The sequence below is a fragment of the Bombina bombina genome, unplaced genomic scaffold (assembly GCF_027579735.1).
Source record: "Bombina bombina isolate aBomBom1 unplaced genomic scaffold, aBomBom1.pri scaffold_970, whole genome shotgun sequence".
Lineage (NCBI taxonomy): Eukaryota > Metazoa > Chordata > Amphibia > Anura > Bombinatoridae > Bombina > Bombina bombina.
In genome coordinates, this window is record NW_026512451.1 from 1 (window position 1) to 72089 (window position 72089).

Sequence of the window (72089 nt, forward strand, 5' to 3'; positions counted from 1 at the left end):
CTGTCAGGGTTTTCTCCCTGTTGTGTTTGCCATGTGCTGCTGGCAGCCATTTTACTCACCCCTCTTCCTGACTATGGTGCATTGTGGGGGATGCTGCTCATTTCCTGCACTTCCTTTTATTGCCAGACTGGTGTGCATCATCCATGTGAGACAGGATGCAGTCTCTGAATTGTGATGTCATCACTTATTATTTAAAGGGCCTCTGTTCAGTATGCTTTGCCTTTGCGTTGTCTCAGACCTGTTTGTGAGAGTGCCTGTGTATTACCTGGCTGCCTGACGTCCTTCCTGGTTCCTGATCCCTGGCTTGTTCCTGACTCTGCTGTTTTCCTTGTTCCTGATTCCGGCTCATCTGACTATTCGCTTTGACTCCTTACTCAGCTCGTCTGTCTACCAGCTCTGGTTTTGACTCCTGGCTTGTTATTTGACTTGTGGACTTTTTATTATTTTTTGCTATTAATAAAGGTGTGATTATTTTTGAACTTCTCATCTCAGTCTGATTCCTGGCACCCTGACAGCGCTAAGCCAATGGTGTGCTAAGCCAAGGGTGTGCTAAGTGGAGAATGCCCTAAGCCAATGGTGCCCTAAGCCAAGGGAGCCTTAAGCTGAGGGGGCCCTAAGCCAATGGTGCACTAAGCCGAGGGTGTGCTAAGCCAATGGTACCCTAAGCTGAGGGTGCCCTAAGCCAATGGTGCGCTAAGCCGAGAGTGCGCTAAGCCAATGGTGTGCTAAGTCGAGGGCACCCTAAGCCAATAGTGCCCTAAGCCAAGGGTGTGCTAAGTGGAGAATGCCCTAAGCCAATGGTGCCCTAAGCCAAGGGAGCCTTAAGCTGAGGGGGCCCTAAGCCAATGGTGCACTAAGCCGAGGGTGCACTAAGCCAATGGTACCCTAAGCTGAGGGTGCCCTAAGCCAATGGTGCGCTAAGCCGAGAGTGCGCTAAGCCAATGGTGCCCTATGCCGAGGGTGCGCTAAGCCAATGGTGTGCTAAGTCGAGGGCACCCTAAGCCAATAGTGCCCTAAGCTGAGGGTGCCCTAAGCCAATGGTGCGCTAAGCCGAGGGTGCACTAAGCCGAGGGTGCGCTAAGCCAAGGGAATGCAAGTATTGTAGTTATTCATGTAGTTCTGTGCTATTACTTATAGTGGGTTACATCAGATTTATACGCTCTATTCTTTTAACAGTGGAATATGAGAGAGCTATTAACGCTCCTTGTACTATCCATTAAATGTAAACAAGGCTAAAAAAGTTGTGGCCACGTTATGATGCTTTGGTTAAAATATTTATTCATCCACTTGCAATTCCAGATTGTGTGTTGTTCTTCACACAAGCTTGCACAAAAGAGAATGCACCATGCACTATAGATTGCACTCCACTTGTAATCTAGCCCATAATATTTTGTCCTATAAATTGTATTTTCCTTTAGTAATTAGTTCCGTTCTTTTCATTGTGTTATTGGCAGCTCAGAGTGGAGCAGGGGTTTCATCTTCATCATCATCATCATCATCATCATCATCTTCATCATCATCATCATCTTCTTCATCATCTTCATCTTCATCATCAAAAAAGAAAATTGGAATTATCCATAAGCAAAAAATGAAGTTAATTTCTGAAGGAAAAAATTATAAAGTTAATAATTACCTTGACAGTAAAGTTACACCAAGGTCCCCTGAGGAAATTGTGAATGATGCGTTGTATCGTGATGGAGACGAAGTAGATTATAATTTGACAACCAACAACTGTGAACATTTTGCAACACGAATGAGATATGGAGACGTTTTCTCTAAACAGGTAAATTAACTAAATCAATCAGTTTGGGGTACGGCATCATGCGGGAGATGAGTAAAAGAGCAGATAAAGGCAACTACCGTCAGATGTGTGTCTGCTGGGATATGTTTGGATCATTTTTTGAATAACTGTTTAGTTTAATTTATGTTGGATTTTTCTGATCGCATTATATTCTATCTGGAGTAAGACTGCAGCCCTTTATCTTTTTATGAGAATAATTGTGGGTATTTACTTTGTGAGAGTGTATACATAATAGGCCTAATTATTGCACACATTTGTGGGGTTCATCTAATCCCAGTGGTAATTTGAGTAGGGATCTTTTTCACAATGGGCTTCCCAGCTGTAGGCCAGTTACTGAAGTGGACTAATGTGTTAGCCTATTGCAGAATTTTTTAGTGTATATTCATTATTTATTGGCCCTTTTTTTTAAGCCCTTCAGCAGCAGCCTTGATATGTTTTTGAATTATACCTTTTTAATTGTGTAGTTATTAAAAGTTGTTTTCTTTTTTGTGTTCTTTTTGACTTCTGCTGTATGTAAATTGCACTTTTCTATTTAGCAGCGTAAAGTGTGTGCCTTAAGTGTTTATTTTGTCATGTCAACTTAGCATACACCTGGCACCCCCACATGACATAACTAAGTTTTATTTTTTAGCTTGGGACATTTTGTGTTTGAATTTTAACACAATATAGGATTACAAGTTATACCCTTAGGTTACCCCTTTTTCTATTATTAATTTCTACACCACACTGGGAGGAACGTTAAGTATTGTGTAAGTGAAACAAACTGGCCTGGAGTTGTTAAAGTAGCATGAACGTCAAAATGAAAGCAGTAATCGTGTTCCCAATGGGGATGGGAGAGATAGGAACTAACATTTGTATTTTCAATAGCTCTTAGTATTGGTCACTGCATAGAGATAAGAAGGCCTGTGTACAGTGCCATTTTAATGAAATATAGCATAAGATTTTAGTGGCTGCAGGACTTAACAGATAATTAATATGATGATGCTTTATATTTTTTTCACAAACATGAATATTAATTAATTGAATGTCAATTAGTAATTTTATATCATTTTGATAAACTATTTAATTAACATGTTTAAACCTCTAAACACTACATTGTTATCATAAATAAACATTTACGCCTAGATTTTTTTGCGTAACAGGGGTGCAGTGCTAATGAGCCTTTTTTTTCACCGCTCACTTAAGACAACGCTGGTATTACGTTTTTTTTTTAAACCTGGCGTTAGCCGCAAAAAGGTGAGCGTAGATCAAAATTTAGCTCCACATCTCACCTCAATACCAGCGTTGCTTACGGTAGCGGTAAGATGGCTAAACGTGCTCGTGCATGATTTCCCCATAGGTAACAATGGGGCTGAGCCGGCTGAAAAAAAACCTAACACCTGCAAAAAAGCAGAAATCAGCTTCTAACGCAGCCCCATTGATTCCTATGGGGAAATAAAAGTTATGTCTACACCTAACACCCTAACATGAACCCAGAGTCTAAACACCCCTAATCTTACACTTATTAACCCCTAATCTGCCACCCGCGACATCGCCGACACCTGCATAATATTATTAACCCCTAATCTGCCACTCCGGACACCGCCGCCACCTACATTATTCCTATGAAACCCTAATCTGCTGCCCCCAACATCGCCGCCACCTACATTATATTTATTAACCCCTAATCTGCCCCCCATCGTCGCTGCTACTATATTAAATTTATTAACCCCTAAACCTAAGTCTAACACCCCCCTAACTTAAATATAATTTAAATAAATCTGAATAAAATAACTACAATTAAATAAATTAATCCTATTTAAAACTAAATACTTACCTATAAAATAAACCATAAAATAGCTACAATATAACTAATAGTTACATTTGTAGCTATCTCAGGGTTTATATTTATTTTACAGGCAACTTTGTATTTATTTTAACTAGGTACAATAGTTATTAAATAGTTATTAACTATTTAATAGCTACCTAGTTAAAATAAGTACAAATTTACCTGTAAAATAAATCCTAACCTAAATTACAATTACACCTAACACTACACTATCATTAAATTAACTTACTAAATTACCTACAATTAACTACAATTAAATAAAATAAACTAAAGTACGAAAAAAACCAAACACTAAATTACAGAAAATAAAAAAATAATTACAAGAATTTTAAACTAATTACACTTACTCTAATCCCCCTAATAAAATAAAAAAGCCCCCTAAAATAAAAAAAAATTCCCTACCCTATACTAAATTACAAATAGCCCTTAAAAGGGCTTTTTGCTGGGCATTGCCCCAAAGTAATCAGCTCTTTTACCTGTAAAAAAAAGACAATACCCCCCCCAACATTAAAACCCACCACCCACCCCTACTCTAAAACCCACCCAATCCCCCCTTAAAAAAATCTAACACTACCCCCTTGAAGATCACCCTACCTTGAGCCGTTTTCACCCAAGTAGACCTCCAGAGGGGCAGAAGTCTTCATCCGATCCGGGCAGAAGAGGTCCTCCAAGCGGCAGAAGTCTTCATCCAGACGGCATCTTCTATCTTCATCCATCCGGAGCGGAGCGGGTCCATCTTCAAACCAGTTGACGCGGAGCATCCTCTTCAAACGAAGTCCAAGCGAAGAATGAAGGTTACTTTAAATGACGTCATCCAAGATGGTGTCCCTTGAATTCCGATTGGCTGATTGGATTCTATCAGCCAATTGGAATAAAGGTAGGAAAAATCCTATTGGCTGATCCAATCAGCCAATAGGATTGAGCTCGCATTCTATTGGCTGTTCAAATCGCCATCTTGGAGGATTTGCGGTAAGCTCGAGTCGCGTAAGAAAAGTGAGCGGTACACCTGTACCTGCCAGACTCGTAATACCAGCGGGCGTTAAAAAGCAGCGTTGGGACCACTCAACGCTGCTTTTTAAGGCTAACGCAAGAATCGTAATCTAGCCGTTAGTGTTTAAAAGTGCATATACAGCGCCAACATCCAAACAGATACAAGCTCCCAAAGTGAGACCCCTAAAAACTCAAAAAAATTAATATAAATACAGAAAGAGGGAGCACCAGCTATAGGCTAAAGTATCAGAATAACAGAATAATATTAAAATATTAAAATACATTTATTGCATTCACATAAACTAGGGTACTCTATGTACATATAACAATTTGATTGAAAACTATTAAAAAATAGTTAAAAACAATAGGGTAAGTGCCCCTCAGGAGAGAGATGAATACCAAAACATATAAACACAAAAAAATGTGTATTAAAAGTCCCAAATGATATAAAAAGTCTTAATGAGTGATGATATCCTTAACAAATGTCCTGTGTAACAGATCCAGTGCCCTTGTGAATCCAATTAATCCTTTGTGTATGATGGGGTATCCAAGAAATCAAAAATAAAAATAAAGATGTTATCAAAAATATATATGATAAAAATAAAAATAAAAAAAATAAAAGATACAACAAGGGTTTTTTTTGGTTAAGCACACCACAAAAGGACTGTTTAATCTTAACACACATATTGTGGGAGTGCTACCAAAGTGACCAAAACAATTACAAAACAAAAAAAAAGTATTGGTGCACATCCAACCACTTAAAGGGACAGTCTACACCAGAATTTTTATTGTTTTAAAAGATAGATAATCCCTTTATTACCCATTTCCCAGTTTTGCATAACCAACACAGTTATAATAATATACTTTTAACCTCTGTGATTACCTTGTATCTAAGCCTCTGCTGACTGCCCCCTTATTTCAGTTCTTTTGACAGACTTGCAGTCTAGCCAATCAGTGCCTGCTCCCAGATTACTTCACGTGCACGAGCACAGTGTTATCTATATGAAATATGTGAACTAACACCCTCTAGTGGTGAAAAACTGTTAAAATGCAATCTGATAGAGGTGGGCTTCAAGGTCTAAGAAATTAGCATATGAACCTCCTAGGTTAAGCTTTCAACTAAGAATACCAAGAGAACAAAGCAAAATTGGTGATTAAAGTAAATTGGAAAATTATTTAAAATTACATGCTCTATCTGAATCATGAAAATTTATTTTGGCCTAGACTGTCCCTTTAAGTCCACATATTTTTTAGCATATTTATATATACTTCTGTCTGCTAAATATACTTACATAGTTCAAATAAGATTGGGATAACATCTCACAATAATATTGACTTATAATTACAGGTATGCTGCAAAAAATTGCCTGTTTAATATGCTTTTAAATTTAAATAAAAACTTCTGTCTGCTAAATATACTTACATAGTTCAAATAAGATTGGGATAAACATTTCAAAATAATATTGACTTATATTTATGCTGCAAAAAATTGCCTGTTTAAATTTAAATTAAAATAGGGATCTTAGTCACACAATATGATCATATTCTGCTAAGCCAGTCACCACTTACAAGGTGTCCCACAATAGACTGATCCTAACACTAATCAGTTACCACACTGCAGCAAAAAATAAAAATAAAAATTGGAGAAAAGTGAATCAAGTGAAAAAAGTGAATAAGAAATCCAATAGGATCCAAAAATTGCAGTACCTGCGAAAAACAAAAATCACATAGTGAAATAACGCTAATATGAATATAAACTTAATTAAAAATAGACTTACCCTATATGTAAACTCGAGCAGCCCCAAAGCTGGGTCTTTCTCAAGATGTCTACTGCTGGTAAAAGTATGGCTTAAATAGCCTATACGGACCAATCGAGATGAGTGTAATTTCCCGCCTTAAATTGCCATTACATGTATCATGACAACTCTCTAATGCCCTTAATAAAGATGGTGGCCACTGGCTCTTTTACTTCCTGTAATTTCCCACCTTAAAATACCATTACATGTATCATGGCAATCCTCTAATTCCCTTAATAAAGATGGTGGCTACTGGCTCTTTTACTTCCTATAATTTCCCGCCTTAAAATGCCATTACATGTATCATGGCAATCCTCTAATTCCCTTAATAAAGATGGTGGCTACTGACTCTTTCACTTCCGGTTCCGGCTCTGAGGTCACATGATGGAATTCTGGGACATGTAGTTCTGATATATAAAGAGGATATTGATTTATTGTCAATTTATACTAATATGCTCAAGTCTACATTAAATCTAAAATAAATAAAAGCAACTAGTATTAGGGATTGTCCATATTGGTAGGTATATACCTCTAATGTAATTCTCATTGTTAATACAATACATATAGGCTAGAGTACAATTAATAGTTTATACAATTGGATGAAAGGTAATGATAAAACCACATATATTTAATAGACAGAAAATCTCACTAAAAAGAAAATATTTCCTAAAACATAGAAATTACATTAAAAACAAAATAGTTTTATAAATAGCATTTAAAAACATTAAAAAACATTAGAAAACAGTAAAAAACAGTGAGATGTAAAAACATATTGATGATTTATACTGAGTAGAAGTATAAAAAATGAAAGTATATGAAGTATAAAAAGTGAAAAGTGAATCAAACTGTAGGAGGGGGAGTTGTATCAATATTTTCAAATTGAATTTATTTAAAAATTAAAGTTGTATCAAAATAATTTAGTTAAAAAGATGAAAGACTTCGAAATCAGCATTTAGGCCCTGTGGATATATACTATCTATGTAAAAAATCCATTTTGCCTCGGCCTGTAGTAGTCTTTTACCATAATCTCCCTCTCTCCATTGTTTTGGTACTTTACTTATATAGGAGAAAGGGGTAATTAATCTGTTAGAATGTAGTTGTGGCCTCCAATATGTTAAACAGACAACACGGAGTGTCAAGGACAGAATAGGGGAACATTTATTAGCCATTAAACATAATAGAGACGATGTCCCACTATACAAACATTTTCAAGACAAACATGGAGGCAAAAATACAAGTCTCAAATATATGGCTATATGTAAAGTACCAAAACAATGGAGAGGGGGAGATTATGGTAAAAGACTACTACAGGCCGAGGCAAAATGGATTTTTTACATAGATAGTATATATCCACAGGGCCTAAATGCTGATTTCGAAGTCTTTCATCTTTTTTGTCATGAACCAAGCCTCCAAACTAAAAAGAAAAAGAAAAGGTCTGGGAGGCATTCTGCTAAGAAGGGCTGTGTGGGGATTTGAACCTGTGGCTCTGTGGTTGCTAATTCTGTTTGCTTACATGTTGAGCCACAGCCAGTTCTAGTAATAGCATGGATCTTAAAAGATCTGATAAATAACTATTTGCCTTACTTGTTATTACACCTGTGCAACACACAGGTGTTCTCAATTCTGGAATTAATCAGAACCAACCCTGTGCAAAACCTCCCTATTTAAGGATGGCTTTTAGTCTGCATTTGTGTCTTCACATTGGATCTGTTTTGTCAAGTCAGAACCTGTTTCCTGTATTTCTTTGGAGAAAGATTTCCTTTGCACCTGTTTACAAGGTATTACCAGGAGAAAGCCTTTACCTTTACACCTGTTACCAATCTACAAGTTTGTTTCCTGCTTTATGCAATTCCTGCACTTGGCCATTGCCAGGAGAAAGTTTTCCTTTGCACCTGTTTACAAGGTATTACCAGGAGAAAGCCTTTACCTTTAAACCTGTTACCAATCTTCAAGTTTGTTTCCTGCCTTGTGCATTTCCTGCACTCAGCAATTACAAGGAGAGAGACTTTACCTTTAAACCTGTTACCAGTTTGCAAGTTGTTTCCTGCATTGTGTAATTCCTACACTCAGCAATTTCAAGGAGAGAGACTTTACCTTTAAACCTGTTACCAGTTTGCAAGTTGTTTCCTGCATTGTGTAATTCCTACACTCAGCAATTTCAAGGAGAGAGACTTTACCTTTAAACCTGTTACCAGTTTGCAAGTTGTTTCCTGCATTGTGCAATTCCTACACTCAGCAATTTCAAGGAGAGAGACTTTACCTTTAAACCTGTTACCAGTTTGCAAGTTGTTTCCTGCATTGTGCAATTCCTGCACTCAGCAATTACAAGGAGAGAGACTTTACCTTTAAACCTGTTACCAGTTTGCAAGTTGTTTTCTGCCTTGTGCAAATCTTACATTTCAGTTATTACCAAGAGAAAGACTTTCCTTTTTTGAATCTGCATCTCTGCTTACTAGTTTTCTTTATTTTCACTCCTGCTGTATGTGGTCTTAACATACCTGAGTAGCATATTTAAATATTCTGCAAGTATTTGCTTAAACAAAGTATTTTGTTGTTTAAATAAATTTGTTTTCATTTTCAATCAGTATGGCTTCTACTAATCTTCCTTTAAAGCAACTGTTCCAGACAATGAGGCTCTCACATGATATCCTGAGACTGAATCTGACAGAATGTGAAGACCCTAAAAGAGAGCCCTCTGGGATTATTGCTGTATTGGATTCAGTGTTAAAGTTTATTAAGGACATACTCATTAACTTTATGGAGCTGGTGGAAATATTATCTCTCCCAACCGAAACCTTGTCTAAAGTTACCTCCCAAACAAGGAAAGGTTTTAAAGAACCCTTAACAGAAGAGGAGAAAATTCGGCGAAGACAACTTAACCTCTGTTTCTATTGTGGGGGACCTGGTCACCGCATCACAGGGTGTCCAGTAAGACCTCCTAGAGGATCAAGTCAAGATACAGCCAAGTTGAAAATGAACTCTGATGTTAAGGGAACAAATTATACTTCCACTAGCAAACTGTATGATACCCCTGGAGATGACCCAGCTATGGAGAATACATCTATTCTACAAACAACCGTTTCTAACACGCTTCAAGAAATGGTACCTGATTTGAAACAGATGGTCATTGGGAGTACAACTCCAACTACATCCATTACCCATACCACTGCGTCTGTTTCTGCATCAACCACATTGGGGAACTCTGCAAAAATACCTCCTGGAAATCCTGCACATTACCTTGTTTCTGCCCTGGCTGGAGATCCAGCTAACAAAAGTCACTCATCAGACATAAAAGTGACAAACCTTCCAGCTGAATCAGACTCTGCCAATTCTAAAGATCCACACCTCCTTGTACCACCTTCACCCAGCTACTCATTGACTGAGAAAGAATTGGATGAGATGGTTGAATTGGATATAAATGACACAGAAAATGAATTCCTGGACTCTGAAGGAGAGGTCATACCTTACCCGGAGGTACTCTACCCATCAGACAGATATGACCCAGATAACGAATTCCTTGACTCTGAAGGAGAGGTCTTTTCCTACCCGGAGGTACCCTGCCCATCAGCCAGTCCATTGCAAGCTGCTGGGTATAATCAGGAACCTCTAAATCAAATCTGTCTTGGTTTTTCAGCTCTTGTTATGCCTACAGGGATATCTTCTAAGGGTCCCCAATCTCAGGCAGCTGTTCCAAGCAAAGAATCAATTCCATCTGATTGTATTAGGGCTTCAAATGGAACACTTGTTCGTAAATCCCACCTTCAGATGTTTGAACAGACTTTGAGCGCCCGGAGTGCGCTCTTTGGAGGGGGCATCTGTCATGAACCAAGCCTCCAAACTAAAAAGAAAAAGTCTGGGAGGCATTCTGCTAAGAAGGGCTGTGTGGGGATTTGAACCTGTGGCTCTGTGGTTGCTAATTCTGTTTGCTTACATGTTGAGCCACAGCCAGTTCTAGTAATAGCATGGATCTTAAAAGATCTGATAAATAACTATTTGCCTTACTTGTTATTACACCTGTGCAACACACAGGTGTTCTCAATTCTGGAATTAATCAGAACCAACCCTGTGCAAAACCTCCCTATTTAAGGATGGCTTTTAGTCTGCATTTGTGTCTTCACATTGGATCTGTTTTGTCAAGTCAGAACCTGTTTCCTGTATTTCTTTGGAGAAAGATTTCCTTTGCACCTGTTTACAAGGTATTACCAGGAGAAAGCCTTTACCTTTAAACCTGTTACCAATCTACAAGTTTGTTTCCTGCTTTATGCAATTCCTGCACTTGGCCATTGCCAGGAGAAAGTTTTCCTTTGCACCTGTTTACAAGGTATTACCAGGAGAAAGCCTTTACCTTTAAACCTGTTACCAATCTTCAAGTTTGTTTCCTGCCTTGTGCATTTCCTGCACTCAGCAATTACAAGGAGAGAGACTTTACCTTTAAACCTGTTACCAGTTTGCAAGTTGTTTCCTGCATTGTGTAATTCCTACACTCAGCAATTTCAAGGAGAGAGACTTTACCTTTAAACCTGTTACCAGTTTGCAAGTTGTTTCCTGCATTGTGCAATTCCTGCACTCAGCAATTACAAGGAGAGAGACTTTACCTTTAAACCTGTTACCAATTTGCAAGTTGTTTCCTGCATTGTGCAATTCCTGCACTCAGCAATTACAAGGAGAGAGACTTTACCTTTAAACCTGTTACCAGTTTGCAAGTTGTTTTCTGCCTTGTGCAAATCTTACATTTCAGTTATTACCAAGAGAAAGACTTTCCTTTTTGAATCTGCATCTCTGCTTACTAGTTTTCTTTATTTTCACTCCTGCTGTATGTGGTCTTAACATACCTGAGTAGCATATTTAAATATTCTGCAAGTATTTGCTTAAACAAAGTATTTTGTTGTTTAAATAAATTTGTTTTCATTTTCAATCAGTATGGCTTCTACTAATCTTCCTTTAAAGCAACTGTTCCAGACAATGAGGCTCTCACATGATATCCTGAGACTGAATCTGACATTTTTAACTAAATTATTTTGATACAACTTTAATTTTTAAATAAATTTCAATTTGAAAATATTGATACAACTCCCCCTCCTACAGTTTGATTCACTTTTCACTTTTTATACTTCATATACTTTCATTTTTTATACTTCTACTCAGTATAAATCATCAATATGTTTTTACATCTCACTGTTTATTACTGTTTTCTAATGTTTTCTAATGTTTTTTAATGTTTTTAAATGCTATTTATAAAACTATTTTGTTTTTAGTGAGATTTTCTGTCTATTAAATATATGTGGTTTTATCATTACCTTTCATCCAATTGTATAAACTATTAATTGTACTCTAGCCTATTGTTCTTGTTTATAAATGTATTGTATTAACAATGTGAATTACATTAGAGGTATATACCTATCGATATGGACAATCCCTAATACTAGTAGCTTTTATTTATTTTAGATGTAATGTAGACTCGAGCATATTAGTATAAATTGACAATAAATCAATATCCTCTTTATATATCAGAACTACATGTCCCAGAATTCCATCATGTGACCTCAGAGCCGGAACCGGAAGTGAAAGAGTCAGTAGCCAAGATCTTTATTAAGGGCATTAGAGGATTGCCATGATACATGTAATGGCAATTTAAGGCGGGAAATTACACCCATCTTGATTGGTCCCTATAGGCTATTTAAGCCATACTTTTACCAGCAGTAGACCTTTTGAGAAAGGCCCAGCTTTGGGGCCGAAACACGTTGATGTACATATTATAAGTAGTCACTGCTCGAGTTTACATATAGGGTAAGCCTATTTTCAATTAAGTTTATATTCATATTAGTGTTATTGCACTATGGGATTTTTGTTTTTCGCAGGTACTGCAATTTTTGCATCCTATTGGATTTCTTATTCACTTTTTTCACTTGATTCACTTTTCTCCAATTTTTTATTTTTTTTTATTTTTATCTTTATCATATATATTTTTGATAACATCTTTATTTTTATTTTTGATTTCTTGGATACCCCATCATAAACAAAGGATTAATTGGATTCACAAGGGCACCGGATCTGTTACACAGGACATTTGTTAAGGATATCATCACTCATTAAGACTTTTTATCATTTGGGAATTTTAATACACATTTTTTTTGTGTTTATATGTTTTGGTATTCCCCTCTCTCCTGAGGGGCACTTACTCTATTGTTTTTAACTATTTTTTAATTGTTTTCAATCGAATTGTTATATGTACATAGGGCACCCTAGTTTATGTAAATGTAATAAATGTATTTTAATATTATTCTGTTATTCTGATACTTTAGCCTATAGCTGGTGCTCCCTCTTTCTGTATTTATAAACATTTAGCTGATCACTATCACTGGACTATGTGATCAGCTGAAGGCTAAGAACACTTACATTATATTACATTTTTTTTATACTTACTTGATAAATGAATTTCTCTAATGATGGTGAGAGTCATCAAGCCATCACATGTGGGATTCAAGTCAAGTCCCCTAGGAAGAGGCAAAACACCCAACATAATAGAGCTTTTAATCCCTCCCACTTTCCCATGATCCCTCAGTCATACATATGGCCAAGAGAAAGGAGAATTTTAGAACAGTAGGAAAGACAAAGCAAGGTAGGTGAAGTGCAAACTGGTACTGCCACCAACTGTACTGAAGAAGCAATGGTGGGTCTTGAGGACACTCACTATCATGAAATTAATTTATCAGGTAAGCATACATTTTCTTTCTTTCATAAAATGGTGAGAGTTCACAAGTCATTGTGGGATCCTATACCAAAGCTTTGAATCCACAAGACCACCATGAAATAGAGTGGGAAACCAGTTAAGGCAGGTATGGCAAACAGGCACAGCAGCCTGCTAAATGTTCCTACCAAAAGTTTTAGAATAGGAAAATATGACAAAATAGTAACATTTGGTTAAAGTATGCAAAGCAGACCAAGTAGCTGCCTTACAAAATTGTTAAATGGAAGCTCCATTCCTGAAAGCCCAAGAGGTGGCAACTGCTCTAGTAGAATGAGCAGTCACTGTGGGGGATACTTTTCCATTACCAATTATGCTTTGCAATTCAAAGTTTTAAGTCAAGCTGCTAAGGTAATTACTGTAACTCATTGTCCCTTGCAGGGAAATAAATTTAAAAAGAGCTGGGCAGACAGATGAAACCATAATTTCTTCATTAATGTTATCTGAAGATACCACTTTAGGTTCTGATAATCACCTTGTCCTGATGAGAAAGGAGAATCAGGATAGTGCAGAAAATTGAGGCACGAATCAGTTGAGTGTCAGCTGAATATAAAAATCATACATAGGTTCAAAGGGTTGAGCCTGAAGAACCTTTAAAACCAGGATAAGGTATTACTAAGGAAAAACTGGCCTGAAAATCAATCTTATCCTGACCAAAGCCTGCACAGAGGCTTGAATGTCAGAGAGTCTAGAAATATTTATTTGATACAAAACCAAAATGGACAAAATATAGTTTTCAAGGGAACTCTCTTAAAAACTTTTTCCCAGACAGTCCTGTAAAAATTGTTATATAGGAAGAGTTGCAAAGCAAATCTGTCCACACCTTATAAAGGATAAATGATCTTGGTAAAAGTTTTTCAGGCTTGAATCAAAGTAATCTATCACTTGATCAGAGAAAACCCTTTGAACACCTAATTTTCTCAAATGCCATGCCGTTAAATTTAGAAATTTAACAAAGAAGGGATCATTAGAGAGAAGGTCCTTCCTGAGAGGAAGACTTCAAGGCTGGCTGAAGGACATTTGTAATAGATCTGCATACCAAGTCCTGTGAGTACATGCGGGAGGAATCAGTATTACATAGGACTTTTCTTGTTTTATCCTGGCTATTACCCTGGATAGTAGCACCAAAGGAGGAAAGATTTAAAATCTGATTGAATGATCAGGGAATCAATAAAGCATCTATGAGAGTTGCCTGTGGATCCTGAGATCTCACACAATACTGGGGTAGCCTAGAAGACTTGCAGGCATGCCCACATTTCATCTAAATGGCTGGTGGTATCTCCACACTGGAAGAAGATTTTCACTGCTTGGCTGAACTCCTCTCTACCCCTCTGCTCTATTTTTAAGGTTCTTTGAGGAGCAAATGGGTCTCAGATTGGTTAGAGAACCACTATTATTATTATTATCGGTTATTTGCAGAGCGCCAACAGATTACCCTATCAAACGTTGTGTAGATCAGTTCTTGATGGAGACCAATATTTACTGTGGGATTATGGGAAATAGGGATAGATTAAAGCTCTGTTATGTTGGATGTTTTTCTTCCTCCTAGTGTACTGAACTTTAATCCCACATGTGATGACTTGTAGACTCCCAATACTGATTGCAATAATTTTGTTGTATTGTCCCCATACACGGTATTGGTGTCATGAATTACCGTTCATCGCCGTGTCGCCGCGGCTCCCGGATCTCTTCTGGGGTTCTACGTCACGTTGCTAGGCAACGTGACGCATTCTCTGACAACCCCTATGACGTGGCGGCCTCTCTCTGCCTTTAAAATCTCGGCGGGAGATTTTCTCGGTGCCCGTTTGTTTTATCTCTCTCTCTTCTGCCGGTTCCTGTCTGAGTGAGTACAATTTTGAAACCTGACCCTATCCTCCTCAACTTTGTTTTACCAATGCCTCTTGCTTCCAAATCTTTATTGCCTGCTAACCTGCCTAAAAGGACATTATCATTTGTTTGCTGACACCTGCTTAAAGGGACATAATCTTTGTTTGCTTTAATCCTGCTAATAAGGACCTTATCATTTGTTTGCTGACAATCTTGCTTAAAAGGACATTATCATTTGTTTGCGGACACCTGCTTAAAGGGACATTATCTTTGTTTGCTTTAATCCTGCCAATAAGGACATTATCATTTCTTTGCTGACAATCCTGCTTAAAAGGACATTATCATTTGTTTGCTGACACCTGCTTAAAGGGACATTATCTTTGTTTGCTTTAATCCTGCCAATAAGGACATTATCATTTCTTTGCTGACAATCCTGCTTAAAAGGACATTAACATTTGTTTGCGGACACCTGCTTAAAGGGACTTTATTTTTTGTTTGCTTTATTTCTGCTAAAAGGACATTATTATTTTTGTTTGCTATAAACCTGCTTAAAGGGACATTCTTAGTTTGTTGCAAACCTGCAAGAAAGAAGCTTATTCATTTATCCACTATCAACCTGCTTAAAGGGACATAAGCTTTGTTTGTTTCTATTTTCCTGAGAAAGGAACGCTATCTCCTGTAAAATAATTCTATCCTCAAGAAGATATTTTGAATTAATATTCTTTTGGGAAGTTCTGATACCCTGCTTATTTTGTTTCCTGAGTGGGTCACGTCCTGGATATTTCTCAGTGTGCTAGCGTGTGTTTTAATATCCACGCTAGCAGTTGGGTTAAATCCTGAACTGACCAAATACGGCTGACATTACAAACGGGCCATAAATGGACCCCACTGAATTATCCATGGCCGTGACTCACCAGGGACAGTTACTGGGATCTCATGCTACCCACTTGCAATCCTTGGATACTAAGCTGGATCAAATCACTACATTATTACAGAGCTTGGTTGCTCCTATCCCTCCCAATCCTAACATTGAGGCATCCTCTCCTCCTATTCCCAACAACCAATCACAAGGACATTTGAGTCCTAGGATTCCTCTTCCAGATAAATATGATGGGAATCCTGAAGATTGTAGGGGTTTTTTGAATCAATGTCGACTTCACTTTCGTAACAGTCCTACCCTTTTTGCTACTCCCTCATCTCGGATTACATTCCTTATTTCCTTAATGAAAGGAAGAGCTTTGGCCTGGGTATCACCTCTGTTAGAAAAGGATGATCTTATACTTCAGGATGTGGATGCTTTTCTTTCTGTTTTTTCTAACGTGTTTGACAAACCTGGAAGGACTTCCGCTGCTGAAGCTTCTCTATTAGACCTACGTCAGGGTGGTCAATCAGTGTCTCAATATGCCATTGAGTTCCGCACTCTTGCATCTGAAACTAATTGGAATCAGGGAGCTCTTAGAGCAGCTTTTCGCAAAGGACTTTCAGAACGTCTCAAAGATGAATTGGTGTATCGGGAACTTCCAGACTCCCTAGAAGCCTTAATAAATCTTTGCATCAGTCTTGATTCTAGATACCGTGAACGCCAACAAGAAAGAGAAAGAAATCAGAGGTCCTCAACTCGAACTCCTTTTCGTCTGGCTCCTCGTTTTTCTAACCCGGTAACAACTGCCTCTCCTTCTCCTGATCAAGCTGAACCTATGGAAGTAGGAACCATAAAATTAACCGAAACTGAGCGTTTGAGAAGACGTTCTCTTGGCCTGTGTCTATACTGTGGCCTTAAAGGGCATTTATTAAGGGATTGTCCTACCAGGCCAGTAAAAGCCAGGGCTTAACTTCTGTCCAGGGAACTAAGTTAAGCCAAAAACAAGTTCATTCCCTCTTTAATAAACTCTTTGTTCCTGTAACCCTTCAATTGGGTGATAACAAGATTCATACCCAAGCTCTTATTGATTCTGGTGCTGGAGGAGTGTTCATTGACTCCACTTTTGTGTCCACTCACACTATTCCCTTACTAAGAAAGAAGTTTTCAGTTTCCGTCTCTACTGTTAGTGGAGATCCTTTGGGTTCCGGACTCATCCAGTTTACTACTATACCCATACTTTTTTCTGTTGGAGTACTTCATTGTGAGAGGATATGTTTTGATGTGATTACTACTCCTCAATTTCCCATAATCCTGGGTCTTCCGTGGCTTCAGTTACATAATCCTACCTTTTCTTGGACCCATGGTGAACTCACCTCCTGGGGATTATCTTGCCATACTAACTGTCTTCAACCACTTACTAAAATACCACTCACTATTGCTCTTACTACCGATACTTCTGGTCCTCTACCTACGCAGTATCAAGATTTTGTCGATGTCTTTTCTAAAAAAGAAGCAGAACGTCTTCCTCCTCACCGTTCATTTGATTGCCCTATTGATCTTCTCCCTGGAGCTCCTTATCCTCGAGGCAAAACTTACCCACTTTCTAGACCTGAAAATGTAGCCTTGGAAGAATATATCAAAGATAATTTGGCCAGAGGATTCATTCGACCCTCCTCTTCTCCTGTAGGGGCTGGGTTCTTCTTTGTGGGAAAGAAGGATGGCGGACTGCGACCTTGTATCGATTACAGAGGGTTAAATCAAATCACCATCAAGAACAGTTATCCTTTACCCCTAATACCTGAATTATTCACATATCTTCAAGGTTCCACCATTTTTACCAAGCTCGATCTCCGTGGAGCATACAATCTTATCCGTATGCGCAAGGGTGATGAGTGGAAGACAGCCTTTAACACTCGATTTGGGCATTATGAGTATCTTGTCATGCCGTTTGGGCTGTGTAATGCCCCTGCTGTTTTTCAACACTTCGTGAATGAGATTTTTCGGGATTACTTGAATATTTTTGTTATCATTTACCTTGACGATATATTAATTTTTTCTCAGAACTACCAAGATCATATACATCACGTCAGGAAAGTACTTCAACGTTTAAGAGATAACCATCTATTTGCCAAACTGGAGAAATGTTCTTTTCATCAAAGGTCCATTCCCTTTTTGGGATATGTAATCTCTGAATCAGGATTTGAAATGGATCCAACTAAACTCTCTGCCATTTTGGAGTGGCCTAAACCTGATTCTCTTAAAGCTCTGCAACGTTTCCTGGGATTTGCCAGTTATTACAGGAAATTCATCAAAGGTTTTGCTACTATAACGTCACCTCTTTCGTCTCTCACTAGGAAAGGACAAAACTGTAAAGATTGGCCTCCTGAAGCTGTTGAAGCTTTTGATTCTCTCAAAAAAGCTTTCTCTTCTGCACCTATCCTGCGTCACCCAAATCCGGATTTTCAATTTATTCTTGAAGTGGATGCTTCATCAGTTGCTGCTGGGGCTGTTCTTTCCCAACGTATACCTGACACAGGAAAGATCCACCCTGTGGGATTCTTCTCCAAGAAATTTTCTCCTTCTGAATTAAATTATGATGTAGGTAATAAGGAGTTACTTGCTATTAAAATGGCACTGGATGAATGGAGGCATTGGTTGGAAGGCACTTCTTTGCCGTTTACTATACTCACAGATCATAAAAACCTTCTCTATCTTCAAACGGCCAAACGACTGAACTCCAGACAAGCACGTTGGTCTCTGTTCTTCTCACGTTTTCATTACAATCTGTCTTATATTCCCGGTTCTAAGAACATCAAGGCTGACGCCCTTTCCAGACAATTTCAAGACACTTCAACTCCTGAAACTGGTACCATACTTCAACCTCATAAAGTCTTAGCCCAGTTATCAACCTCGTGGTTACATGACTTACAAGCTGCTCAAAAGGATCTTCCTTTGTCTTGCAAACCTCCTGATGGCCTACTCTTTGTTCCTAAACGTCTTCGTTCCAAGATTCTATATTGGGCTCATGACAGTCCTCTCTCTGGACATCCTGGCATCAGTAACACCGCTCGAAAGCTCAAGCAACATGTCTGGTGGCCTACTCTGTCTCAAGATGTTACAGATTATGTCTCAGTATGTACACAGTGTGCCAGCAATAAGACTCCTCGTCAACTTCCCTCCGGTTTGCTTCAACCGTTACCCATTCCTCATCAGCCTTGGACCCATTTATCCATGGATTTTATTACCGATCTTCCTCTTTCAGCTGGAAACAACACTATCTGGGTGGTTGTTGACAGGTTCACTAAGACAGCTCACTTCATTCCTTTACCTGGTTTACCATCTGCCAAAAGACTTTCCGAACTTTTTCTCTTACACATTGTGAGATTACATGGCTTCCCTCTGAACATTGTTTCGGATAGAGGAGTACAGTTTGTTTCTCGGTTTTGGAGATCACTCTGCAGACACTTTGGAACAACTATCTCTTTGTCTACGTCACATCATCCGGAGTCTAATGGCCAAACCAAAAGGGTTAACCAGTGCCTTGAAACTTATTTGAGGCATTATGTGGATCATCATCATTCTAATTGGACTGGTTACCTTCCACTAGCAGAATTGGCTCATAACACACGTTACAACTCCTCTCTTCGGACCTCTCCTTTTCATGCAGCCTATGGATTTCAACCCAGAACGTTTCCTCTACACACCTCTTCCACTGAAAATCCTGCTTCTGATCTATCCGCCAGGAGGTTAACTCGTCATTGGAAGAAAATACACCTTCTTCTTTCCAAGGCTTCTGAACGTTATAAGTTCTATTCTGATCTTCGGCGACGGAGGGCTCCCAAATATCGGCCTGGCGATAAGGTTTGGGTTTCTTCACGTCATCTTCGCCTCAAACAGCCTTCCACCAAATTGGGGCCACGATATGTGGGTCCTTTCCGAATACTGGGTCAAGTATGTCCTACTGCTTACCGAATTGCTCTGCCCAAGACCCTCAAAGCCCATCCGGTATTTCACGTATCTCTTTTGAAACCTGTATTATCTAATAGGTATTCTAAACCTCTGCTCAAACCTCCACCTCTTTTGGTTCAAGGCCTACCTGAATTTGAGGTCAGTCACATCCTGGATTCCAAACTTCGTGGGAAGAAACTGTATTATCTCGTTCATTGGAAAGGTTATCCTGTTACTGAACGATCTTGGGAACCTGCCCGGCAGGTGCATGCCCCTGCCTTAATTAAGGCCTTTCACAAGTTCCACCCTACTAGGCCTGGTCCTGTCCCCCGGAGGGGTCCTTGAGGGGGGGGTGATGTCATGAATTACCGTTCATCGCCGTGTCGCCGCGGCTCCCGGATCTCTTCTGGGGTTCTACGTCACGTTGCTAGGCAACGTGACGCATTCTCTGACAACCCCTATGACGTGGCGGCCTCTCTCTGCCTTTAAAATCTCGGCGGGAGATTTTCTCGGTGCCCGTTTGTTTTATCTCTCTCTCTTCTGCCGGTTCCTGTCTGAGTGAGTACAATTTTGAAACCTGACCCTATCCTCCTCAACTTTGTTTTACCAATGCCTCTTGCTTCCAAATCTTTATTGCCTGCTAACCTGCCTAAAAGGACATTATCATTTGTTTGCTGACACCTGCTTAAAGGGACATAATCTTTGTTTGCTTTAATCCTGCTAATAAGGACCTTATCATTTGTTTGCTGACAATCTTGCTTAAAAGGACATTATCATTTGTTTGCGGACACCTGCTTAAAGGGACATTATCTTTGTTTGCTTTAATCCTGCCAATAAGGACATTATCATTTCTTTGCTGACAATCCTGCTTAAAAGGACATTATCATTTGTTTGCTGACACCTGCTTAAAGGGACATTATCTTTGTTTGCTTTAATCCTGCCAATAAGGACATTATCATTTCTTTGCTGACAATCCTGCTTAAAAGGACATTAACATTTGTTTGCGGACACCTGCTTAAAGGGACTTTATTTTTTGTTTGCTTTATTTCTGCTAAAAGGACATTATTATTTTTGTTTGCTATAAACCTGCTTAAAGGGACATTCTTAGTTTGTTGCAAACCTGCAAGAAAGAAGCTTATTCATTTATCCACTATCAACCTGCTTAAAGGGACATAAGCTTTGTTTGTTTCTATTTTCCTGAGAAAGGAACGCTATCTCCTGTAAAATAATTCTATCCTCAAGAAGATATTTTGAATTAATATTCTTTTGGGAAGTTCTGATACCCTGCTTATTTTGTTTCCTGAGTGGGTCACGTCCTGGATATTTCTCAGTGTGCTAGCGTGTGTTTTAATATCCACGCTAGCAGTTGGGTTAAATCCTGAACTGACCAAATACGGCTGACAATTGGGATGTTTTGTAGGTCAACACATTTGACAACTATTAGATAAATAGATTAATGAGGGCTTTTTAAATTCAAAACACTCACTATAACTCCTTTGATAAGAATTGGAAGGGCAACCGCATGGACTGAATTCCTGGCTAGCGGCCTGTGAGTTCTGTACAACACTATGGGTGGGTACGCACAAACGTGTAATAGAATTAGAAGTATCAGTGATTGATTATGGTATCATGGTGTTGCTCTAAATCTATTGTTTAATAATAATCCGCATATTAAAGGGACATAAAACCCAAAAATGTTCTTTCATGATTCAGATAGAGAATACAACTTAAAACAACGCATTTACTTCTGTTATGTAATTTGTTTCATTCTCTTGCTATACTTTGTTGTAAAAGCTGTAATGCCCTACTAGGAGCTAGCTGAAAGCCAATAAAAAGAGGCATAAATGTGCAGCCACCAATGAGCAGCTTCTGAGCCTACCTAGGTATACTGTTTAACAAAGGATACATAGAGAATTAAACAAATTAGATACTAGAAATAAATTGAATGCTCTATCTACATCACAGTCGCCTATGAGCCCTTTTCAGTGCTGACACAATCACAGTTAACCATTTTCTTTATTGGTTTGATGAAAAAAACTTTTTATATTCATATATATATCTATACAGAAAAGGGAAAATGACATTATTACATACAATATTGTCTAAGTAGATAGACAGCGCTATCATATACAAACTAATACACCAGTTGTATTGCCGTTCGCTCTTCAACCGTTTCAGCATTTCTTAATAAATAAACAAAAGACCGGAGAGCGAATTACCAACTGTTTTCTACTCTTAAATTGTAAGAGGAGATGAATTAAACACAAACATAAGCGTACTTCACTCTAAATATTTGCTGATTAAACCTAAACACCTCTCTATCTATGGAGAATAACAGACACACACAAAAAAACATTTCTTCCCAATCCCTTCTTTCTTATCTGAGCAGTTAAGTAAAAGAAATAGTTCTGATATTATCTTTTTAAATCAGACAAAAGAGGGGGCATGCTTAGCCTTCCATTCAGATAAGAGATTGCGTCCTGCCATGATTGATAGATTAATAGTTTTACAATTTGTAAATCTGAACTACATAAAAAAAATATCTTTACCATCTAGTTTAAGCTCTTGATCTAGAGCTCTGCATAGCCAGAAGTTGATCTTGGCCCAAAATTTTATTTTTCGACATGACCAAAACCAGTGTACATTAGATCTGCCAGCAAGTTGCTACATCTATAGCAATTTGATGTATTGTTTGGAAACCAGCTACTAATCTGTAAGTGGGTTATGTATATCCGATTTATTAGTTTACAGTGATATTCTCTCCAGGAGACCATAAAGGATGCCTTTCTTGCCAATCCAAAACTCATCTCAATCTCCTCTTCAGCGATAAATGGAAAGTCTTTTTTTCCATCTCAACAAAGTTCCATTCAAATGTTTTTGGTCCAAGTCATTAATCAAAATATTATAGGGAAATGAGAGAGTATTTCCCTTGGTTCTAAAGATTTATGACTGGTTCAAGGTTTCCAAATCCCCAATTAGAGTTAATTTTCCTTTTTAAATCCTCAAAATAATGTTTTAATTGCAGATATGCATAAAAATCATGTATATGTAATATAAACTTACGGGAGAGTACCTCAAAAGATTTAATATGATCTGCACCCTCTTCTTTAATTTGGCTCATATAGCTACGACTTTTAGCATCCCATTGTTTGAAAACTAGTGAAGTAGTTCCAGGTGGTTTCCCACAATTGGCAACAATCTAGAAAACCTATGGTTAACCTGGATCTCCTTGCAATAATAGTGCCAGGCCAGAATAGGGTATTTAAAAACAGATATATGAGCCAGATGATTTGGTATCTCATCTCTAGGGCAATGAATAACTGCTTTCAATGTAAAAGGTGCAGTGATTATGGTTTCTAGTTTAAAATTGGTCACATATTCCTTTTCGGTTATCCAATCTAATAGAAACTATGTCAGTGCTCTTAAGTTATAAAACCTTAAATTGGGAAATTCCAGTCCACCAGCTGCATATGTGAACTTAGCTTTTCCATAGAGAGGCGTTCCCTTTTTGGCTGCCATACACATTTCGCTGATATCCGGTTAAAGAGGGCCACGTCTTTAGCATAGATTATAAAGGGGATATTCTGTATGAGCAACAATATTTGCAGAAAAAAAATAGTTTTAATTAAAGTTATTCTAGCTGATAATGAAATTGGCAAAGGCATCCACCTTTTCAGATCTTTCTCATATTTAGAGAAGAAGGGAGAAAAACTTAAATTGTACCATTTTGCTAGGTCCGTGTCACGGATACCAGGCTGCCAAGGCTACCTCCACCCCCTCCTACCTAAATTACTGTGCTTTGCCATGTTTTTTAGCCCATTGTGGATTACTGTGTGCCCCAAAACCCTCTCTCTTGTGTTCTCACTGTTTATACTTTATCTTGAAAAGAGCTGATCTCTTGCCACTTGGCTCCTTCCCAGCTGGTCGGAATTATGGAACTACTAGCCATCCAAGCTACTCAGGAATCCCGCTGAACTTTACCAGTCCCTAGGTCTATGAGACCACCCCACCACAGGAGATTATCACCCAGATAATTGCTGATGCAACCCAACTCAAGATGTTGGAGGTACAGAAAGCTATGGGGGGAGCCGCACCAGCTGAGCAGAGGCCCACTTCCCACCCTAAGAAGTTAACTCACAAGGCTTTTCGTGCTTTTAAGGACGGAGATGAGGAGATCGACCGGTACTTACAAGTGTTTGAGACGCAGTGCGAACTGCAGGGCATCGCCAGTGCTGACAGATGTACTCTCCTGATTGGGAAGCTGCCGGGGAGAGCCTTGGATGCCTTTGAGGCTATCCCCTTGGAAGCAAAAGGAATTGTGACCGGGTGAAAGAAAGCATCCTAGCCCGATATGCCATCACGCCGGAGGCTCACCGCCCACTGAGTGGGCGCACCAGTTCACCTGCTCCTTGGACTACTGGTTCGCAGGCTGCCAAGTGACCTCCCTGGCCCAACCCTCCCAGCTCATTCTCCTGGAGCATTTTTATGATCACTCCCTGTCAGAGGTATGAGAATGGGTCAGGGACCGGAAATCTGAGACAGTAGATCAAGCTTCAGATCAGTTTTTGGATGCCCGGCACCCGGTTCAACCCGAACTTCGCCCAGCGGGCCACTCCACTGCAGCTCTGGCTCGCTCACCAGTGGCCCACCGGTACCCCCAGCTCTACCAATGCAACCTGCTCCTCCAGGCCCAGTCCACCCCAAAAGATGGGAATCGGATGTTACGGGTGCGAGCAGATGGGTCATGTCTGATCCAACTGTCCAAGGAATCCGCCCCCTGCTCAATAGACAAGAGCACCTGCTAGGAGCTCCAGGGCCCCCGCCCACTGCTTGGAGTCAGAGAGCCCTGCTGACCCCACCACTTGAACAAAGAGGAATTTGGGGTCCTGCATGAGGTGGACCCGGTACAAGCAGCAACGGGCGACAACCGCCTACATCACCGCCGTGTTGTATGGATTAACGGCCGGCAGGCACAAGGACTATGGGACAGCGGAGGAAGTCCAATACAGTTTGGGTGGCTGGGGGTAAGGTGCTCCGGATTCCTACAGCACAAGTTCACCTGGATTGGGGTGCTGACTCCCGTGCTGTAGAAGTAGGGGCCTTGACTCACTTGATAGCAGAAGTCTTACTGGACAACGATTTGGGGCACCTCAACTTCTCCTTCGTATTGGATGGCTCAACCGATGTTTGCCCTGTCATCACACGCCAGCAAGACTCCAGGCCACCACACTCAACCCGGGGACCCAGGTAAGCCACTACTCCCTCTACCCCGACCAATTTCCCTGTCCCCTGGGCTTCCCCCACCAACTTTGCCCAGGAGACATTGAGTGACCCAACATTAGCCCCATACCATGCCTGGGCAGGGACCAACCCAGGGGCGCTAGGAGGGGACCATTTTGAGTGAGACAGAGGGCTCCTATACAGGGTTACAGAGGGGGCGGGAGCAGGCAGATGCCCAAGTGCCAGTTAGTGGTACCACAAAAGTATCGGTACGACTCGCTGCGCATAGGGCACAACATTCCCCTGGCAGGACATCTAGGAATCATTAGAACTCGCCCCCGACTGACTTAGACATTCTTCTGGCTAGGAATTACAGGGGATGTTAGGAAGTACTGTTGGACCTGTGACATTTGCCAGAAAGTAGGCAACACAGGGGACCACTCCAAAGCCTCCCTGCAGACTGTCCCTATCATCAATGAACCATTCAGCAGAGTAGCAGTTGACATAAGTGGTCCCTTGCCCCTTCCCAGTCTCTCATGGAAAAAGTACATCCTGACAGTAGTAGACTATGCCACCCGATACCTGGAGGCAATCCCCCTGGCCAATATCCAGGCAGAGACAGTTGTCAATGTGCTGCTCCGGATATTTGCCAGAGTCGGTTTCCCCTGGGAAATGATCTCAGACCAAGAAACCTAGTTTACTGCTGAGCTCACCCAGCAGCTATGGAGGCTTTGTGGGATAAAACCCCTGCCGAGCTTTCCATACCACCCCCAGACTAACAGACTGTGTGAGAGGTTTAACGGGACCCTGAAGCAGCTGCTTAGGACATTCTCAGCCTCTCACAAAGATTGGGAAAGATACCTGCTGCACCTCCTGTTCACTTACAGAGAGGTGCCCCAGGAATCCACTGGGTTCTCCCCCTTTGAGTTAGTATATGGCCGGAGGGTGAGGGGGCCCCTAGACCTACTTAAATCCCATTGGGAAGGGTCGGTTGGGGAGGAAGGACCCTCCATAATAGGGTAAGTCGACACTTTCGTCCGAGAAAACCTTCAAATCGCCCAAGGTAGGCAGAAGAGGTGGTACAACAGGAATGCTCATAACCACACCTTAGACGCAGGGCAGAAGGTCCTGGCCCTAAAACCTACCAAGACCTAGAAGCTGCAGGCTGCTTGGCAGGGGCCCTACCAAGTGGTAGAGCAGCTGTGTGATACTACATACCTGGTAGCCAAATTTTCAGATGACGCTGAAGCCAGATAAATGTATGGTAGGGTGCTCGGAGGTCCAGTAACTTGGACACCAAGTAGGCTGCAGGAAGCAGCCGGAGCTAGCCAAGATTGAAGCACTCACGAACTGGCCAACCCCCAAGACCAAAACCCAGGTCTTAGCCTTCCTAGGGACAGCAGGTTACTACTGCAAGCATGTCCCTAACTATAGTGCCTTGGCCAAACCTTTGACTGACCTGACGCGAAAACAGTTATCCCGACAAGTCCTATGGTCCCCCGAGTGTGAGGCCACCTTCCAAAACCTAAAGACAATTCTAATTTCTGCCCCTATCCTGGCCACTCCTAACCCATCCAAAAGTTTTTTTGTCCATACAGATGCCTCTATGTTCGGGTTGGGAGCAGTGCTAAGCCAGGTGGATGAGAAGGGCCATGAACACCCCGTAGCCTATATTATCAGGAAGCTACTACCCAGAGAAGTAGGCTATGCAGCGGCGAAAAAGGAATGTTTGGCACTGGTGTGGGTCCTTGAGAAGCTGCAACCATACTTATATGGAAAGACCTTCACCGTGCTCACTGACCACAACCCTGTGGTCTGGCTCAACAGGGTTTCTGGGGACAATGGACGTCTGCTGCGATGGAGCCTAGCTTTGCAACCCGTCAATTTTACTATTCAGTACCAGCAGGGACGGAACAATGGGAATGCAGATGGACACTCCCAACAAACTGACCCTTGTGGATCTAGCCGGGTCTGCTGGACTTTATGGGGGGAGCACTGTCACGGATATCAGGCTTCCAAGGCTACCTCCACCCCCCTCCTACCTGAATTACTGTGCTTTGATCTGTTTTCTGGCCCATTATGGATTACCGTGAGCCCCAAATGCCCTCCTTCATGTGTTCTTACTGCTTGTACTTCATCTTGAAAAGAGCTGATCTCTTGCCGTTTGGCTCCTTCCAGACTGGCTGGACTTATGGAACTACTAGCCAGCCGGGCTACCCAGGAATCCTGCTGAACTTTACCCTAGGTCACTCCAGAGGCCCTTTGTCCCATAGCTCTGATCTTTTGGGGATTTGTTGTGCCTTTGGTGGACAAGGGTTGGGTTGATTGCTGAGGGGGAGCCCATCCGGGAACCGAGAGTTTTGGACACCCCCACCTCAATAACTTTGCCAGGCTGCCGCTCCAACAACAACTGGAATGGCCACCGCTTCCCTGGAATCATCCCGAAACTGCGACCTAGATATTGTGGGGTTTCTATGGACCTATGGCTCCCATGGAGGCACCAGTCTGTCTGGAGGGGCGAGAATGGCAGGAGATCCTGGGAATAGATAAGACTCTTATCAAGATGAGAATGTGTATATAAGCTGTGTGGTTTTCCCAACTAAAGTCTGTTCTTATTTCACCTTAATAATGGTCTTGTCTGGTAATTAGGGTGGGCTCTTGCTATAATCAGTTTTCTCCGCTCTATAGCTACGAGTTCCATGTACAGGAAGGGCCCTTTTGGTGGAGCTACCTAGTCGGGTTAGCCGGTGTCCATCGAGTCCCTATTTATTTTGATCCCTAGATAGTCTAAAGTGTCCACAATTTTAAATAGACATGAACAGGTTGATCTATGTGTTGTGATCCATAAAATCTCTGATTTTGCAGGATTGATTTTATATCCAGAAAATTAACCAAATTGATCTGCAAGACTGAGGAAATGCTTTCTGGAATTTTCTTTATTACTTAAAAATAATAGTACATTTTTTGACAAATAAGGTTAACACTTGTTTAACTTGGCCCACTAAAATGCCAGCTAGTTTGTTACATAAAAGAATTGTGAAAGGTTCTAAGGATAAATTAAACAGCAAGGGTGATAAAGGACAACCTTGTCTAGTCCCTTTTCCTTGGATAATATTATCTGTAAGTTCATAGTTAATTAATAGATTGGATGTTGGATTTTTATATATAGTTCTTATAAGATTTATAAAATTCCCCTGGTAACCAAATGCTTCTATAGTTGTAAAGAGATGATCCCAACTTATTAGATCAAATGCTTTTTCCACATCCACTGATAAGATAGCTAGATCTAGCTTGTATAAAAAAAAAATGTTTTTATATTCTCCTTATGTTGGTGGTGTTGAGTGTATTGTGGATTCCCAGTAAAACTGGACATCCTGAAAGAAGGCCAAGTTCCCATTTCTAAAATAGGAATATTCCTCACATAAGGAGTTCCAATGTGTTAAGTATCCATTCTTGCAAAGAGGGGATTAGTGAAGTCTTCCATTTCTGTGCGATTAGCTGTCTCGCACTAGTTATCCCTATTTGTAACAGTTTCCATGAAGTCATTCTATTTTTAACAAAATACAAGTTGTAGAGATCGACTAGACTTGGGGGGATATCCTCTTTTAAGATTGTATACATCTCCACAGGTATTTGATCTTGGCTTGTTGCTTTGTTTGGTTTGCTTTTTTTTTTAATCTGTTTTAAAACTTCCTCAAGGGTAATAGGTTTATTCAAATTAGCAAGCTCTTGCTGAGATATTCTAGGGGTTGTACACTTTTCCAAAAAATGTTGCTTGTTATGGGTATCTATATTAGCTTTAGAGTGTATATCTTTATAATGCTCATAGAAGATTCTCCTGATTTCATAAGGATCTGTGACTGTCCTGCTATCTTTCTTTAAAGACTTTATAATGTGCCGGTCCTGTTTGATCTGACCACAAACCAAATTCTCAATACTGAATAGCGCATTTACAGGGTCAATATTCACTCAACCAATTACACAGCTAAAAGCACTTGGTAAACCAAATACAACACTTCTCAAATTATTACCCCAAAATGTTTTTGACTGGAACATTGGTTTAGCTCACTGATGTTACTCACGGCCTTATTGGATGATGTTAGGCACTAGCATCATCAAACAAATACAAACGCTCCCTGCACAACCAATTAATGTTTAATTAGTTAATTAATAATTATCACTTTTACTTTAATAAAAAATAGCCAAATCAATAACCCAAACACACACACACCCACTGTACCCATAATGCCCCTGTTCAAATCCCTTAAATAGACATACACACTTATCTCTATGGTCTTAGAGCACAACGTCAGCATCACTACACGCTATTAAATGGATCGATCAACATACAGACCCTTCACCCTGTGATGTAATCAGTAAACCCACCAAATCACCATTTTGTTTGTTGTTAATCCTGCCCATTTGGTTTTTGGATTGATTTGGAAATTGGGAGATTAAAGAGACATTGAACACTAAATACTACATGTTATCAGCACAGTATTGAGGTTATTCTCCGCCTCCCTCTAGTGATGGGTGCGGCCACGTTGATATCTGGCTCTCTACATTCTAGTGCTTATGTGTTTGCAAACGTGCAGTAACTCTCCTTCAGATAATCTGCATGATTAGACGGAGGTGCCTGAAATGTATTTAGTGTTTGGTGTCCCTTTAATGAGGCAGGTACGGATTTTGTGTTTTTTTAAGAGATAACAATTTTGAGTTTATGGGGGGCATGTGTTTACCTGTATGTTGTGATTTCTGGGTGCAGTAGAGGAACTATCTGGCATCGTGTTGATATACTCTGTTAATGTGTCCGCTGGTTTCTCATTTGTACATCTTTTTTCTAGGTTTTGATGACAGGTGGAAAAGCACTGGCGATTGTGGGAGGTGCAGCAGCAGTGGTCGGAGGAGCGGCTGTTGGCGTTCCTGTTGCAATAGTGGGAGGGGCTTTATACCTTACTACAAAAATAGTTTGTGACTGGATTTAAAGGAACATTAAAATTTGCAATGATCTAGATGTGCACAAGCTCTATATATTTACACGTGGGCCCCAGCTTCTACAGAGCAGAGATATGTATATGTATTTTGTGATTGGCTGATGGCTGTCACATGATGCAGTGGGAGGGAAAATAGAACTAAAAAGAAGAAAAAAGGGCCAAATGTATATTAATAATATTTCCAGCTTGTTAGCCTTGAAATGATGCTAAATATAAAGCAGGCGTGCTGCAGCATATAAATAAATATAATAAGCACGAGCACATGACATATCATTTTATTTATACATTAAACTTGTCATTTATTGTGTGACAGAAGAATCATTTCTGCTGTCCCTAACCAATTAAATCAGTGTGAAAACATTGTTACTTAAAGGGACACTCAAATCAAAATAAACTTTTATGACTCAGATAGAGCAGCAGTTGTAAGATACTTTGCAATTTACTTCCGTTTGCACAGTCTTTTTATTTTATATACACACTTTCTGGGGAACAAGATCCTACTGAGCACGTGCGCAAGCTCACAGGGTATACGTATACTAGATCCTACTGAGCACGTGCGCAAGCTCACAGGGTATACAAATACTAGATCCTACTGAGCACGTGCACAAGCTCACAGGGTATACGTATACTAGATCCTACTGAGCACGTGCACAAGCTCACAGGGTATACGTATACTAGATCCTACTGAGCACGTGCGCAAGCTCACAGGGTATACGTATACTAGATCCTACTGAGCACGTGCACAAGCTCACAGGGTATACAAATACTAGATCCTACTGAGCACGTGCACAAGCTCACAGGGTATACGTATACTAGATCCTACTGAGCACGTGCGCAAGCTCACAGGGTATACGTATACTAGATCCTACTGAGCACGTGCACAAGCTCACAGGGTATACGTATACTAAAAGAACACAAGGGGATACGCACATCAAGTACAAAAAGTGAAGAGACAGCAAAAAGGAACTAACGCATTACACTGCCCCTTGTAGCGCTTACTCATAGCTCCTCTTTATCACACACGCTCCGGGCATAAAGACGTGTGGCGCACATATACCAGTTTGTGATTGGCTGATGTCTGTCACATGATATAGGGGGCTGGAAAAGATTGAAAAAATAAATAATCTACTGCTCATTTGAGTATTATTGCCTTTTTATTATATTATTTTGCTGCATTTAAAACAGTGGAAAGATGAATGATTGGTGCATCATAGACTATTGCTCTATCCTACTAAGCTTAAAGGGACGGTCAAATCTAACCTTACATGATACAGATAGGGCAACTTTCTAAATTACTTTTATCATTAAATTTGCTTTGTTCTCTGTGTATTCTTTGTTAAAATCTAAATCTAGTTAAGCTCATATGCTAATTTCTAATCCCTTGAAGGCCGCCTCTTATCTCAGTGGATTTTGACAGCTTCTCAAAGATAGACAGCGCTAGTTCATGTGTGCCATATCTATAACATTGTGCTCACGCCCATTTTTGTAATTTGCACTGATTGGCTAAAATGCAAGTCTGTCAAAAGAATTAAAAAAAGGGGGCAGTCTGCAGAGGCTTAGATACAGGGTAATCACAGAGGTAAAACTGAGATAAGGGGCAATCTGCAGAGGCTTAGATACAGGGTAATCACAGAGGTAAAACTGAGATAAGGGGCAATCTGCAGAGGCTTAGATACAGGGTAATCACAGAGGTAAAACTGAGATAAGGGGCAGTCTGCAGAGGCTTAGATACAGGGTAATCACAGAGGTAAAACTGAGATAAGGGGGCAGTCTGCAGAGGCTTAGATAAAGGGTAATCACAGAGGTAAAACTGAGATAAGGGGGCAGTCTGCAGAGGCTTAGATACAGGGTAATCACAGATGTAATACTGAGATAAGGGGCAGTCTGCAGAGGCTTAGATACAAGGTAATCACAGGGGTAAAACTGAGATAAGGGGGCAGTCTGCAGAGGCTTAGATACAAGGTAATCACAGAGGTAAAACTGAGATAAGGGAGCAGTCTGCAGAGGCTTAGATACAAGGTAATCACAGAGGTAAAACTGAGATAAGGGGGCAGTCTGCAGAGGCTTAGATACAAGGTAATCACAGAGGTAAAACTGAGATAAGGGGCAGTCTACAGAGGCTTAGATACAAGGTAATCACAGAGGTAAAACTGAGATAAGGGGGCAGTCTGCAGAGGCTTAGATACAAGGTAATCACAGAGGTAAAACTGAGATAAGGGGCAGTCTGCAGAGGCTTAGATACAAGGTAATCACAGAGGTAAAACTGAGATAAGGGAGCAGTCTGCAGAGGCTTAGATACAAGGTAATCACAGAGGTAAAACTGAGATAAGGGGGCAGTCTGCAGAGGCTTAGATACAAGGTAATCACAGAGGTAAAACTGAGATAAGGGGCAGTCTACAGAGGCTTAGATACAAGGTAATCACAGAGGTAAAACTGAGATAAGGGGGCAGTCTGCAGAGGCTTAGATACAGGGTAATCACAGGGGTAAAACTGAGATAAGGGGGCAGTCTGCAGAGGCTTAGATACAAGGTAATCACAGGGGTAAAACTGAGATAAGGGAGCAGTCTGCAGAGGCTTAGATACAAGGTAATCACAGGGGTAAAACTGAGATAAGGGGGCAGTCTGCAGAGGCTTAGATACAGGGTAATCACAGAGGTAAAACTGAGATAAGGGGGCAGTCTGCAGAGGCTTAGATACAAGGTAATCACAGAGGTAAAACTGAGATAAGGGGGCAGTCTGCAGAGGCTTAGATACAAGGTAATCACAGAGGTAAAACTGAGATAAGGGGGCAGTCTGCAGAGGCTTAGATACAAGATAATCACAGAGGTAAAACTGAGATAAGGGGCAGTCTGCAGAGGCTTAGATACAAGGTAATCACAGAGGTAAAACTGAGATAAGGGGGCAGTCTGCAGAGGCTTAGATACAGAGTAATCACAGAGGTAAAACTGAGATAAGGGGGCAGTCTGCAGAGGCTTAGATACAGGGTAATCACAGATGTAATACTGAGATAAGGGGCAGTCTGCAGAGGCTTAGATACAAGGTAATCACAGAGGTAAAACTGAGATAAGGGGGCAGTCTGCAGAGGCTTAGATACAGGGTAATCACAGAGGTAAAACTGAGATAAGGGAGCAGTCTGCAGAGGCTTAGATACAAGGTAATAACAGAGGTAAAACTGAGATAAGGGGCAGTCTGCAGAGGCTTAAATACAGGGTAATCACAGAGGTAAAACTGAGATAAGGGAGCAGTCTGCAGACGCTTAGATACAAGGTAATCACACAGGTAAAACTGAGATAAGGGGGCAGTCTGCAGAGACTTAGATACAAGGTAATCACATAGGTAAAACTGAGATAAGGGGGCAGTCTGCAGAGGCTTAGATACAAGGTAATCACAGAGGTAAAACTGAGATAAGGGGTAGTCTGCAGAGGCTTAGATACAAGGTAATCACAGAGGTAAAACTGAGATAAGGGGGCAGTCTGCAGAGGCTTAGATACAAGGTAATCACAGATGTAAAACTGAGATATGGGGGCAGTCTGCAGAGGCTTAGATACAAGGTAATCACAGAGGTAAAACTGAGATAAGAGAGCAGTCTGCAGAGGCTTAGATACAAGGTAATCACAGAGGTAAAACTGAGATAAGGGGGCTGTCTGCAGAGGCTTAGATACAAGGTAATCACAGAGGTAAAACTGAGATAAGGGGGCAGACTGCAGAGGCTTAGATACAGGTTAATCACATAGGTAAAACTGAGATAAGGGGGCAGTCTGCAGAGGCTTAGATACAAGGTAATCACAGAGGTAAAACTGAGATAAGGGGGCAGTCTGCAGAGGCTTAGATACAGGGTAATCACAGAGGTAAAACTGAGATAAGGGGGCAGTCTGCAGAGGCTTAGATACAAGGTAATCACAGAGGTAAAACTGAGATAAGGGGGCAGTCTGCAGAGGCTTAGATACAAGGTAATCACAGAGGTAAAACTGAGATAAGGGGCAGTCTGCAGAGGCTTAGATACAAGGTAATCACAGAGGTAAAACTGAGATAAGGGGGCAGTCTGCAGATGCTTAGGTATAAGGTAATCACAGCGGTAAATCTGAGATAAGGGGGCAGTCTGCAGAGGCTTAGATACAAGGTAATCACAGGGGTAAAACTGAGATAAGGGGGCAGTCTGCAGAGGCTTAGATACAAGGTAATCACAGGGGTAAAACTGAGATAAGGGAGCAGTCTGCAGAGGCTTAGATACAAGGTAATCACAGGGGTAAAACTGAGATAAGGGGGCAGTCTGCAGAGGCTTAGATACAAGGTAATCACAGAGGTAAAACTGAGATAAGGGGCAGTCTGCAGAGGCTTAGATACAGGGTAATCACAGAGGTAAAACTGAGATAAGGGGGCAGTCTGCAGAGGCTTAGATACAAGATAATCACAGAGGTAAAACTGAGATAAGGGGCAGTCTGCAGAGGCTTAGATACAAGGTAATCACAGAGGTAAAACTGAGATAAGGGGGCAGTCTGCAGAGGCTTAGAAACAGAGTAATCACAGAGGTAAAACTGAGATAAGGGGGCAGTCTGCAGAGGCATAGATACAGGGTAATCACAGATGTAATACTGAGATAAGGGGCAGTCTGCAGAGGCTTAGATACAAGGTAATCACAGAGGTAAAACTGAGATAAGGGGGCAGTCTGCAGAGGCTTAGATACAGGGTAATCACAGAGGTAAAACTGAGATAAGGGAGCAGTCTGCAGAGGCTTAGATACAAGGTAATAACAGAGGTAAAACTGAGATAAAGGGGCAGTCTGCAGAGGCTTAAATACAGGGTAATCACAGAGGTAAAACTGAGATAAGGGAGCAGTTTGCAGAGGCTTAGATACAAGGTAATCACATAGGTAAAACTGAGATAAGGGGGCAGTCTGCAGAGGCTTAGATACAAGGTAATCACAGAGGTAAAACTGAGATAAGGGGTAGTCTGCAGAGGCTTAGATACAAGGTAATCACTGAGGTAAAACTGAGATAAGGGGGCAGTCTGCAGAGGCTTAGATACAAGGTAATCACAGAGGTAAAACTGAGATAAGGGGGCAGTCTGCAGAGGCTTAGATACAGAGTAATAACAGAGGTAAAAATGAGATAAGGGGGCATTCTGCAGAGGATTAGATACAGGGTAATCACAGAGGTAAAACTGAGATAAGGGAGCAGTCTGCAGAGGCTTAGATACAAGGTAATCACAGAGGTAAAACTGAGATAAGGGGGCAGTCTGCAGAGGCTTAGATACAGGGTAATCACATAGGTAAAACTGAGATAAGGGGCAGTCTGCAGAGGCTTAGATACAAGGTAATCATAGAGGTAAAACTTAGATAAGGGGCAGTCTGCAGAGGCTTAGATACAGGGTAATCAGAGGTAAAACTGAGATAAGGGGGCAGTCTGCAGAGGCTTAGATACAGGGTAATCACATAGGTAAAACTGAGATAAGGGGGCAGTCTGCAGAGGCTTAGATACAAGGTAATCACAGAGGTAAAATTGAGATAAGGGGGCATTCTGCAGAGGCTTAGATACAAGGTAATCACAGAGGTAAAACTGAGTTAAGGGGCAGTCTGCAGAGGCTTAGATACAAGGTAATCACAGAGGTAAAACTGAGATAAGGGGCAGTCTGCAGAGGCTTAGATACAAGGCAATCAAAGAGGTAAAACTGAGATAAGGGGGCAGTCTGCAGACACTTAGATACAAGGTAATAACAGAGGTAAAACTGAGATAAGGGGGGCAGTCTGCAGAGGCTTAGATACAGGGTAATTACAGAGGTAAAACTGAGATAAGGGGCAGTCTGCAGAGGCCTAGATACAAGGTAATCACAGAGGTAAAACTGAGATAAGGGGCAGTCCGCAGGGGCTTAGATACAAGGTAATCACAGAGGTAAAACTGAGATAGGGGGCAGTCTGCAGAGGCTTAGATACAAGGTAATCACAGAGGTAAAACTGAGATAAGGGAGCAGTCTGCAGAGGCTTAGATACAAGGTAATCACAGAGGTAAAACTGAGATAAGGGGGCAGTCTGCAGAGGCTTAGATACAGGGTATTCACAGAGGTAAAACTGAGATAAGGGGGCAGTCTGCAGAGGCTTGGATACAAGGTAATCACAGAGGTAAAACTGAGATAAGCGGGCAGTCTGCAGAGACTTAGATACAAGGCAATCACAGAAGTAAAACTGAGATAAGGGGCAGTCTGCAGAGGCTTAGATACAAGGTAATCACAGAGGTAAAACTGAGATAAGGGGGCAGTCTGCAGAGGCTTAGATACAAGGTAATTACAGAGGTAAAACTGAGATAAGGGGCAGTCTGCAGAGGCTTAGATACAAGGTAATAACAGAGGTAAAACTGAGATAAGGGGCAGTCTGCAGAGGCTTAGATGCAGGGTAATCACAGAGGTAAAACTGACATAAGGGACAGTCTGCAGAGGCTTAGATACAAGGTAATAACAGAGGTAAAACTGAGATAAGGGGGCAGTCTGTAGAGGCTTAGATACAGGGTAATCACAGAGGTATAACTGAGATAAGGGGGCAGTCTGCAGAGGCTTAGATAAAAGGTAATCACAGAACTAAAACTGAGATAAGGGGGCAGTCTGCAGAGGCTTAGATACAAGGTAATCAAAGAGGTAAAACTGAGATAAGAGGGCAGTCTGCAGAGGCTTAGATACACGATAATCACAGAGGTAAAACTGAGATAAGGAGCAGTCTGCAGATGCTTAAATACAAGGTAATCACAGAGGTAAAACTGAGATAAGGGAGCAGTCTGCAGAGGCTTAGATACAGGGTAATCACAGAGGTAAAACTGAGATAAGGGAGCAGTCTGCAGAGGCTTAGATACAAGGTAATCACAGGGGTAAAACTGAGATAAGGGGGCAGTCTGCAGAGGCTTAGATACAAGGTAATCACAGAGGTAAAACTGAGATAAGGGGCAGTCTGCAGAGGCTTAGATACAGGGTAATCACAGAGGTAAAACTGAGATAAGGGGGCAGTCTGCAGAGGCTTAGATACAAGATAATCACAGAGGTAAAACTGAGATAAGGGGCAGTCTGCAGAGGCTTAGATACAAGGTAATCACAGAGGTAAAACTGAGATAAGGGGGCAGTCTGCAGAGGCTTAGATACAGAGTAATCACAGAGGTAAACCTGAGATAAGGGGGCAGTCTGCAGAGGCTTAGATACAGGGTAATCACAGATGTAATCCTGAGATAAGGGGCAGTCTGCAGAGGCTTAGATACAAGGTAATCACAGAGGTAAAACTGAGATAAGGGGGCAGTCTGCAGAGGCTTAGATACAGGGTAATCACAGAGGTAAAACTGAGATAAGGGAGCAGTCTGCAGAGGCTTAGATACAAGGTAATAACAGAGGTAAAACTGAGATAAGGGGCAGTCTGCAGAGGCTTAAATATAGGGTAATCACAGAGGTAAAACTGAGATAAGGGAGCAGTCTGCAGAGGCTTAGATACAAGGTAATCACACAGGTAAAACTGAGATAAGGGGGCAGTCTGCAGAGACTTAGATACAAGGTAATCACATAGGTAAAACTGAGATAAGGGGGCAGTCTGCAGAGGCTTAGATACAAGGTAATCACAGAGGTAAAACTGAGATAAGGGGTAGTCTGCAGAGGCTTAGATACAAGGTAATCACAGAGGTAAAACTGAGATAAGGGGGCAGTCTGCAGAGGCTTAGATACAAGGTTATCACAGAGGTAAAACTGAGATAAGGGGGCTGTCTGCAGAGGCTTAGATACAAGGTAATCACAGAGGTAAAACTGAGATAAGGGGGCAGTCTGCAGAGGCTTAGATACAGGGTAATCACATAGGTAAAACTGAGATAAGGGGGCAGTCTGCAGAGGCTTAGATACAAGGTAATCACAGAGGTAAAACTGAGATAAGGGGGCAGTCTGCAGAGGCTTAGATACAGGGTAATCACAGAGGTAAAACTGAGATAAGGGGGCAGTCTGCAGAGGCTTAGATACAGGGTAATCACAGATGTAATACTGAGATAAGGGGCAGTCTGCAAAGGCTTAGATACAAGGTAATCACAGAGGTAAAACTGAGATAAGGGGGCAGTCTGCAGAGGCTTAGGTACAAGGTAATCACAGCGGTAAATCTGAGATAAGGGGGCAGTCTGCAGAGGCTTAGATACAAGGTAATCACAGGGGTAAAACTGAGATAAGGGGGCAGTCTGCAGAGGCTTAGATACAAGGTAATCACAGGGGTAAAACTGAGATAAGGGAGCAGTCTGCAGAGGCTTAGATACAAGGTAATCACAGGGGTAAAACTGAGATAAGGGGGCAGTCTGCAGAGGCTTAGATACAAGGTAATCACAGAGGTAAAACTGAGATAAGGGGCAGTCTGCAGAGGCTTAGATACAGGGTAATCACAGAGGTAAAACTGAGATAAGGGGGCAGTCTGCAGAGGCTTAGATACAAGATAATCACAGAGGTAAAACTGAGATAAGGGGCAGTCTGCAGAGGCTTAGACACAAGGTAATCACATAGGTAAAACTGAGATAAGGGGGCAGTCTGCAGAGGCTTAGATACAAGGTAATCACAGAGGTAAAACTGAGATAAGGGGTAGTCTGCAGAGGCTTAGATACAAGGTAATCACAGAGGTAAAACTGAGATAAGGGGGCTGTCTGCAGAGGCTTAGATACAAGGTAATCACAGAGGTAAAACTGAGATAAGGGGGCAGTCTGCAGAGGCTTAGATACAGGGTAATCACATAGGTAAAACTGAGATAAGGGGGCAGTCTGCAGAGGCTTAGATACAAGGTAATCACAGAGGTAAAACTGAGATAAGGGGGCATTCTGCAGAGGCTTAGATACAAGGTAATCACAAAGGTAAAACTGAGATAAGAGGCAGTCTGCAGAGGCTTAGATACAAGGCAATCACAGAGGTAAAACTGAGATAAGGGGGCAGTCTGCAGAGGCTTAGATACAAGGTAATAACAGAGGTAAAACTGAGATAAGGGGGCAGTCTGCAGAGGCTTAGATACAGGGTAATTACAGAGGTACAACTGAGATAAGGGGCAGTCTGCAGAGGCCTAGATACAAGGTAATCACAGAGGTAAAACTGAGATAAGGGGCAGTCCGCAGAGGCTTAGATACAAGGTAATCACAGAGGTAAAACTGAGATAGGGGGGCAGTCTGCAGAGGCTTAGATACAAGGTAATCACAGAGGTAAAACTGAGATAAGGGAGCAGTCTGCAGAGGCTTAGATACAAGGTAATCACAGAGGTAAAACTGAGATAAGGGGGCAGTCTGCAGAGGCTTAGATACAGGGTAATCACAGAGGTAAAACTGAGATAAGGGGTCAGTCTGCAGAGGCTTAGATACAAGGTAATCACAGAGGTAAAACTGAGATAAGCGGGCAGTCTGCAGAGACTTAGATACAAGGCAATCACAGAAGTAAAACTGAGATAAGGGGCAGTCTGCAGAGGCTTAGATACAAGGTAATCACAGAGGTAAAACTGAGATAAGGGGGCAGTCTGCAGAGGCTTAGATACAAGGTAATCACAGAGGTAAAACTGAGATAAGGGGGTAGTCTGCAGAGGCTTAGATACAAGGTAATCACAGAGGTAAAACTGAGATAAGGGGGCAGTCTGCAGAGGCTTAGATACAAGGTTATCACAGAGGTAAAACTGAGATAAGGGGGCTGTCTGCAGAGGCTTAGATACAAGGTAATCACAGAGGTAAAACTGAGATAAGGGGGCAGTCTGCAGAGGCTTAGATACAGGGTAATCACATAGGTAAAACTGAGATAAGGGGGCAGTCTGCAGAGGCTTAGATACAAGGTAATCACAGTGGTAAAACTGAGATAAGGGGGCATTCTGCAGAGGCTTAGATACAAGGTAATCACAAAGGTAAAACTGAGATAAGGGGCAGTCTGCAGAGGCTTAGATACAAGGTAATCACAGAGGTAAAACTGAGATAAGGGGGCAGTCTGCAGAGGCTTAGATACAAGGCAATCACAGAGGTAAAACTGAGATAAGGGGGCAGTCTGCAGACACTTAGATACAAGGTAATAACAGCGGTAAAACTGAGATAAGGGGGGCAGTCTGCAGAGGCTTAGATACAGGGTAATTACAGAGGAAAAACTGAGATAAGGGGCAGTCTGCAGAGGCCTAGATACAAGGTAATCACAGAGGTAAAACTGAGATAAGGGGCAGTCCGCAGAGGCTTAGATACAAGGTAATCACAGAGGTAAAACTGAGATAAGGGGGCAGTCTGCAGAGGCTTAGATACAAGGTAATCACAGAGGTAAAACTGAGATAAGGGGGCAGTCTGCAGAGGCTTAGATACAAGGTAATCACAGAGGTAAAACTGAGATAAGGGGGCATTCTGCAGAGGCTTAGATACAAGGTAATCACAGAGGTAAAACTGAGATAAGGGAGCAGTCTGCAGAGGCTTAGATACAAGGTAATCACAGAGGTAAAACTGAGATAAGGGGGCAGTCTGCAGAGGCTTAGATACAGGGTAATCACAGAGGTAAAACTGAGATAAGGGGGCAGTCTGCAGAGGCTTAGATACAAGGTAATCACAGAGGTAAAACTGAGATAAGCGGGCAGTCTGCAGAGACTTAGATACAAGGCAATCACAGAAGTAAAACTGAGATAAGGGGCAGTCTGCAGAGGCTTAGATACAAGGTAATCACAGAGGTAAAACTGAGATAAGGGGGCAGTCTGCAGAGGCTTAGATACAAGGTAATCACAGAGGTAAAACTGAGATAAGGGGGCAGTCTGCAGAGGCTTAGATACAAGGTAATCACAGAGGTAAAACTGAGATAAGGGGGCAGTCTGCAGAGGCTTAGATACAGGGTAATCACAGAGGTAAAACTGAGATAAGGGAGCAGTCTGCAGAGGCTTAGATACAAGGTAATAACAGAGGTAAAACTGAGATAAGGGGCAGTCTGCAGAGGCTTAAATACAGGGTAATCACAGAGGTAAAACTGAGATAAGGGAGCAGTTTGCAGAGGCTTAGATACAAGGCAATCACACAGGTAAAACTGAGATAAGAGGGCAGTCTGCAGAGGCTTAGATACAAGGTAATCACATAGGTAAAACTGAGATAAGGGGGCAGTCTGCAGAGGCTTAGATACAGGGTAATCACATAGGTAAAACTGAGATAATGGGGCAGTCTGCAGAGGCTTAGATACAGGGTAATCACAGAGGTAAAACTGAGATAAGGGGGCAGTCTGCAGAGGCTTAGATACAAGGTAATCACAGAGGTAAAACTGAGATAAGGAGCAGTCTGCAGAGGCTTAGATACAGGGTAATCACAGAGGTAAAACTGAGATAAGGGGCAGTCTGCAGAGGCTTAGATACAGGGTAATCACAGAGGTAAAACTGAGATAAGGGGCAGTCTGCAGAGGCTTAGATACAGGGTAATCACAGAGGTAAAACTGAGATAAGGGGGCAGTCTGCAGAGGCTTAGATACAGGGTAATCACAGAGGTAAAACTGAGATAAGGGGCAGTCTGCAGAGGCTTAGATACAAGGTAATCACAGAGGTAAAACTGAGATAAGGGGGCAGTCTGCAGAGGCTTAGATACAAGGTAATCACAGAGGTAAAACTGAGATAAGGGGGCTGTCTGCAGAGGCTTAGATACAAGGTAATCACAGAGGTAAAACTGAGATAAGGGGGCATTCTGCAGAGGCTTAGATACAAGGTAATCACAAAGGTAAAACTGAGATAAGGGGCAGTCTGCAGAGGCTTAGATACAAGGTAATCACAGAAGTAAAACTGAGATAAGGGGGCAGTCTGCAGAGGCTTAGATACAAGGCAATCACAGAGGTAAAACTGAGATAAGGGGGCAGTCTGCAGACACTTAGATACAAGGTAATAACAGAGGTAAAACTGAGATAAGGGAGGCAGTCTGCAGAGATTTAGATACAGGGTAATTACAGAGGTAAAACTGAGATAAGGGGCAGTCTGCAGAGGCCTAGATACAAGGTAATCACAGAGGTAAAACTGAGATAAGGGGCAGTCCGCAGAGGCTTAAATACAAGGTAATCACAGAGGTAAATCTGAGACAGGGGGGCAGTCTGCAGAGGCTTAGATACAAGGTAATCACAGAGGTAAAACTGAGATAAGGGGGCAGTCTTTAGAGGCTTAGATACAGGGTAATCACAGAGGTAAAACTGAGATAAGGGGGCAGTCTGCAGAGGCTTAGATACAAGGTAATCACAGAGGTAAAACTGAGATAAGCGGGCAGTCTGCAGAGACTTAGATACAAGGCAATCACAGAAGTAAAACTGAGATAAGGGGCAGTCTGCAGAGGCTTAGATAGAAGGTAATCACAGAGGTAAAACTGAGATAAGGGGGCAGTCTGCAGAGGCTTAGATACAAGGTAATCACAGAGGTAAAACTGAGATAAGGGGCAGTCTGCAGAGGCTTAGATACAAGGTAATAACAGAGGTAAAACTGAGATAAGGGGCAGTCTGCAGAGGCTTAGATGCAGGGTAATCACAGAGGTAAAACTGACATAAGGGACAGTCTGCAGAGGCTTAGAAACAAGGTAATAACAGAGGTAAAACTGAGATAAGGGGGCAGTCTGCAGAGGCTTAGATACACGATAATCACAGAGGTAAAACTGAGATAAGGGGGCAGTCTGCAGAGGCTTAGATACAAGGTAATCACAGAGGTAAAACTGAGATAAAGGGGCAGTCTGCAGAGTCTTAGATACAAGGTAATTACAGAGCTAAAACTTAGATAATGGGGCAGTCTGCAGAGGCTTAGATACAAGGTAATTACAGAGGTAAAACTGAGATAAGGGGTAGTCTGCAGAGGCTTAGATACAAGGTAATCACAAAGATAAAAGTGAGATAAGGGGGCAGTCTGCAGAGGCTTAGATACAAGGTAATCACAGAGGTAAAACTGAGATAAGGGGGCAGTCTGCAGAGGCTTAGATACAAGGTAATCACAAAGATAAAAGTGAGATAAGGGGGCAGTCTGCAGAGGCTTAGATACAAGGTAATCACAGAGGTAAAACTGAGATAAGGGGGCAGTCTGCAGAGACTTAGATACAAGGTAATCACATAGGTAAAACTGAGATAAGGGGGCAGTCTGCAGAGGCTTAGATACAAGGTAATCACAGAGGTAAAACTGAGATAAGGGGTAGTCTGCAGAGGCTTAGATACAAGGTAATCACAGAGGTAAAACTGAGATAAGGGGGCAGTCTGCAGAGGCTTAGATACAAGGTTATCACAAAGGTAAAACTGAGATAAGGGGGCTGTCTGCAGAGGCTTAGATACAAGGTAATCACAGAGGTAAAACTGAGATAAGGGGGCAGTCTGCAGAGGCTTAGATACAGGGTAATCACATAGGTAAAACTGAAATAAGGGGGCAGTCTGCAGAGGCTTAGATACAAGGTAATCACAGAGGTAAAACTGAGATAAGGGGGCATTCTGCAGAGGCTTAGATACAAGGTAATCACAAAGGTAAAACTGAGATAAGGGGCAGTCTGCAGAGGCTTAGATACAAGGTAATCACAGAGGTAAAACTGAGATAAGGGGGCAGTCTGCAGAGGCTTAGATACAGGGTAATCACAAAGGTAAAACTGAGATAAGGGGCAGTCTGCAGAGGCTTAGATACAAGGTAATCACAGATGTAAAACTGAGATAAGGGGGCAGTCTGCAGAGGCTTAGATACAGGGTAATCACAGAGGTAAAACTGAGATAAGGGGGCAGTCTACAGAGGCTTAGATACAAGGTAATTACAGAGGTAAAACTGAGATAAGGTGGCATTCTGCAGAGGCTTAGATACAAGGTAATCACAGAGGTAAAACTGAGATAAGCGGGCAGTCTGCAGAGACTTAGATACAAGGCAATCACAGAAGTAAAACTGAGATAAGGGGCAGTCTGCAGAGGCTTAGATACAAGGTAATCACAGAGGTAAAACTGAGATAAGGGGGCAGTCTGCAGAGGCTTAGATACAAGGTAATCACAGAGGTAAAACTGAGATAAGGGGGTAGTCTGCAGAGGCTTAGATACAAGGTAATCACAGAGGTAAAACTGAGATAAGGGGGCAGTCTGCAGAGGCTTAGATACAAGGTTATCACAGAGGTAAAACTGAGATAAGGGGGCTGTCTGCAGAGGCTTAGATACAAGGTAATCACAGAGGTAAAACTGAGATAAGGGGGCAGTCTGCAGAGGCTTAGATACAGGGTAATCACATAGGTAAAACTGAGATAAGGGGGCAGTCTGCAGAGGCTTAGATACAAGGTAATCACAGTGGTAAAACTGAGATAAGGGGGCATTCTGCAGAGGCTTAGATACAAGGTAATCACAAAGGTAAAACTGAGATAAGGGGCAGTCTGCAGAGGCTTAGATACAAGGTAATCACAGAGGTAAAACTGAGATAAGGGGGCAGTCTGCAGAGGCTTAGATACAAGGCAATCACAGAGGTAAAACTGAGATAAGGGGGCAGTCTGCAGACACTTAGATACAAGGTAATAACAGCGGTAAAACTGAGATAAGGGGGGCAGTCTGCAGAGGCTTAGATACAGGGTAATTACAGAGGAAAAACTGAGATAAGGGGCAGTCTGCAGAGGCCTAGATACAAGGTAATCACAGAGGTAAAACTGAGATAAGGGGCATTCCGCAGAGGCTTAGATACAAGGTAATCACAGAGGTAAAACTGAGATAAGGGGGCAGTCTGCAGAGGCTTAGATACAAGGTAATCACAGAGGTAAAACTGAGATAAGGGGGCAGTCTGCAGAGGCTTAGATACAAGGTAATCACAGAGGTAAAACTGAGATAAGGGGGCATTCTGCAGAGGCTTAGATACAAGGTAATCACAGAGGTAAAACTGAGATAAGGGAGCAGTCTGCAGAGGCTTAGATACAAGGTAATCACAGAGGTAAAACTGAGATAAGGGGGCAGTCTGCAGAGGCTTAGATACAGGGTAATCACAGAGGTAAAACTGAGATAAGGGGGCAGTCTGCAGAGGCTTAGATACAAGGTAATCACAGAGGTAAAACTGAGATAAGCGGGCAGTCTGCAGAGACTTAGATACAAGGCAATCACAGAAGTAAAACTGAGATAAGGGGCAGTCTGCAGAGGCTTAGATACAAGGTAATCACAGAGGTAAAACTGAGATAAGGGGGCAGTCTGCAGAGGCTTAGATACAAGGTAATCACAGAGGTAAAACTGAGATAAGGGGGCAGTCTGCAGAGGCTTAGATACAAGGTAATCACAGAGGTAAAACTGAGATAAGGGGGCAGTCTGCAGAGGCTTAGATACAGGGTAATCACAGAGATAAAACTGAGATAAGGGAGCAGTCTGCAGAGGCTTAGATACAAGGTAATAACAGAGGTAAAACTGAGATAAGGGGCAGTCTGCAGAGGCTTAAATACAGGGTAATCACAGAGGTAAAACTGAGATAAGGGAGCAGTTTGCAGAGGCTTAGATACAAGGCAATCACACAGGTAAAACTGAGATAAGAGGGCAGTCTGCAGAGGCTTAGATACAAGGTAATCACATAGGTAAAACTGAGATAAGGGGGCAGTCTGCAGAGGCTTAGATACAGGGTAATCACATAGGTAAAACTGAGATAAGGGGGCAGTCTGCAGAGGCTTAGATACAGGGTAATCACAGAGGTAAAACTGAGATAAGGGGGCAGTCTGCAGAGGCTTAGATACAAGGTAATCACAGAGGTAAAACTGAGATAAGGAGCAGTCTGCAGAGGCTTAGATACAGGGTAATCACAGAGGTAAAACTGAGATAAGGGGCAGTCTGCAGAGGCTTAGATACAGGGTAATCACAGAGGTAAAACTGAGATAAGGGGCAGTCTGCAGAGGCTTAGATACAGGGTAATCACAGAGGTAAAACTGAGATAAGGGGGCAGTCTGCAGAGGCTTAGATACAGGGTAATCACAGAGGTAAAACTGAGATAAGGGGCAGTCTGCAGAGGCTTAGATACAAGGTAATCACAGAGGTAAAACTGAGATAAGGGGGCAGTCTGCAGAGGCTTAGATACAAGGTAATCACAGAGGTAAAACTGAGATAAGGGGGCTGTCTGCAGAGGCTTAGATACAAGGTAATCACAGAGGTAAAACTGAGATAAGGGGGCATTCTGCAGAGGCTTAGATACAAGGTAATCACAAAGGTAAAACTGAGATAAGGGGCAGTCTGCAGAGGCTTAGATACAAGGTAATCACAGAGGTAAAACTGAGATAAGGGGGCAGTCTGCAGAGGCTTAGATACAAGGCAATCACAGAGGTAAAACTGAGATAAGGGGGCAGTCTGCAGACACTTAGATACAAGGTAATAACAGAGGTAAAACTGAGATAAGGGAGGCAGTCTGCAGAGATTTAGATACAGGGTAATTACAGAGGTAAAACTGAGATAAGGGGCAGTCTGCAGAGGCCTAGATACAAGGTAATCACAGAGGTAAAACTGAGATAAGGGGCAGTCCGCAGAGGCTTAAATACAAGGTAATCACAGAGGTAAAACTGAGACAGGGGGGCAGTCTGCAGAGGCTTAGATACAAGGTAATCACAGAGGTAAAACTGAGATAAGGGGGCAGTCTTTAGAGGCTTAGATACAGGGTAATCACAGAGGTAAAACTGAGATAAGGGGGCAGTCTGCAGAGGCTTAGATACAAGGTAATCACAGAGGTAAAACTGAGATAAGCGGGCAGTCTGCAGAGACTTAGATACAAGGCAATCACAGAAGTAAAACTGAGATAAGGGGCAGTCTGCAGAGGCTTAGATAGAAGGTAATCACAGAGGTAAAACTGAGATAAGGGGGCAGTCTGCAGAGGCTTAGATACAAGGTAATCACAGAGGTAAAACTGAGATAAGGGGCAGTCTGCAGAGGCTTAGATACAAGGTAATAACAGAGGTAAAACTGAGATAAGGGGCAGTCTGCAGAGGCTTAGATGCAGGGTAATCACAGAGGTAAAACTGACATAAGGGACAGTCTGCAGAGGCTTAGATACAAGGTAATAACAGAGGTAAAACTGAGATAAGGGGGCAGTCTGCAGAGGCTTAGATACACGATAATCACAGAGGTAAAACTGAGATAAGGGGGCAGTCTGCAGAGGCTTAGATACAAGGTAATCACAGAGGTAAAACTGAGATAAGGGAGCAGTCTGCAGAGTCTTAGATACAAGGTAATCACAGAGGTAAAACTGAGATATGGGGGCAGTCTGCAGAGGCTTAGATACAAGGTAATCACAAAGATAAAAGTGAGATAAGGGGGCAGTCTGCAGAGGCTTAGATACAAGGTAATCACAGAGGTAAAACTGAGATAAGGGGGCAGTCTGCAGAGGCTTAGATACAAGGTAATCACAAAGATAAAAGTGAGATAAGGGGGCAGTCTGCAGAGGCTTAGATACAAGGTAATCACAGAGGTAAAACTGAGATAAGGGGGCAGTCTGCAGAGACTTAGATACAAGGTAATCACATAGGTAAAACTGAGATAAGGGGGCAGTCTGCAGAGGCTTAGATACAAGGTAATCACAGAGGTAAAACTGAGATAAGGGGTAGTCTGCAGAGGCTTAGATACAAGGTAATCACAGAGGTAAAACTGAGATAAGGGGGCAGTCTGCAGAGGCTTAGATACAAGGTTATCACAAAGGTAAAACTGAGATAAGGGGGCTGTCTGCAGAGGCTTAGATACAAGGTAATCACAGAGGTAAAACTGAGATAAGGGGGCAGTCTGCAGAGGCTTAGATACAGGGTAATCACATAGGTAAAACTGAAATAAGGGGGCAGTCTGCAGAGGCTTAGATACAAGGTAATCACAGAGGTAAAACTGAGATAAGGGGGCATTCTGCAGAGGCTTAGATACAAGGTAATCACAAAGGTAAAACTGAGATAAGGGGCAGTCTGCAGAGGCTTAGATACAAGGTAATCACAGAGGTAAAACTGAGATAAGGGGGCAGTCTGCAGAGGCTTAGATACAGGGTAATCACAAAGGTAAAACTGAGATAAGGGGCAGTCTGCAGAGGCTTAGATACAAGGTAATCACAGAGGTAAAACTGAGATAAGGGGGCAGTCTGCAGAGGCTTAGATACAGGGTAATCACAGAGGTAAAACTGAGATAAGGGGGCAGTCTACAGAGGCTTAGATACAAGGTAATTACAGAGGTAAAACTGAGATAAGGGGGCATTCTGCAGAGGCTTAGATACAAGGTAATCACAAAGGTAAAACTGAGATAAGGGGCAGTCTGCAGAGGCTTAGATACAAGGTAATCACAGAGGTAAAACTGAGATAAGGGGGCAGTCTGCAGAGGCTTAGATACAAGGCAATCACAGAGGTAAAACTGAGATAAGGGGGCAGTCTGCAGACACTTAGATACAAGGTAATAACAGAGGTAAAACTGAGATAAGGGGCAGTCCGCAGAGGCTTAGATACAAGGTAATCACAGAGGTAAAACTGAGATAGGGGGGCAGTCTGCAGAGGCTTAGATACAAGGTAATCACAGAGGTAAAACTGAGATAAGGGGGCAGTCTGCAGAGGCTTAGATAAAAGGTAATCACAGAGGTAAAACTGAGATAAGGGGCCGTCCGCAGAGGCTCAGATACAAGGTAATCACAGAGGTAAAACTGAGATAGGGGGGCAGTCTGCAGAGGCTTAGATACAAGGTAATCACAGAGGTAAAACTGAGATAAGGGAGCAGTCTGCAGAGGCTTAGATACAAGGTAATCACAGAGGTAAAACTGAGATAAGGGGGCAGTCTGCAGAGGCTTAGATACAGGGTAATCACAGAGGTAAAACTGAGATAAGGGGGCAGTCTGCAGAGGCTTAGATACAAGGTAATCACAGAGGTAAAACTGAGATAAGCGGGCAGTCTGCAGAGACTTAGATACAAGGCAATCACAGAAGTAAAACTGAGATAAGGGGCAGTCTGCAGAGGCTTAGATACAAGGTAATCACAGAGGTAAAACTGAGATAAGGGGGCAGTCTGCAGAGGCTTAGATACAAGGTAATCACAGAGGTAAAACTGAGATAAGGGGGCAGTCTGCAGAGGCTTAGATACAAGGTAATCACAAAGGTAAAACTGAGATAAGGGTCAGTCTGCAGAGGCTTAGATACAAGGTAATCACAGAGGTAAAACTGAGATAAGGGGCAGTTTGCAGAGGCTTAGATACAAGGTAATCACAGAGGTAAAACTGAGATAAGGGGGCAGTCTGCAGAGGCTTAAATACAGGGTAATCACAGAGGTAAAACTGAGATAAGGGAGCAGTTTACAGAGGCTTAGATACAAGGTAATCACACAGGTAAAACTGAGATAAGAGGGCAGTCTGCAGAGGCTTAGATACAAGGTAATCACAGAGGTAAAACTGAGATAAGGGGTAGTCTGCAGAGGCTTAGATACAAGGTAATCACAGAGGTAAAACTGAGATATGGGGGCAGTCTGCAGAGGCTTAGATACAAGGTTATCACAGAGGTAAAACTGAGATAAGGGGGCTGTCTGCAGAGGCTTAGATACAAGGTAATCACAGAGGTAAAACTGAGATAAGGGAGCAGTCTGCAGAGGCTTAGATACAGGGTAATCACATAGGTAAAACTGAGATAAGGGGGCAGTCTGCAGAGGCTTAGATACAAGGTAATCACAGAGGTAAAACTGAGATAAGGGGGCTGTCTGCAGAGGCTTAGATACAAGGTAATCACAGAGGTAAAACTGAGATAAGGGGGCATTCTGCAGAGGCTTAGATACAAGGTAATCACAAAGGTAAAACTGAGATAAGGGGCAGTCTGCAGAGGCTTAGATACAAGGTAATCACAGAGGTAAAACTGAGATAAGGGGGCAGTCTGCAGAGGCTTAGATACAAGGCAATCACAGAGGTAAAACTGAGATAAGGGGGCAGTCTGCAGAGGCTTAGATACAGGGTAATCACAGAGGTAAAACTGAGATAAGGGAGCAGTCTGCAGAGGCTTAGATACAAGGTAATAACAGAGGTAAAACTGAGATAAGGGGCAGTCTGCAGAGGCTTAAATACAGGGTAATCACAGAGGTAAAACTGAGATAAGGGAGCAGTCTGCAGAGGCTTAGATACAAGGTAATCACACAGGTAAAACTGAGATAAGGGGGCAGTCTGCAGAGACTTAGATACAAGGTAATCACATAGGTAAAACTGAGATAAGGGGGCAGTCTGCAGAGGCTTAGATACAAGGTAATCACAGAGGTAAAACTGAGATAAGGGGTAGTCTGCAGAGGCTTAGATACAGGGTAATCACAGAGGTAAAACTGAGATAAGGGGGCAGTCTGCAGAGGCTTAGATACAGGGTAATCACAGAGGTAAAACTGAGATAAGGGAGCAGTCTGCAGAGGCTTAGATACAAGGTAATCACAGAGGTAAAACTGAGGTAAGGAGGCAGTCTGCAGAGGCTTAGATGCAAGGTAATCACAGAGGTAAAACTGAGATAAGGGGGCAGTCTGCAGAGGCTTAGATACAGGGTAATCACAGAGGTAAAACTGAGATAAGGGGGCAGTCTGCAGAGGCTTAGATACAAAGTAATCACAGAGGTAAAACTGAGATAAGGGGGCTGTCTGCAGAGGCTTAGATACAAGGTAATCACAGAGGTAAAACTGAGATAAGGGGGCAGACTGCAGAGGCTTAGATACAGGTTAATCACATAGGTAAAACTGAGATAAGGGGGCAGTCTGCAGAGGCTTAGATACAAGGTAATCACAGAGGTAAAACTGAGATAGGGGGCAGTCTGCAGAGGCTTAGATACAGGGTAATCACAGAGGTAAAACTGAGATAAGGGGGCAGTCTGCAGAGGCTTAGATACAAGGTAATCACAGAGGTAAAACTGAGATAAGGGGGCAGTCTGCAGAGGCTTAGATACAAGGTAATCACAGAGGTAAAACTGAGATAAGGGGCAGTCTGCAGAGGCTTAGATACAAGGTAATCACAGAGGTAAAACTGAGATAAGGGGGCAGTCTGCAGATGCTTAGGTACAAGGTAATCACAGCGGTAAATCTGAGATAAGGGGGCAGTCTGCAGAGGCTTAGATACAAGGTAATCACAGGGGTAAAACTGAGATAAGGGGGCAGTCTGCAGATGCTTAGGTACAAGGTAATCACAGCGGTAAATCTGAGATAAGGGGGCAGTCTGCAGAGGCTTAGATACAAGGTAATCACAGAGGTAAAACTGAGATAAGGGGCAGTCTGCAGAGGCTTAGATACAGGGTAATCACAGAGGTAAAACTGAGATAAGGGGGCAGTCTGCAGAGGCTTAGATACAAGATAATCACAGAGGTAAAACTGAGATAAGGGGCAGTCTGCAGAGGCTTAGATACAAGGTAATCACAGAGGTAAAACTGAGATAAGGGGGCAGTCTGCAGAGGCTTAGATACAGAGTAATCACAGAGGTAAAACTGAGATAAGGGGGCAGTCTGCAGAGGCATATTTGTACTAATCAATTTGGTTTGGTATTGTGATCAATATGTGTTGTGTCCTAAACAAGATTACTGTACATTGCACAAATGGCTCGATGTGCCACATGTCTTTGTTTATATTTGTCAACAGCTGTTATTCAAAATGTGGTTTGTGTGTATTCTTTTAAGAACATTGATCAATGGGTATATTTAGATATGCAATAGCATCGTATGAGATGAGTTTGATGTCTAATATAGTCACAAATTAAACATATGTTAAATACATCATTTTTTACAAAATCCCCTTGATTCAATCAAGCATTTTTTTTTCTAATGACTGCTCTATTCTTCACATTTTCAAGTTGATTATTCTTATAAATCGAGACAGATGTGATTTAGTGCTATCCCAAATGTGTTCACTAATATATATCTATATCATTCATAGAGAGAGTTGCTGTGGGGAGCCCAGAGGGATCCAGCACCGACACAGAGCTGCCTTTGCGGTCTTCTGGTAAGTCCATTGACTCATTTATATGTCATTGAAGGTGTATTGGTAATCAATATTATGAGCATGATTCTGATGAAGCATAACATTTGAAACAAACATATAATTTACTCCTCTGATTATATATTAATTTTATTTTAATATTGAAAGATTAAGAATTAAAACTTTCTTAGTCTACACCTTTGTTATTCAGAAGATGTATAGCATATGTTTGTTTCCATGTTCAATTTTGACAACAATCATCAAGTGATACACACATGAGAAATCTTAAATGTTCAATGTACTATGCTTTTATGATTTTAAAATTAATACAAACAATAAACCGAAAATCTGAATCATTGAGAATAACAAATCTAATGTCATTTGTATGCTCCATCAAAATGATGTAAATCATAACTTTGGGTGTGTATATCTTTAATGCAACATTGATGTGTGTCTTTGAGCAACAGTAACATATGTTATAATATCTGATCCTAACGTGTACACAACATGTTATGTTTTACAGAGATTGATTTAACATGTGGGACGGAGGAGGAAGAGGCTCCCTTGAAGTCTGATGGTATGTGAAATATATCTAACATGTATCCAACCTGTTTCTTTATTGGAAATCATTTTATTGAAGACATTCAAAGTCTACAGCTTTTGCACTTTAAAAAGGAATATTATTTGTCTGTTCAAATACACTACTGCCCCCTTTCTATATCAGGCAGCATGAAGATATGCTTGGATTTGTTTAAATATTTGGATTTCTAATTCATGCCATCATGATGTCACATGCATATTCCAGACCAAACCACAATAATAATTTTATAATTGTACAGACAGTCATTGCTATTCATCTGAGTGCCTATATGCATACCATATCCTCATTTCCTCATGTCATCATTGTTTAGAAATTCAAACACACTTCTAAGTATATTGCAAACATAATCAAGTTGAAATGCATTGATTTGATTTCATGATGTATGAGATGTTAATATATTTTTAATATTTATTTCAGATGGATCCTCCTCTTCTGGTCATCAGTTTTCCACCCCTGCCCAATCCCCTGCCCAGTCCCCTGCCCAGTCCCCTGCCCACTCCCCTGCCCCTCCACAGACCCTCCCGGCCCTTCCCATTTTTCCTATCCTGTCCCTCCCAAAAAACGCCCTTTCCTCCCCCTTCGCCGCTCTCACCGTCTTTTGGCCCCAGAGCAGCAGCCCATCCCTCCCCAACCCAATCCCATCCCTCCCCAACCCAATCCCATCCCTCCCCGCTGTCTCAACCTTCATTGTCCTGGGTGTCGGATTGTCCTTCCCAGGCACAGCTGTAAGTATCATTCAAAATCAACATTATAAGATACTTAAAGGTACACTGAAGGAAAATTGTTTCTATTGTGATTCAAATAGAGCATGCAATGTTAATCAAATTTATAATTTACTACTCTTATCAATTATTCTTCATTCTCTTGCTATCTTTATTGAAACAAAGAAATGCCTCTAATTATTTTTTATTAAAACAAAATCTGGACATCATTTCTTTATTGTTGGATGAATGTATCCATCAATCAGCAGGGACAACCAAAGTTGATACCCAAAAATGGCCTGCCCTATAAACTTACATTCTTGCATTTAAAATATAGCTATAGAATTCAAACATTTAAAGAATACGAGTAAATTAATAATTCTTTTTAATGTCATGCTCTATCTGAATCAGTAACTAAAATATTTAGGTTTAGTGTCCCTTTAATTTGATATCACTACATATACCAATCACCACTACTTGGATCCAACAATTTATGTACAAATGTTAATACATTATCTCTTGTATAACCCAGTGGGAATGTAATTTCTTCTGGTTGCTATGTTTACACAGCTTGTCCTCAACGCCAAAATGTTTAAGGAAAGGTGTGCCTACCACAGTATAACTAAAATATTTAAATTGCTAAAGTACAATGTAAATCCTTTTACAAGATTTTAGACACTCAAGCTGTAAAAGTGGATCATTAAAAACCAATTAAAGGGGACAACATGTTGGAGTAAAATGTCCCTTTAATGGTTTAGGTCTGACTGAATAACATATTTCATGTGTAAATAATCAATTTCATCAAATTAATTTAAAGAATGATTTGTCTTTATGATGACAATGTATCTTTGCTTATTTTTTTGTCTGTTGTGTAATTATCCTTAATATATTTTTTTTTCTTTATTTTAGGCTGTGACTCAACATGGCTCACGCTAGAAGGTCTAGCACGCGTAGAGCAGGCCGTGTTGAGGAACGCAGCTGTCCTGAGAGGGATGAGCGACATCATGCAGGCCCAGCTACAGGTTCAGCATTTGACTCTCCGTCAGATGAGACGGTGGAATTCAATGCTTGAATCTGTAGCTGGACAGGCACAGGATGATGAAGGGGATGACCAGTAAGTGGAGGATCTGGAGATGCTCCAAGGGCGCAGATAAGAATCCTCCGTCCACATGTTGATGTTTGTTTTTATGGTTGCCATTTGGCCTTTTTTTATTGTTATTGTTGTGCCTGTTGCACTCTTTTACCTTGTCATATGTCTCCAATGGGGGATATGCTGGCCCTTGGCTACTCTCTTCATGGACTGTGATGCACTCTGTTACCTTGTCATATGTCTCCAATGGGGCTATGCTGGCCCTTGGCAACTCTCTTCATGGACTGTGATGCACTCTGTTACCTTGTCATATGTCTCCAATGGGGCTATGCTGGCCCTTGGCAACTCTCTTCATGGACTGTGATGCACTCTGTTACCTTGTCATATGTCTCCAATGGGGCTATGCTGGCCCTTGGAAACTCTCTTCATGGACTGTGATGCACTCTGTTACCTTGTCATATGGCTCCAATGGGGCTATGCTGGCCCTTGGCAACTCTCTTCATGGACTGTGATGCACTCTGTTACCTTGTCATATGTCTCCAATGGGGCTATGCTGGCTCTTGGCAACTCTCTTCATGGACTATGATGCACTCTGTTACCTTGTCATATGGCTCCAATGGGGCTATGCTGGCCCTTGGCAACTCTCTTCATGGACTGTGATGCACTCTGTTACCTTGTCATATGTCTCCAATGGGGCTATGCTGGCCCTTGGCTACTCTCTTCATGGACTGTGATGCACTCTGTTACCTTGTCATATGGCTCCAATGGGGCTATGCTGGCCCTTGGCAACTCTCTTCATGGACTGTGATGCACTCTGTTACCTTGTCATATGTCTCCAATGGGGCTATGCTGGCCCTTGGCAACTCTCTTCATGGACTGTGATGCACTCTGTTACCTTGTCATATGTCTCCAATGGGGCTATGCTGGCCCTTGGCAACTCTCTTCATGGACTGTGATGCACTCTGTTACCTTGTCATATGTCTCCAATGGGGCTATGCTGACCCTTGGCAACTCTCTTCATGGACTGTGATGCACTCTGTTACCTTGTCATATGTCTCCAATGGGGCTATGCTGGCCCTTGGAAACTCTCTTCATGGACTGTGATGCACTCTGTTACCTTGTCATATGTCTCCAATGGGGCTATGCTGGCCCTTGGCAACTCTCTTCATGGACTGTGATGCACTCTGTTACCTTGTCATATGTCTCCAATGGGGCTATGCTGGCCCTTGGAAACTCTCTTCATGGACTGTGATGCACTCTGTTACCTTGTCATATGGCTCCAATGGGGCTATGCTGGCCCTTGGCAACTCTCTTCATGGACTGTGATGCACTTTGTTACCTTGTCATATGTCATCAATGGGGCTATGCTGGCTCTTGGCAACTCTCTTCATGGACTGTGATGCACTCTGTTACCTTGTCATATGGCTCCAATGGGGCTATGCTGGCCCTTGGCAACTCTCTTCATGGACTGTGATGCACTCTGTTACCTTGTCATATGTCTCCAGTGGGGCTATGCTGGCCCTTGGCTACTCTCTTAATGGACTGTGATGCACTCTGTTACCTTGTCATATGTCTCCAATGGGGCTATGCTGGCCCTTGGCTACTCTCTTCATGGACTGTGATGCACTCTGTTACCTTGTCATATGGCTCCAATGGGGCTATGCTGGCCCTTGGCTACTCTCTTCATGCACTGTGATGCACTCTGTTACCTTGTCATATGGCTCCAATTCTCCTGATCTTTAAAAGATTATTTATAAACGTTGTTGATGTTTTCTGACATACTAATAAAAGACATGTCATTGCACGATTCTTTGTCCTCTTTATTCATGTCATTGATTGAAACCTCTAGTTTATCTGGTTGATCCTTAAAGGGACCTTAGCAAAAATAATGGTGTTTCCTGAATCATATATGTAATACAATTGTAAATGACTTTAAGATTAACATATCCAATGTAATTTTATTATTTGTCTTTATATATTTTTCGTAAAGCTTTATCATTGCATGATTATGATTAGCATAGTAATTCTTTTATATATGTATATATAGATTGTTATTTGTGTATATATATGTATATTGCAAATTTCACATCCATGTGTGTATTTATAAACTCTGCATGAATTGATGCACCTTTATCAAATGATCTGAGGATTGATACAATTATATAATCCCTGTAAAGTGTTCATTTTATTGAAATAGTATTGTCTCTGTGTATCCTCTTTTTACAAATAAAAATCATATCCCTTTAAGTGATGCTGAGCACAATTGTTAATGAATGGATTTCCATTTCTAAAGCGTTTTTGTCCTTTTTACATGAACAAGGACATATAATCTTATTAATAAACAATCTTATTGTAATGTTGACAGCACATGTATTTCATTTTCAATTCTATCTTATTATAGTAGTGTAACCAAATCAATCTCTGTGTGTAATGCGCATATTTTAGATGAGGAATATGTTTTTTCAAATATTTGAAAAAAATACTTCTCCTCCCATATATGGCTATAGGTAGGCTGACCATATTTCAACTTGAATAAATGACATGTTTGATCAATACATGTGTCATTATTGTTATTCCAAAACAATCTAAACATATCTTAAAACATCAATGGCATATGTATTTCTCATGTGTATCTTTTAAATGTTAAAGATATACACCATAGCTATAGTTAAAGGGACAGTCAAGTCCGAAAAGATGATTCATGATTTCGTGACATTCCTAGATAGCAATATAGACACATACTAGTTACTAAAATATAAATACGTTTCTTATTGATATGCCAAGCTGTCAACTGAGTCCTTGTATTGGCTGCGGTTTTTCAGCGATCTTGGATGCGCCATGTTGCTTAAGACGTCACCTGCCAGGCTGTCCAATGATTCCTTGGATTGACTGACGGTTTTACGCGATCAAGGATGCACCTTTTATTGGATGGCGTTTTTACGCGATCAAGGATGCGCCTTTTTTTGGATTGCGTTCTTACATGATCAAGAATGCGCCTTTTATTGGATTGCGTTCTTACGTGATCAAGGAAGCGCCATGTTAATTAAGACGTCACATGCAAAGGTAAAAAAACGTCTGATTGTATTACGTAGTCCCGCAATATTTGTTTTTGCACGTTACACACGTTTGTGAATGAGAAGACAAGTTTAAAAACATGGCGAATATGGATTGTTTGCATCATGTTACATTGTTGACCCATAGCTGATAAAGACCACCACATTCTCTTTTGCTGGATGTCTGGTTGAATAAACGAACAAAAGCAAAATGTTTTCATGCATAAGATATTTCGAGGCAAGTGCAAATCTCTATAGTTCATCTTGTTTAATATGTTTGTCAACAATATGTTCCTTTTTATGAAAAATGACTGTTGTGTTTAATGTTAAAGATATCTAATTCATAAAGATGCGCTATTGTATTAGAATAAAGTAATCAATATGCATTTATCTTTATCATATGCTAAATATATGATGCCGACTTCTTCTAAATGTAATTTCGTCGTATATTTTATTAAAGGTTCATTAGACACTCACATTAAAAACCAAAATATTTTATTTGGTCTCTAGTTATATAGTCCATTGTTTACCAAATACACGTCTACTTTTGCTTCTGTTCAAATAAAATTGAAGTAATTTTCAGACTCCTCGCCAAGCCTCAAAGTTTCATGTGAGTACCATCTCCAGCTTTCTCCTGTTTGTGTAAAGGGTCTTTTCATATGTTAATGATGGGGTATTGTCTTGTTTTACGGTTGTAATGGGGGTTCATCTATCTTTTCAATAGAGATAACCCGATTTTCTTTGAAAGTGTTTAAAGCTTTTTAATATTGATTTTGATATCAGTATATGTTAATCTTGTTGTTTCTAGTAGTGTCTATTACATGCAGTTCTGTTAAAAAGATTGTATACTGTCCCTTTAATGCAAATGTTGATTTTTGTATCATGTATGAATTCCACATTGGTTAATCTCCAAATATATTATTGTTAGCATATTTTTGTTTTCACTCCTAAAAGGACTTTAAACCATATTCATTGTTAAAACAAATGTCTTTCTAAAAAAAAATAAACACAATAATGTCTCTTTAAGAAAATAGACTTTATTTAACACGTCAATATAAATCTTTTTTCAATATTTCTTGTTTGAACAAGTACATGTAGATATACCAACAATCACCAAATATTATATGTTAGCATATGTAATTTTGTTAAAGGGACAGTTTAGAAAACAAATAATGTTTAGCATTATTAAAAAAGTCAATTTTGTAATATCAATGATATCAAAGGTTTCTCACCAATTAATCATTTGTCTGTGTTTATTTTAATTTGCTAGCTAAACCTATGATGTTCGTGTGCTCATTTCTTAGAGCTTGAAGAGTGCATGTAATCAGAATGCAATTTGACCACTAGAGGGCATTTGGATAGCATTTGTATATCTAAAACCTTGAGCTCATACAGCATATTTACCATGTATTGATCATTGATTGTGTAAAATGTTGTTATGTCAGAACAACAAATAAGTGGTCATTTTTCATAGGCATAGATACAAGGGTAAGCACATAAGTCACACGTATTTCTCCATGTTTTGTTGTTTCCAACTTGATAATGCGTAATACAGTGTTTTCTTTGTAATCAATTATTTTCAGACTGTCCCTTTAAGCTGTGTTATTGGCATTCAAACAGTAATATGCCATCATGGATAATTGTAATGGTAATTTTGTTTGCGATTCGGGAAACAGTTTGGACATCACATCACAGAAACCAATCAATATCATGAACAAGGATAGGTATGTGATGATGTGGTTTTCACACACTTATAACCCACACTCTGCAAACAATCTGCCTCCATGGACCCGGTCCCATAGAAGTAGATTATATACAGAGTGTGGTCCACAAGTGTATGAAAACCACATCATCACATACCTATCCATTACACATTAAATAAAAAAACATTAAACATGAAAACAAATACTTACTTCCTCTTCCTTCCCCTCTTCCCACGGGGCTGAGGCTCTGGGAGGGTCAACTGCCGACTCCGACGAGTTCTCATTGGAGATGTTGTGGGAAGAGTGGAAGGAAGAGTACTGGGACGACCAAGGTGAGGAGGAGGAGATGGCCGAGGAGATGGCCCGGCAGGAGAAGATGGCCCGGCAGGAGAAGATGGCCCGGCAGGAGAAGATGGCCCGGCAGGAGGCCCAGCAGCAGGAGGCCCAGCAGCAGGAGGCCCAGTAGCAGGAGGCCCAGCAGATGGCGGCCCAGCAGATGGCGGCCCAGGAGCAGGAGGCTCAGCAGCAGGCGGCCCAGGAGCAGGAGGCTCAGCAGCAGGCGGCCCAGGAGCAGGAGGCTAAGCAGCAGGCGGCCCAGGAGCAGGAGGCTCAGCAGCAGGAGGCCCAGGAGCAGGAGGCCCAGGAGCAGGAGGCAGACCAGCAGATGGCGGACCAGGAGCAGGAGGCAGACCAGCAGGAGGCAGACCAGCATGCGCCTCCCGGAAGAAATTAAACATCTCTTGTTGGAGTCTAAAGGTTCTGTTTTGGGCTTCTTCTATTCGAGTAAGGAGGTGTATGATTTGGGTTTGGCCTTCAATGATTTTGTTTTGTCCTTCAATAATTCTATTTCTGCCTTCTATATTTTGGATCCGGGAGTTACGCATCTGGTCAATGTAGTCTAGTAGAACCCGCACCTCCGCTATTTCCTCTTGTTGTGCACGGCGGGGTGCCCGTGCACGGCGGCCTGCTGGTGCACGGCGGCCTGCTGGTCCTTGAGGGGCCTCTGCTTCCGCGGCCTCTTCCTCTGCTTCCGGGGCCTCTTCGTCAAGGGGGGGCCTCTTCGTCAAGGGGGGCCTCTTTGTCAAGGGGGGCCTCTTCGTCAAGGGGGCCTCTTTCCTCCGAGGTGGAGATTCATCCCCACCACTCTCATCCCGGGGAAAAGGAGGAGCCGGTAGTTGCTGTGCTGCCTCCTCCCCAGACTCTGTATATTTGAAAAAGAAATAAATGTATATATTAGCATATTTCCAAATAAAGGTTTAAATTACTTAGCTTACGATACAATTACAAATGCAGCCTCATTAATCCACTTTGAAATCTAACAATCAATACGATGTCCGCATTTTCTAAACCGTGTTTGTGATATCTCTGGTCAATCTGAATGTTTTAGCGTTTGTTTTCAGTCTGTTTAAATGCACACCTAACCTATAGCCTAGATACTAGATACTAATGTAACCGCAAAGTAATTGTGAATGCATTTACGTAATAATGTGTTAAACATCGTAATAGCATTAATCTTATCCTTAAAGGGACATGAAACCCAATGTTTTATCTTTCATGATTTAGAAGCATACAATTATAATCAACTTTCTAATGTACTTTTCTTATCTAATTTGCTTCATTCTCTGGATATTCTTTGCTGAAAAGCATATCTAGATATGCTTAGAAGCTGCTGATTGGTAGCTGCATATAGCTGCCTCCTGTGATTGGTTCACCGTGTGCATGGCTATTTCTTCATTAAAGTATATCTAAAGAATGAATCAAATTCGGTAATATAAGTAAATTGGAATGTTGTTTAAAATTGTATTCTCTACCTTAATCATGAAAGGAAATGTTTGCGTATAGTGTCCCTTGAAATACATTCGTATGTTAATTTTTTCTTAAATGAGCTTACCGTCAGATGAGAATGGCAGGTTCCCGGTATCAATTCCTCCGATACCGACTATATCCACCTCGGAGATGCTGGGACGCAACATTTCCTCCCATCGGCAGTAATCGATTTCCAGTGCAGGGCCGCTACCAGTTCCTGCGGCATGTCGGGCCTCCCGGCTTAACTTTTTCTTAAGATCCATCTTGCAGTCCCGGTAGCGATGTTTAATAGAGTCCATATCTCTGTTCCGGCCACCCACTGCATTGACTGCATTCCTTATCTCCTGCCAGAGCTTCCTCTTCTCAGTCGGGGTGGTCTTCTGATGCTGCAGCCTCCTATACCTGGCCATATAGGCTTCTACGAGGGCCTCCTTCTCCTCCATAGAAAACCTCGCCTCCCTAGTCGCCTTGGCCTTCCCCTGTGACGATGCCCTCTGTTTCCCGGACTGTGAAGCCCTACTCTGTCCGCCACTGGGCCCAGCCACTTGTTCATCTTGAACCAAGTGGCTGGGTCCACCCACCGCTTCCACCCCCGCTTCCTGCCCCCCTTCCTGCCCCCCTTCCTGCCCTGTTCCTCTCCCCCTCCCTCTCCTCCACCCTCTACCTCTCCCCTGCCTGCCCTCCATCTCTTCCCTAAACTAAACCCCAAATAAGCAAACCAAAAGTGAGTGTGATCAAATGAAAGGGGGTCAAAATAAAGAACTAAAAAGACCAAAAAAAGTGCAGAAAGTGTGAAAGGGATATAAATAAAAGAGGGTAAGGAGTATTTAAATGAACAAAATGAAGAAGAAGACTAAAAGGAGGATATGTAAACTAAATGTAACTAGGGGATGGGATGGGGATGGGGTATGGGATAAGAGTAAATGGGATTACAGGGAATGGGACTACAGGGAATGGGGTATGGAGTATAGTATGAGAGGGTATGGGGTATGGAGTGTATGTAGTGTTATTGATAAGTGTATGTATGTATTGAATGTGTTTGCGTGTAAATGTGTTAAGTGTACAGAAAAAGCCCTCGCACACTCACCCAAACCAACTGTCGCTCACTAACTCACACTACCACTAACTCTCTAACTCACACTACCACTAATTCTCTAACTCACACTACCACTAACTCTCTAACTCACACTACCACTAACTCTCTAACTCACACTACCACTAACTCTCTAACTCACACTACCACTAACTCTCTAACTCACACTACCACTAACTCTCTAACTCACACTACCACTAACTCTCTAACTCACACTACCACTAACTCACTCACGATAACACTAACTGACTCACAATAATGCACAAAATCTCTAAGCTCCAATCTCCAAAAACCCACCAGCAACACAGTGAAAGAAGCCATGCTTGTGTGGTGCTTATATACCCTGTGTAAATGTTTAATGATGTACCGGTTTGTGTTGTAAATTGTGTTCAGGTGTGCTTTGTTAGTAATTAGTATGCGTGCAATGTGTATTAGGTGTGTGAATTTGTGCATGCTCATTTGGAGTTAGTATTTGTGGAATGTGTAGAATGCGATGATGTCATAGTGTTCGTTTTCTATAACATTGACCAATAGTATTATGGTTAAATGTTAATTTGCGATGGTGTGGTATTAGTGAAGTGTTGTATATGTATGTTTGTCCTAATATATAGTAATATTGAATGTGAGTATTTTGCTAGTGTATGATTGTGATTTTTGTTTTCCTTGTTGTTATTTTCCGTATTTCCGCATCTTAAATGATATGCGTATTCCCTGTATTTTATTTTTTAAAAATTCACCCCGCTTCTGAATGTGTAATGCTTATGTGCTTTGTTTAGTGATTGTTGTTGTGACTTTTGCGGCGTGTTATTGTCGTGCATTATGTGGTATGCGTCATATGACCGAGCTGTGCGTATTTCTCGCGAGATCGAGTGTTAGATGAAAAAAGCGTGTTTGTTTGCTTTTCCATTGATCTATATGGGAGACTGTCTAACGCGGGCAGGATTCCGCGTGTGAAATACACGCGTTAGGAGTATCGTTAGAAGGTTGTTTTTCAACTCTAAATACCGGCATTAAAAAATGCTGTGCGTTAGACATAAACCACGCGTAGCTATCGCACCCCATCTACCGCCAAACTCCAAATCTAGCCGCAAGTGAATTGATTTTGGCTGCGATACCTGGGAACACTTTTCACTTCAGCAGGAAACTGGAGACTTACCCTTGATATATGCAATAACTTTCCTTCAAATGAGATGACCTAAAGACCCCTACAAATTGGTTCAATTTGGTGAAGTATAATTGTTCTAATTTTTAAAAATTGAAACAAAGGTTATTGGAAGAACATAGTCAATTTGTATTTAATAGATTTAAAGAGAGCAGCCTGTATTTTTGCTTATATTCATAGTCCTATATATAAAGGCTAAGTTTGTCTCTTGCATGCTAAATAATTCATCTGTTCAAAATATAGAATTTATATATATATCTTAGAATTTATTTTAATTATAAGTAACTAAGAATTGGTTCCAGTTTAAATAAATAGACATTTAAGTAACGGTTCATATTAAGAATATATGTATTTTTAGTATCCTAATTAGAATTGTATTAGAATCAATTGCAGCTAAATAGCTGAGTATATATATATATATATATATATATATATTGCCCTATTGGTTACTAAGCACTGTTAGAATTGTATTGTCTGAATATCAGTAGCTATTATCTTAAGTCTCACTGTAATATTTTAAATGCAACACTGAATGAAAGGCTATTTGTGAATAGGGCCAGTTATAAAGGTAAACGTGTATGAACTCTGCATAGAATATTTGAATAGTTTTTAAACGCGTATAATATTGACTCATATTTTGATTCTTACAAATATATATATATATATATATATATATATATATATATCAATGTGTTCATAGATATTTACTAATAATAAAGAATTCAGATATTTATATTAATTTCATTGTCTTGGTATGCACATTTGATGGTGGGTTTAGTTTAAAGAAAGATTGTTAAATATATATTCAGTTATAACCCTGCTATATACTCACATATTATTTGGAGAGTACTGCTAAGATTCTTATAAATATACTGACAATGTCTATAAACATATCAAACATGCTATATTGACTAACATATAAAGGCTTAACTGATAGTTATCAAACTATATACAGACTTCGCCATAGTGGAGCTCAGAGTTTCAAGTAAACGGGTTCTCCATTTAGTATTTTAAGAAAGTAGTATAAGTCTTGGAGTAAAGGGCTTAGTAAGGTAGGCACCCATTACTCACCTTGGAAGCAGGTGACTCTCGGCTGTGGGAATCACCCATGTTCGCCCATATAGGTAAGTAGGGTAGATTTTTTTCATAGTGTGGAGGATATAGTCCGCTTCTGGAAAAAACGCTTAATGAATCACTGAGGCCACATCAGAAGGTAGGAGTGCACCAGATGTTCCCTGTGTGGTCGGGCTAATCTCAGCAATATGGTGTCCTCTCCTGTTTCTATACTCTTCAGTTCCAGAGGCGGGAATCTCTTGTGTGATCAGGTCACTCTGGAGCTCCAAGGCCACATGAGGCATAAGAGGATATTCGTATCAGGTAGGTACTTCTGCTATCTGGCTGTTTTGATGGTATGCTCTGTACGACAGTGCTACTCTATTATTGAGTAACGTAGCTGGGACATCAGAAGGCGGCATAGTCTCTGGGTGTTTAGTAGGCTTATTGCTTGCGATCGTAGTTTCTGTAGTGGTTTGGGTCTCATTGGTCTCATATCGGTGGTCCCATATCGGTGCTTCATGTCGTCTAGTTGTTAGCGTGGGGTCATCATCATATGAAGTGCTAAAATTACCCCATGCTCTAACTCCAGAAACTGGTTGTTTAAGATGTCTAGCAGTCTTCTCTCGCAACTAGGCAACTCCAACATTATGCCTCCACATGGGCTGGAAGATGGCCGCTCTTCGGAAGTCCCGGCACAAAGATCCGCAAAAAAATGTGGGTTTTCTTACTCTCTGGTATGCATATTATGGTTCTATGGACCATTAGACACACTAATTACCCAAATTGAGCTGAGCTGAACGGTCAAATATATAGTTAATTGTAATATAAAGCCGGAGCTATGGTAGTATGCAACCGTTTCAGAGCTTACTCCGCCCCCCACTCCCAAACATTTTTAAGATACCCCCTGGGGGATCCTGACCCCCAGTTTAAAGAGATATTAAACACTTTGAGATGGTTACATAAAATGATAAATCATATATATATAAAAACCCTCTGCATTATACTTTCATTATTTATTTTCCCCCTTTTCCTGTAATTCCATTCAGAAATTGTGAGTTTTTCAGTTCCTGTTAGAAATGGAGGTGCAGAACACTGTTATATTCCTCACTGCCATTGGCTGCACACTCTAGTGATCTATTTATAACTGTCCCTAATTGGTCACAGCAGAGAAGGTAACCTAAGTTACAACATGGCTGCTCCCATTGTTTTATAGACGCTAAAACTTTACACTTATTTTGTCAATGTTTAAACAGCTAATAAATACATCTATATGTTATTCTCAGACTAATCTTTTCTTTGAATGCATCATTATAGTTAGCATTTAGTGTTTAATGTCCCTTATCACATGCTTTTGTATTTGCTTTTCACAACAGGGGAGAGCTAGTTCATGTGGGCCATATAGATAACATTGTGCTCACGCCCATGGGTTGTGGCAGACACTGCGCTAATTGGCTAACATGCAAGTCAATAGATAATAACTAAAGTCATGTGATCAGGGGCTGTCAGAAGATGCTTAGATACAAGTTAGTCACAGAGGTAAAATGTATATTAATATAACTGTGTTGGTTATGCAAAACTGGTGAATGAGTAATAAAGAGATTATCTATCTTTTAAAACAATAACACTTCTGGTGTAGACTGTCCCTTTAAGAAACACTGATCTAGAAATTATCACTACTATAATTGCGTTTCTAATGTCTGTCGCTGTCGGCAGTTGCGCACGCATCCTCAATGGAATGCTGGCTCCGCACACAGCCAAAATAATTCTGCGAAGCGGCATCCAGGTGGATTCCGAAAATTTTCGCAATCCACCGGGATGCAGCGAAGGCAAACGGAGCATTACAAAACAGAAAAAAACACGTCCGCACGAAGTATAACAAAAAAAAAAAACAACGAACCTCCCACACGAAGTATTAACACCTACACCTCAAACCCACACATTGCAAAATAATAAAGTAATTAACCCCTTAATCCCTTAACCGTTAACCACCCACATTGCAATAAACCTAATTAACCCCTAAACTGCAAAACCCACACATCGCAATACACCTAATTACCCTATTAACCCCTAAACCGCAAAACCCCACATCGCAATAAAACTAATTATCCTATTAACCCCTAACCGCAAAACCCCCACATCGCAATAAACCTAATTACCCTATTATCCCCTAAACCGCAAAACCCCACATCGCAATAAACCTAATTATCCTATTAACCACTAAACCGCAAAACCCCCACGTCGCAATAAACCTAATTAACCTATTAACCCCTTAAACCGCCAAAACCCACAACGCAAATAACTAATTAAAATTACTAAGCCCCCTAACCTAACACCCCCAAAATTAACCCAAATTACCTAAACTTAAAAATACTAAAGTTACAAAAAATAAAAAAAGCTACGATTACAAAAAATAAAAAAGGCTAACATTACAGAAAATAAGAAAACAAATTACCAAAGTTTAAAAAATTAAACCTAATCCCTATGAAAATAAAAAAGCCCCCCAAAAAATAAAAACATCCCCTAATCTAATACTAAACTAGCAATAGCCAGGGACGAAACTACAGGGGGTGCAGAGGTCGCAATAAAAAACGTTGACCTGCCACTGCCTGCACTGATATCATGTGAGTGTGACATAATGCCTCACTAGTGTCTCTGACTACAGGGGTTAGTCTTTCTGTTTTACCCATTGGTGTTTGTGTGTGTGTATGTATGTGACTGTGTGTGTATGTGACTGTGTGTGTATGTGACTGTGTGTGTGTGTGTGTGTGTGTGTGTATTTATGCATGTATGTGTGTGTGTGTGTGTGTGTGTGTATGTGACTGTGTGTGTATTTATGCATGTATGTGTGTGTATGTATGTGACTGTGTGTGTATTTATGCATGTATGTGTGTGTGTGTGTGTGTTTGTATGTGTGTATGTGACTGTGTGTGTATTTATGCATGTATGTGTGTATGTATGTATGTATGTGACTGTGTCTGTATTTATGCATGTATGTATGTGTGTATGTGTGTGTGTATTTATGCATGTATGTGTGTGTATGTATGTATGTGTGTATGTGTGTGTATTTATGTATGTGTGTATGTGTGTGTATTTATGTATGTATGTGTGTATGTGTGTGTATGTATGTATGTGACTGTGTGTGTATTTATGCATGTATGTATGTGTGTGTGTATTTATGTATGTATGTGTGTATGTGACTGTATTTATGCATGTATGTATGTGTGTATGTGTGTGTATTTATGCATGTATGTGTGTGTGTGTGTGTATGTATGTGACTGTGTGTGTATTTATGCATGTATATGTGTGTATGTATGTATGTATGTGACTGTGTGTATGTATGCATGTATGTATGTGTGTGTGTGTGTGTGTGTGTATTTATGTATGTGTGTGTGTGTATGTATGTATGTGACTGTGTGTATTTATGCATGTATGTATGTGTGTATGTGTGTGTGTATTTATGTATGTATGTGTGTGTATGTATGTATGTATGTATGTGACTGTGTGTGTATTTATGCATGTGTATGTGTATGTATGTATGTGACTGTTTGAATTAATGCATGTATGTATGTGTGTATGTGTGTGTGTATTAATGTATGTATGTGTGTGTATGTATGTATGTATGTGACTGTGTGTGTATTTATGCATGTATGTATGTGAGTATGTGTGTGTGTATTTATGCATGTATGTGTGTGTATGTATGTATGTGACTGTGTGTATTTATGCATGTATGTATGTGTGTATGTGTGTGTGTATTTATGTATGTATGTGACTGTGTGTGTATTTATGCATGTGTATGTGTATGTATGTATGTATGTGACTGTTTGAATTAATGCATGTATGTATGTGTGTATGTGTGTGTGTATTTATGTATGTATGTGTGTGTATGTATGTATGTATGTGACTGTGTGTGTATTTATGCATGTGTATGTGTATGTATGTATGTGACTGTTTGAATTAATGCATGTATGTATGTGTGTATGTGTGTGTGTATTTATGTATGTATGTGTGTGTATGTATGTATGTATGTGACTGTGTGTGTATTTATGCATGTATGTATGTGAGTATGTGTGTGTGTATTTATGCATGTATGTGTATGTATGTATGTATGTGACTGTGTGTATTTATGCATGTATGTATGTGTGTATGTATGTATGTATGTATGTGTGTGTATGTATGTATGTGACTGTGTGTATTTATGCATGTATGTATGTGTGTATGTATGTATTTATGTATGTATGTGTGTATGTGTGTGTATGTATGTATGTGACTGTGTGTGTATTTATGCATGTATGTATGTGTGTGTGTATTTATGCATGTATGTGTATGTGTGTTTGTGGAACCAGCATATTACAGACCTTGCTACTACAGCATGGGGGGGCGGGGGGTAAACAATGTCACTATACAGTACTACTATATACAGTACGAGGGGGCTGAACTATGTCACAGACTTCTGTGGTCACTTTATAAAGTACTGGAGCGGGTAGGGTCAGGCCAGCCATCTCACTGGCAGATTACAGACTGTGTCATTGACTTACTATATACAGTACTGGTGGGTTAAACAGTGTCACTATATACAGTAATGGGGGGGTCAGACCATCTCACAGACTGTGGGCACAGGGTACCTCCTTTTGTAGACGTAATCTGATTCACATTTTTTTTCTGTGTTAAATGTAAAAGAAAAAAAAAGATATGTATCAAATTCACTTTTTTGTGGGGGGGGTCCTTCTTAAATTCTTGCACCTGGACCCTGTGGTTTCTAAAAGGGCCTTTTGTAGGGCATTGCCTTAAGTTTTACAGCTCTTTTAATATTTAAACATACTAAGACCCTCTAACAGTAAAACACCAAACCCCCCAAAATAAAAAACCTAACAATAAAAAACCTAAGCTAACCATTGCCCTGAAAAGGGCATTCAGCTCTTTTTCTGCTCATCCTATATTATAAAAGGCCAAGGCCAAGTGTGTTTGTCTGAAGCCGTCATGCGCAGGAGAGACAAACACACTTGGCCTTAGATCCTCGGACGCGCACCTCCGAGCTGAAAAAACACCTCGCAGCGCACAGCTGACAGCTGACACATTATACCTCGCACGCGCACCCTCGCACCCACACACTTAGCCATTAACACTTAGCCTATTATACCCACCCTCGCACCCACACACTTAGCCATTAACACTTACTTGCCCGCACGCGCACCCACACACTTACCTCAAACTTGGCCGCACGCGCACCCTCGCACCCACACACTTAGCACGCACGCGCACGTGCACCCTCGCACCCACACACTTACCTCAAACTTGGCCGCACGAGCACGTGCACGCAAACATAGCCTCAGAGCGAGCTGAATCCACACCGGCGCGAATAGTCGCGTGACTAGCAGTTGAAAGCGTTGCGAGGCTTCACAAAACTTAATAAAAATGCGCAACACAGCAGACTAGGGCATCTATTCCCAAACTCTAACACTAGTTGTTGGAGAGGATGTGAAGAACGTGGTACCTTTGTTCATTTATGGTGGACATGTCCTGTGGCACAAACTTACTGGACAGATATTGGGAAGGAAGTTGGGCTGGTGATAGGAACCTCTCTCCCACATTCCCCATGGCCCTTCCTTTTTAACTTTATACCACAAGTAACTTGCTCATTCAGACTTAAACTCCTCATTATAATGATCAACACTGCCAAAAGATACATCCCATACCATTGGAAGCAGTCAACCCTCCCAACTATACAGTTTTGGCGGGATAGAGTATCCACCGCTATAGAACTGGAACAATACCGTTACACTAAATTACATAAAATAGAGGACTTTTTGTCCATCCGCTTGCTTTGGGAAGAATACTTAAATTCCCTAAAGCCCACTATAACCCTAAACCTTCGGCAATGAGACCCATTAATCTCCCCTCCCTCATCACTCATAACAATAATTACTAAGAACTGCACATGGTACCACAGACCTCCTTAAGAACTTATATTTATCAACATCCATACCTTTTTATATACCAATTGCATATGGGTTCACAGAGTAGTGAACAAAAATTATATCTTTGATATCCACAGCAACATAGATGTTTTTGGATTTGTTATTTGTTTGCCTGTTAGTAAGTTGTGTTAACACATGTCAAGGTATGTACAAGTCACTGAACATTTTTCTCTTTTATTTTTCTCTTTTTTTTTTTTTTTTTTTTTTTTAGCCTGAGGTGTCTATCCCTCTGATTAGGTTATTATACGATTTTCTGTAACGATTGAAATGCTCTGATACTATTTGTTGTATATTTTGACTTGATATAATAAAGCTTTTTGGAAAAAAAAAAAAAAAAATGCGCAACACAGTGAATTGAAAGCTCTGGAATTATCTATGTGCTACACAGCACATACAAAACAAATATTTTAGTTTAAAAAAATAACAATTGCTCTGTACTTAGAATATTTTACTTAAAAAAAAAAAAATTGGTCTGGACTTATGTATAGAAAGGTCAATTGAAAGCTTCGGACTTATCTATGTGCTACACAGCACATACAAAACAAATATAGAGAGGGGGGAGAGAGAGCTCAAAAGAGAGGGGGGAGAGAGAGCTTAAAAGAGAGGTGGGAGAGAGAGCACAAAAGAGGGAGAGAGAGAGAGCGCAAAAGAAAGGGGTAGAGAGCACAAGAGAGGGGGAGAGAGTGTAAGAGAGAGGGAGAGAGAGCGCACAAAATAGTGGGAGAGAGAGAGCTCAAAAGAGAGGGGGGAGAGAGCTCAAAAGAGAGGGGGGAGAGAGCGCGCAAAAGAGAGGGGGGAGAGAGAGCGCAAAAGAGAGGGGGGAGAGTTTAAAAGAGAGCGCAAAAGAGGGGGGAGAGAGCGCAAAAGAGAAGGGGGAGACAGAGTGCAAAAGAGGGAGAGAGAGAGAGAGAGAGCAAAAGAGGGAGAGAGAGAGAGAGCAAACGAGGGAGAGAGAGAGAGCGCAAAAGAGAGGGGGAGTGAGCACAAAAGAGAGGGGGAGAGAGCGCAAAAAAGAGGGGGAGAGAGCGCAAGGGGGACACAGCACAAAAGAGAGGGGGAGAGAGCGCAAAAAAGAGGGGGAGAGAGCGCAAAAAAGAGGGGGGGAGAGCGCAAAAGAGTGGGGGGAGAGAGAGCTCAAAAGAGAGGGGGGGAGAGAGAGCTCAAAAGAGAGGGGGGAGAGAGAGTTTAAAAGAGAGGGGGGAGAGAGAGTGCACAAAAGAGGGGGAGAGAGAGTGCAAAAGAGAGGGGGAGAGAGAGCGCAAAAGAGAAGGGGGAGAGAGCGCAAAAGAGGGGAAGAGAGAGCAAAAGAGAGGGGAAGAGAGAGCAAAAGAGAGGGGGGAGAGAGAGCAAAAGAGAGGGGGAGAGAGAGCAAAAGAGAGGGGGGGAGAGAGAGAGAGCGCAAAAGAGGGGGAGAGAGAGAGCAAAAGAGGGGGGGAGAGAGAGAGAGCGCAAAAGAGGGGGAGAGAGAGAGCAAAAGAGGGGGAGAGAGAGAGCAAAAGAGGGGGGGGAGAGAGAGCAAAAGAGGGGGGAGAGAACAAAATAGGGGAGAGAGAGAGCAAAAGAGGGCGAGAGAGAGCAAGAGGGGGGAGAGAGCAGATGAGGGGGGGAAGAGAGAGTGCGAGCAAAAGAGGGGAAAGAGAGCAAAAGAGGTGGGAGAGAGAGCAAAAGAGGGGGGAGAGAGAGCACAAGAGGGGAGAGAGAGAGCAAAAAAGGGCAGAGAGAGAGAGCAAAAGAGGGGGGAGAGTGCAAAATAAGGGGGAGAGAGAGAACTCAAAAGAGAGGGGGGGAGAGAGAGAGCGCAAAAGAGAGGGGGGAGAGAGAGGGAGCAAGGGTTGGAACCGCGGTACCTAAAAAGCCCCAACAAACCTAACACTAAAGCCCCAAATAGATACTCACAGAACCTGAAGTCCAGCGGATAAGGTCCTCTTCCATGCGGTGAAGTCTTCTTCCAAGCGGCGACCTCTTCTTTCTTCATTCAGGACAGCGGAACTGAAGACCAGCGACCGCGGAGCCATGGAGCAT

The 72089-nt window shown here is 41.4% G+C and overlaps 1 protein-coding gene across 1 annotated transcript; it reads left to right on the plus strand.

Annotated features, from left to right (window-relative positions):
* Positions 1-1205: 1205 nt before the first annotated feature.
* On the plus strand, positions 1206-31146 carry LOC128644322 (phospholipase A and acyltransferase 2). The gene is made up of 2 exons (XM_053696981.1): positions 1206-1783; positions 29862-31146. The coding sequence occupies exons 1-2, from the start codon at positions 1346-1348 to the stop codon at positions 30000-30002; spliced, it is 579 nt and encodes a 192-aa protein (XP_053552956.1). The 5' UTR covers positions 1206-1345; the 3' UTR covers positions 30003-31146.
* The last annotated feature ends 40943 nt before the right edge of the window (positions 31147-72089 follow it).

Coding starts and splice junctions, on each gene's coding strand:
- LOC128644322 (XM_053696981.1), top strand. CDS start 1,346: ATGCACTATAGATTGCACTCCACTTGTAATCTAGCCCATAATATTTTG. Junction 1,784..29,861: donor GAGACGTTTTCTCTAAACAG/GTAAATTAACTA, acceptor TCTTTTTTCTAG/GTTTTGATGACAGGTGGAAA.